General features: G+C 59.9%; 8 protein-coding genes across 8 annotated transcripts in view; 4 read left to right on the top strand and 4 right to left on the bottom strand.

Annotated features, from left to right (window-relative positions):
- Positions 1-182, bottom strand: part of SPPL2B (signal peptide peptidase like 2B) — a gene marked incomplete at both ends in the record, with an annotated part of 13,805 nt that extends 13,623 nt beyond the window's left edge. Inside the window, one exon of the mRNA XM_084248942.1 lies at positions 123-182. Coding sequence (XP_084105068.1) covers positions 123-182 — 60 coding nt within the window. The remainder of the gene's footprint in view (positions 1-122) is intronic.
- Positions 183-318: 136 nt separating this feature from the next.
- Positions 319-5,003, top strand: LSM7 (LSM7 homolog, U6 small nuclear RNA and mRNA degradation associated; the record flags this gene model as incomplete). Its single annotated transcript, XM_084248625.1, has 4 exons — positions 319-324; positions 407-497; positions 3,353-3,424; positions 4,849-5,003. The coding sequence occupies 4 exons, from the start codon at positions 319-321 to the stop codon at positions 4,989-4,991; spliced, it is 312 nt and encodes a 103-aa protein (XP_084104751.1). The 3' UTR covers positions 4,992-5,003.
- Positions 5,004-25,131: 20,128 nt separating this feature from the next.
- Positions 25,132-26,949, top strand: LINGO3 (leucine rich repeat and Ig domain containing 3; the record flags this gene model as incomplete). Its single annotated transcript, XM_084250945.1, has 1 exon — positions 25,132-26,949. The coding sequence occupies exon 1, from the start codon at positions 25,171-25,173 to the stop codon at positions 26,947-26,949; it is 1,779 nt and encodes a 592-aa protein (XP_084107071.1). The 5' UTR covers positions 25,132-25,170.
- Positions 26,950-33,955: 7,006 nt separating this feature from the next.
- On the top strand, positions 33,956-37,261 carry PEAK3 (PEAK family member 3; the record flags this gene model as incomplete). The annotated part of the gene is made up of 3 exons (XM_084248624.1): positions 33,956-34,037; positions 34,537-35,072; positions 36,482-37,261. 3 exons carry the CDS (start codon positions 33,956-33,958, stop codon positions 37,259-37,261), a joined length of 1,398 nt encoding a protein of 465 aa, XP_084104750.1.
- A 1,919-nt stretch (positions 37,262-39,180) lies between these two features.
- Positions 39,181-42,283, bottom strand: OAZ1 (ornithine decarboxylase antizyme 1). The gene is given in 6 exon segments (XM_084249539.1): positions 39,181-39,716; positions 39,856-39,941; positions 40,226-40,398; positions 40,709-40,795; positions 40,797-40,854; positions 42,026-42,283. Coding segments are annotated over 6 exon segments (687 nt in total). The 5' UTR covers positions 42,172-42,283; the 3' UTR covers positions 39,181-39,579.
- Positions 42,284-54,625: 12,342 nt separating this feature from the next.
- Positions 54,626-58,185, top strand: JSRP1 (junctional sarcoplasmic reticulum protein 1). The gene is made up of 7 exons (XM_084250778.1): positions 54,626-54,642; positions 55,579-55,661; positions 56,095-56,132; positions 56,273-56,402; positions 56,760-56,930; positions 57,552-57,643; positions 57,727-58,185. The coding sequence occupies exons 2-7, from the start codon at positions 55,613-55,615 to the stop codon at positions 58,150-58,152; spliced, it is 906 nt and encodes a 301-aa protein (XP_084106904.1). The 5' UTR covers positions 54,626-54,642; positions 55,579-55,612; the 3' UTR covers positions 58,153-58,185.
- Positions 58,186-58,502: 317 nt separating this feature from the next.
- AMH (anti-Mullerian hormone) lies at positions 58,503-61,084 on the bottom strand (the record flags this gene model as incomplete). The annotated part of the gene is made up of 5 exons (XM_084248623.1): positions 58,503-59,370; positions 59,455-59,614; positions 59,697-59,805; positions 59,924-60,066; positions 60,670-61,084. The coding sequence occupies 5 exons, from the start codon at positions 61,082-61,084 to the stop codon at positions 58,503-58,505; spliced, it is 1,695 nt and encodes a 564-aa protein (XP_084104749.1).
- Positions 61,085-61,712: 628 nt separating this feature from the next.
- SF3A2 (splicing factor 3a subunit 2) lies at positions 61,713-66,598 on the bottom strand (the record flags this gene model as incomplete). Its single annotated transcript, XM_084250291.1, has 8 exons — positions 61,713-62,577; positions 62,671-62,739; positions 62,976-63,116; positions 63,201-63,250; positions 64,124-64,233; positions 64,424-64,470; positions 65,553-65,624; positions 66,473-66,598. The coding sequence occupies 8 exons, from the start codon at positions 66,596-66,598 to the stop codon at positions 61,819-61,821; spliced, it is 1,374 nt and encodes a 457-aa protein (XP_084106417.1). The 3' UTR covers positions 61,713-61,818.
- Positions 66,599-67,719: the final 1,121 nt, after the last annotated feature.

The raw sequence follows: 67,719 nt of genomic DNA, 5'->3' as shown, positions 1-67,719 counted from the left end.
GTGACAGCGAACTGACCCCGAAGGGGCCCCTCGGGCCGGGCCGGGCTCAGCGCGGGGAGCCGGGACGCAGGGGCCGAGACCGCCGCGACCAGCGAGGCCAGCGGGGCGAACGCACTCCTCACCTGGGCCACGAGGAGGAAGGCCCCCGCGAGCCGCGCCAGCGCAGCCGCCGCCGCCGCCATGTCGGCCGGTGCCCGCAGTAGCCGTCGGCAGCTGTTTCCCAGCAACGCTCCGGCGCACTCCTCTGCGCAGGCGCGGCTGGGCGGGGGTCATAGGGCGCGGCGGCGGCGCCTGCGCAGAGCGGCGCGGTGAGGCAAGATGGCGGTGAGCGTGCGGCGGGGCAGGCAGCTCGGGAGGCGCGGCGTGGGCTGAGCTCCCGGCCTCACTCGCTCTGGTTCCCCCGCAGGACAAAGAGAAGAAGAAGAAGGAGAGCATCTTGGACCTGTCCAAGTACATAGACAAGACGATCCGGGTGAAGTTTCAGGGAGGCCGCGAAGGTAAGCCCCTGCCTCTCGCGCCTCTTCCGAGCAGTTGGCGATGAGTAGCGGCCGCGGCCGCGGGGGGAACCGGTGCCCCGGCCCCGCGCTCGGACAGCGCGTCCCTTAGACAGCTCGTGCAGACGGCCGGGAGATCGGAGCTGTGTCGCCCGTTTTGCTGCTGGGAAAACTGCACTGCACGTAGCAGGTGGGAAAATGAGGCACGGGAAGGAAACTAACCTTAACCCAAGTCACGGAGACGCAGCCGGGGTCGGGATTCACGATTCGGTCTCTTCTGTGTCTCCAGCTCCCGCACTTGCGGCGGCATCAGCTTTTCATTCATTCCCTGGCTTCCCTTCCAGCTTCCCGCTACAACAGGGTTCCTCAGACTCGGTGCTGTTGAATTGCCAAATTGTTCTGGGGTGTGGGCGTTATGTCCTGGAACTGAGGTGTTGAGCAGCATCCCCGGCCCCACTCGACGCCAGGAGTGCCCCAGTAGTGATGCCACAAATGTCCCCAGGCAGCGCCCATTGTCCCCTGGGGGGCAGAATTGCCCCGATTGAGAACCACAACCCTACAATCGCCACTCAACGGCAAGAGGGACCTGTTAAAAACAAATTGAATCTCCTTGCTGCTGTTTAACTCTCTGCGGTTCTCCAGCCTTCCTGCCTAAAGAAAAAGCTTTTAGTACATCATAGTTAAGCGATTGGTATTCTTTTACCACAAGACTGAAAAATACGTTTTCCTTCTGCCTGGACTGCTCTTACTAGGTTTACTTATTACCAGGTTAATTCCCAGGGTCACTTTCCTGCTCTCACCTCAAGGCATATGCCCTGGGACACCTACATGACCCCTCCCCAGGGCAGCATTCTTTGGTTAAGCTTCTGGTAGCACCTGTCACAGTTTGCAGCTTTGTGCTCATTAGCATGGTGCTGAAATCTGCATCTGCCGCTGGACTCCAGGAGGAGAGCAAGTTCTCCTGTAGGAACCAGGCCAAATGTTCCTTGTTCATGTGGGCAGGGATGTCGAGTGGTAATGGCAGCAGCTCCACAGTCTAGTCCTCCAGGTTCCAATCCCAGTCAACTTGGGTTGGAGCCCCAATTCTTCCACCCACTGACCAAAGTCTTTGGGCAATTTGCTGCCCTCTGTGAGCCTCACTGTCTTCAAATGGGGTAATAGCTCCATCTATCTCATGGGTGGTATTTAAAAGACGTGTGTGGCGTGTTCCAGGTACCTGAGCAACATTTCAGCTCATTTTACTCTTCAGTTGATTTCATAAGAAGCTTCTCAACGATACAAATATATTATCTCAAACTGTCAGAGTCCTTATACTCAAGGCTTTGCATGAGCTTGCAGTAAAGGAGTGTCCCTCGGGGCCTGTCATCTCAGGCTCGGGGTCCTTCTCCAACCCACTAGTTACTGGCCGAATTCAGTGGCTGGAAGACTAGGGTCCCTGTTTTCTGACTCCCCTTGATCAGAGACATTGTGGTCCGGGGTGCCTGTCACCACTGTCTACAGTGTGGTAGTTTGCTCCTCCAAGGCCAGCAGGAAGATCTCCCTCCTGCTTCAAATGTCTTCTTTCAGAAAGCATCCTACCCTTTAATGGCTCACTTGATCAGATCTGCTCTCCCTTTCCATCAGCTGAAAGTCAGCCGGCTTGAGGACCTTCCCCTGCAAACTCCTTGGTCTTTGTCATAACCTAACCACTGGAGTGGCATCATACCACACTCCCGGGTCCCTTCTTGCTCTCAAGGCAGGGGCTGGGGGGCAGAATCACACCTATGTCCTTACAGGATGGGGGGATGTCATCTCTAAGAATCTGCAGTGCTGGGGTTCCACTGGGGGAGCAGGCCTGAAGGCTCAGGGCTTCAGCCTCCTGCCAAATGCCTCAGTGCATTTTTGCATCTGGCATCCTCCATAATCCCATCATAATCTTCCTTTTGCAGGGAAGGGACGAGGGAGAGGGAAACCACGGCGCCAGGGGCTGAAGCCCAGGCAGTCAGGTGGATGCCCACCCAGGATTAGAAGCAGATCTTTTTTCTGTGAAAGAGCAGACAGTGAAGGTTTTCAACATTGGAGGCCAGATGGTGCCTGTCGCGGCGCCGCGGCTCTGCCGTTGCACTGCGTGAAAGCAGCATGTAAACAGACGGCAGATAAACAAGTATCTGTGGCTGTGTGCCAGTAAAATTTTATTTACAAACAGCAGGCCACATTGGACCTGCAGGCTGTCGTTGTCAGGTCCCTGCCCTTCGCCACCCAGGGGCTGTTAGTCATGCCCAGCCCGGTCTCGGAGTGGGCAGTACAGCCGCGGGTGGTAATCCTACGGCGGGACCGGGGAGGCCCAGGAGATGAGAGGAGGAAAAGCCAGGTGGGAGGGTTCGCGTGTCTACACCGCTGTCCCTGTGCGCCCGGTGAGCTAAGGATGAATTTCACAGTTTTTAAATAGTTGGAAGAAATCAGAAGAAAACTGTTTCGTGACCTGTGAGGGGGACGTGAGCCGGGGCTCCGGTGTCCACCTCAGGTCTCGCCGGTGTCGCCCGCTGCTTTTGCCCTAGGGCCGGGCAGGCGTGGCGATACACGCCGGCCCGGCGGAAAACGCGGGTCCTTTGCAGGGAGAGCCACCAGCACTGTGTGAAGGGGCGGTCTGGCCAGGTGTCAGTGCTCCCCTGAGGGCCCTTTCCTCGCTTCCCCCTCGGCCCCTCACCTGTCTCATTACCAGAAAGACTGCCCCCCGCGTCTGAGTCTGCCGGCGGGTGAGCCCCTCACATGAGGCGCACACTGTCCCCGGTGCTGGCTTCCAGGTCAGGGGCACCGTCCCCCCAGGGCCCGTCTGTCTCACACGTCTCCGTTTCTCTCTTCTCGGTGATTTCTCCAAGCCAGTGGAATCCTGAAAGGGTTTGACCCCCTCCTCAACCTCGTGCTGGATGGCACCATCGAGTACATGAGAGGTGAGCGCACCTGGCAGGCGCGGGTGTCCTTGCCAGGCCTTCTTACCCGCCGACCCCCACCCGCCCTCCGGGGGCAGCGGACGCCTCCTGGACCCGGGGTTGTTGAGCGTGATTGCTCTGCGGGCCTGGCCAAGCTGACTGGACTATCTGGGAGACCTGACAGACGTGGAAGCCTTGCCCGCTGCCTTGCGTGGTGCTCCTGCCAAGGCCGAAAGTGTGCTTGGCATGGTTGGAGGCGCCAGTGCGCTTTGGGCTCTGTTCAGCCCCTTGTTTCCTCTGCCCCGCTGTGTTCCCCTGCTGCTGACAAAGGCGTCCAGTTTCCCTTATTCTCCCCCTTGATCCCTGTCCCCCAAGTCCCCGGATCCGCCACAGCAGCCCACAGTGGTCAGGCCAGCCCAGTCTATCAGCCACAGGTTCTCAGCCCAGCCTAACTGAGGCATTAAGAGAATGCCAAGGGCGTGTTAGGGGGCAGGGCCGGGGCCTTGCCCCTCAAGATAATGTCAGTGTCTTAAGACCCGAGTTATGCTGTGAAAAGGGAGTGCGGCCGCACAGGACTGTCCTGGGGCCACCAGGAAAGGCCCCCAGGGGAGAAGCATGGTCCTGGCTGAGTTGGCAACACTGAGGCCTCCCAATCCTCCTCATTCTCTCTCGCCCCCTCTCCACCCCCCTCAAGCCTGCCTGTGCCGGGGTCCTGGCTCTGCCTCCGTGGGCAGACCATTCTCTGTCGTGGGGCCTTGGGAACTGCCAAGCATTTGTATGTGCAGCCAGGCAGCCCTGGGGATGTTGGAGCCTGGAACCTTCTGCGGGGTCCAGGGGAGGAGGTGGGAGGGTTCGACCCAGGAGAGCTGGTCTTGTAGGCGCTCGGTGAGCCAGAGTGGGTCTCTGGCTGCCGCCCTTCCGGTCACGTCCTGCCGGTAACGAAGCCTTGCGTTGCTCTCACCTCAGAAGAGCTTTCCTCTCGCTGCCACTTCCCGGTCCCTCCTGCCCTGCTGTCGGCAGCCCGGACACAGGCCTGAGCGGTCGTCCTACAGGGCTTCTCGGGCTTTGCAGAAGCCAGGGGTCCAGGTGGATCTGTATTCGGGTCACCTGAGCGATAGCGCACTCCCAGGGCCCCGGGGAGTGGGGACGGTGCTCCCAATTAGTGACTGGGCGTAGCCCACCCTCCCCTGGGCCTCCGCGCTCTCATTTGTAGAACGAGGGCAGGTGCCTCCGGTGGTTTCCGGAACTCTTCCTGGTCCCAACTATCTGTGGTTCATCCCGGGGAGAAAGGCTGCGAGTCTGGACTTGGGGTGCAGGGAGGGGCTTGGCCCTCGTGCCCTCAGAGGTGCAGGTGGAGGGGTCATCAAAAGGCCTTTGGATTCAGGTCTCTAGAGCCCCTCAGCCCCTCTGAGGCAGCACCACCTCCCCACCCTCTTCCTCTGCAGACCCCGACGACCAGTACAAGCTCACAGAGGACACCCGGCAGCTGGGCCTGGTGGTGTGCAGGGGCACCTCGGTGGTGCTCATCTGCCCCCAGGACGGCATGGAGGCCATCCCCAACCCCTTCATCCAGCAGCAGGACACCTAGCGGCGTGGCTGGGCGCACACAGGACATGGCACACCCACAGGAACGGAACTTTCTTTTTGTATAAGTCACATTTTTGTTTTCTTAATAAAATTGCAAACTTCAAGTATCCTAGAGCCTGGGGTCTTGCTCCCAGCCATGGTTTTCTGGCCAAACCTGGGTCCAGGAGTTTGGTTCTGCCCACCGGTTTACCGGGCACGGGTGGGGTGCATGCTGGAACTCGGGGATGACCCTGGCATGCACCATGTGGACCCGGCGCCCTGAGGGTCTCTGCTGAGCTGCCTGAAGAGCCACACAGATGCAGCCCTGGGGCCCTGGGGCCTGCGGCCTGGAGGGAGCCTAGGCCCTGTCAAGTCCCGGGGGCCCTGCTTCTGCATCCTCCCCACATGCCTCCTGGGGTCCAGGGTGGTCCCCTAAACCTGGGCGTTCTGGAAATGTCTCCGCTTACGGCTGCATCCTCACAAAGGACTCAGCCTGCGCCAGGACACCCACCCCTCGCGCGACAGGGTCAGACTCGTCATTCTCAACGCCCCTGAGGGCCGCTCCCTGGAGAGGCAGCTTTCTCCTCTCAGGACTGCGTTCCCCTCAGGGCCGTCCCTACTCAGAGCAGGGTCGTGTCTGTCCTATTTGTCACTTGAGAGGGAGGATGAGAGTGAGTTGAGGGGTCCTGGCAGGTCCCGGCGGGTTCGCTTAGAGCTGGAGACACAGGCAGTGCGGGGTCCTGGGCACTCCAGAAGCTGGCACGACAGGACTGGAGCTCAGCTCGGGGCTAGAAGGACTTGAATGCCACCTGTTCCTTCTTGTGGCCAAGTACACGAAGCAGCCGGCTTCTGGCTTATCACAGGCATCCGGGCCCTGCTGTGGCCCCAGGCAGCAGGAGCCTCTGCTGTCAGGAGTTAGCGCCAGAGCCAACCTGCAGGCTCCTCGCCGCCACCCCCTCCCGACTCCCCTGCCATCTGTTCCAGCCCTGCCTCCACCAACTCCTTTATCAGCAGCCTCACTGGAAGCCAAAACTCCAGCCGCTGGACGAGGTAGGAGTGGGCCTCCCTTTAGGGCAGGATTCCCTCATGCCTGTCTGACGGGGGCCTAGGATGTGGCAGGGGATGGTCTGCCCACCTGGCACACATAACTGTCCTAAGGCCAGGAAATAAAGGCTGAGACCCAAGACCGAGGGCTGGGGAGTTGAGACGTCGTTACAGCTCCCAGGTGGTGGGGGCCAGAACAGGGCATCTGGCCCTAAGCCCCCAGCTGCTCTCAACACAGGTTCCTGGCACCCCCTACCTGGCCATCACACTGCCACAGCGGCCCCGGGCTCCAGACCACTCCCTGCTCACTCCCAGCTAACTGCTAGGGTGCAGGCTGCAGCCTCAGAGTCCTGGGCTCACATCGCCTCCCTGGACCCACTGTGTGCCCCAGAGGAACAGTCCAGCCTCTGGGGTCCCGCTCCTTCTCCCTTCAATTCAAGCCAAAGCATTGCCAGCCGGACCCCAGTCGTATGGAGGATCAGTTAAGAGCGCAAAGCTTTGCATCCAAACCTAAAGACGACACCAGAGAGCTGTGGGCACCAAAGGAGGAGACACCCTGCCTTCCTAGGGACCCGGGCAGAACCCATCGGCAAGGTGGATGGAATGGGCCCCTCCCCCTTAGCCACAATTGCCCTGGAGACTCACTTGACCTAGTTTTTAAGAGACTGGAAATAACCTACCTGCCCATCATCAGGGGATCCAGATAGACTGGGGCTCCTTCTGCCAAGCATGAAGCAACAACGAGGTGGCCCTCTGCACAAGGGAGGGAGACCGCCGCAGGCGCAGGCAAGACGGAGTCTATTCTCCCTCTCCCTTGAAGTCTGGGGCTTCCTTTGATGACAACACTGTGACAGTAGTGAGGTGGGAGTTCAGAGCCCAGTTCTCGGAGGGGCCTCTTGGCCTTGAGAACTCTGCCCCGGGGCGGCCGTGACGTCAGAAGCTGTCCCGCTCCCTAGCAGCTGAGAAGCGGCTGGAGGAGCCCTCGGCCAGCACGGCTGTGCTTGCGGGGGTCTCAACTCCCAGCGCTGTTGACCCCGCCGGGTCTGAGGTGCCTGAGTTGCCCAGGTGACCTCAGCAAGAGGACCTTGGCAGCCACGTTCCCACAGGATCGTGAGAAATAGTAAGTTTACCAGCTGGGGGTGTCTCTTACATGGTGGCAGGTCTCTGTGGCGTGGAGACAAGCTGCTGGGGGGACGGAGCTCAGCGCACTACGGTGGACAGTGACCCCCCATCTGGAGAATTTCTGTGTGTCAACACGAGAAAGGTCTGGAAATACCGTGCTGATGTCGGATTGAAGGGGTGATCAAAAGGGGATGTCAGCCCACTGTTTTAATATTTTATAGGAAGAAATTTAATATTTAATATCTTACATTTCACATTATATTGAAGTTTTAATATTTCACAAGGAGAAGCAGAAGTGGAGAGAAATGAGGAGAGGTGGCTGAGGCTGGATCCCCGCCCGCCCCGCCCCTCCGCCGGGGTGTAAATCCCTGGTTCCACCTGGCTCGCCGCCCAAGCCACCCCACCTTCGGGAGGCTGCCCACTGACCCCTGTCCAGACCCCCCTCCAAGTCCCCGCCCGCCATCAGCCAGGGCCTCAAACACCAAGCGGGCTGTGGCCACTAGACCGGGCCAGCCCTGCTGCCCGTGCGCACAGTGTCCACCACCCACGGCTCCCGGCTTAGAGGCCTCAGGCGCCGTCTTCAGACGCCCGGCTCTGGGAGATGCTACCAGGGCCCCAGCTCAAGCCCAGGCAGCACCCATGGCAGATCCCAGAGTCTTCCAAAGGCGTGGGATCCAGATGCTTCCGACGGTCAGCCCTGCTCCTCACCCCCACCCCACCCCCCAGCGGCCTTGTCCCCAAAATAGCCCTTGTGACAGCTAGTACACGCCTTAGCCCTCCGGCAAGTCCTTTGAGTGTCCCCTGCTCAGGCAAGGTACTGGTGCCGTCACACAGCTGGATTCCAACCCGGCACCTTCAGCTCACCTCGCCCCACCCCTTCCTGTGTTTTAAAGCCCCCAGACTAAGTGCCATTTCTAATAAGTGGGGAAACAGGCCCAACGCTACTGGGGCGGGGGGAGGCGCTCCTGACCCTGAGAACTAGGAGGGAACAACCCCTTGCTGTCACAACCCAGGTCTGTTTCTGCCAAGAACAGCCGAGGGGAGACCTCACGTCAACCCCCGAGCACCCTCAGAAGGACCCTAATATGCCAATGTCAAGTCGCCTAGAACCTAGAACCTTCTGCTATGGAGCCCTGAGCCTCCCAGAGCAGCTTTGGGCTTGTTGCCGTCTGTCCCTGAGTTCCCGCGCCCTGCCCTCGTCAGTGTCTCAAGAGTTCGGGCAGGACTCAAAAGAGGACGTGGAGAGGGAAGGAAGGGGCCTTTGGAGACAGGGAATCTTTGAAAATGGGAGGAGGGACGGTGTCTTGGATCCTTGGGGGTGGGTGGGGTCCCCTGGGATGTCTGGCCCACTACTTCCCTCTACCCTCAACAGGCCCCTCCCCGGCACCCACAGTCCCCACTGTCTGCAGAAACAGGCCTGTCTCCCCATCAGACTTGGAGTTTGGTGGGGGGCTTGTCTGAGGCTCAGTAAACATACACTCCCCAATCAGGGCGCCTGGCCCTCTCCCAGGCTTCCTACTTCCCTCAGGACCAGCCTGTGGGCGCGCCATGCTGGACGCTGGGATCCTCCTCAACGTTCCCCCACTTGGGGCCCAAAACCTTGGAGCCTTGATTCCCTCCTCCTCGTCTCACCTTGCGTTCAGCAGCAGCAGCAGATGCTGACACTCGACCTTCAGGATCCGCCTCAGCGCAGCCTTGCGGACTGTGGCGGCCGGAGCCCCCTCCAGCTGGCGCGCGGGGCCGCGGGCTGAGCCCTGACGGGGACAGCACCTGAAAGATCATGAGGACGGGCGGTCCTTGGAAAGCACAAGGGTCCCCAGCAAAACACGCAGCGCGAACCCCGCGTGTGTGCGAGGGCTCGTCCACACATGGAGTGGGGCCTGCGCCGGGCGGCAGGCAGGAAGGCCCGGGGGTTGTCCCCACCCTGACAGGGTAAAGGAGAGGCCGCGGGCCATGGATCGCAGCAGGAGGGGCCCTGACAGCACTCAGCCCCGTGCAGAACCCCGGACCAGGAGCAGAAGGGAATCGCCTCAAGAGGCACCAACCTCGCTGAGGAGTGGAAGACGGGACGCTTCCGCCCGTGGATCAGGAAGGAGGCGCGGGTGCCTGCGACCCCCGTGTCCAGCGTGTCCCGGAGACGCTAGTCAGTGCCGCGGGGCGGAAGCACAAACCCCATGATCAGTATCAGGAAGAGCTAAAACCGCCTCCATCGGCGAAGTCTGAGTCTAGGGCCGCTCTGTTTCCTTCCTGAGATCACCTGCCGCGGTTGGGAGCAGAGCGAACGACCAGGTACCTCACCTGGAGCCTGGCCTCTGCCTCCCTGACCTTCCTGCCTCCCTCCAAGCCCCCCACAGTTTGCAGCTGCAGCTCAGGTCACACAGCACCCCTCAGTGTCTTCCCATCACCTGGGAGCAAACGCTAAACTGGTCCCCGGTGGCTGCAGGTCCCCCTCCCCCGGCCCCCACCTCTGCTAAATTCCTTCTGCTCCAGCCAAATCACAAGGCTTCCCCGTGGCCCCTCGGGCACAGGACTTGTCCCAGCGGCCAGGGCCTTTGCACCCCACTGACCACTCCAGAGCCTTTTCCTCCCACACGTCCACAGGCCTCACGCCTCACTTACCCCAGGCTGGCACTCAGCCAGAGGCACCCTGTCTCCTCGCGGCTCCGTGAAATCAGCGCTGAAGTGGAGCCCCGGGCCGCCATTCTCCCAAAGCAGGCCCTTTCCTGACTGCCTCATCTCCGCGTTTTATCCACACCCACGGCCCCAGTCTCCATCTCACCCATCCTCGGCAGCGCTCTCTGTTTTCTGTCCACATCTCCCCCACGACATCTGTCTGGTTAACACAGTCACCAGCTCAGATGCGGGAACCCCGGGACAGGTGAGTGAATGAATCCAGAAGTGACTAGTTTTTCAACACACGTGTGGCAAAGGGAGAGAGACAGGACCGAGAACACATGTGTGCAGAGACCAGCTGCCATGAATAGGCCTTAATTTGGGTCCTGATTTGAAGAGTGTGAAAAAATCATACAAGATAATCAGGGAAATTGGACACAACTAGACACTTGAGAATGTTAGGGATTACTGTTAATTTTGTAAAGGATAATAATGGAATTGTTTGCCATGATTTCTTTAAGTCTCTTTTAGAAATACAAGTATTTATAGATGGAATTGTAGTGCCAGGCATTTGCCGGGAGAGCTGAGTGTTGAAACGGATGGAACCACACACTGGTGATGGGTTTGCTGTGTGATCCTCTCAGCTTTTGCTTGTGTGTGAAATTCTCTATAATGAAAAGTTAACATACGCAAGAAGTCCTTTTGGGATCTGCTGGAGGATTTTAATTTCTCTGGCTATCAGAGGTGAGGTCTGGGTTTTTTTTTTTTATTATTATTATTTTTAATGGTGGAGAAGTAAACTCCATTCTGGATCCAAAGCTTGCTCGGGGAGTGGGGGGGTAGCTTTCTTCTTTGGGAGACAGTTCTCAAAGCTCCCAGCTTCTGGGCCTCCCCGGTGGCGCAGCGGTTGAGCGCTGGGTTGCGAAGCTGCCCGCAGCGTCTGCGGCGCCGGTTCGATCCCCGGCTGCTCCCCGGCCACCGGAGGAGGGTCCCACATGGCGCGCAGACCTCTCCTGCCGCCCGCTGCTCCCCTCAGCAGTGTACTTCGGTCCTTCTGCCTGCTCTGCTCCCTGCTCTGGCTCTGGTGAGTTCTCTCACCCTCCCGCGCTTCTGACTGTACCCAGTGCATGTATAAACAAAAACAAACAAACAAACAAATAAATAAATAAATAAGCATGCCTCTATTAAAAAAAATAAAAAAAAAAAAAGCTCCCAGCTTCTGTACCTAGAATCCTTCCACATGGCCACAGAAACCCAGCTTTGTTTTTATTTTTGTTTTTTTATATTTAAAGAGCAGGTTTATTAGGGAAAGGGACAGAAGAGTAAAAGACTCTTGCACAGACACAAGAAACACAGGGAGAGCTGCCCTGAAGGAAAAGTTTCCCTGAGAGAGGCCTGCATGGTTGCAGGTGGGCGGCCTTGAGGAGAGCTGCCTCCGCTGAGGGAGGTCAGTGAAGAGAAGTCCTGGCAGTACAGGTCATGGCCAGGCAGGGAGGCTGCTGCCCTGTGGAGGGAGAGAGTTGGTGAAAGGAAGCACATGCATAGTCACAGGGGGCAGTGGGAGAGCTGCCGAAACCCAGTTTTGTTACTCCCTGCCTAGAACCATCTATGGCTCCCAACTTCCCTTCAGCTAAACTCTGAGCACTTCTTAAAATCTCTTCACCTCCCATCGCCCGGCAAGTACCCTATCATCTTTCTCTTTGTGGCTTTGTTAAATGGAGCCTCTGGAAGGGGGAGAGGGGTCAGGTGGTGGTGACTCTCAGTCAACAGAAGACCACAAAGGAATTGAAACAGTTTATTCCTCACAGATCTGGGAGAAGTACATAGCTCGCTGCTGGGGGTCATGCAGGGAGTTCAAGACAGAATGCAAAGGCAGGACCCAGGCACGTGCTCTATTGGGGCCTGAGGATGGAGTTAGGGGTTCCCAGGCTAAGGGGTTGTGGTAGGACTCACAGGAGTTTTCTCTAAGGGACACGCTCAGGGAGGCCTGGGAACAGAGTGGGGCACCCTGTATCGCAGGGACTGCTGGGGAGTCATGCAAGGGACAGACATACATGTCTGTCTGGGGGTGTCACCGAGGGCATGTGCTTGCCTGAGGGGCAAGTGTGAGTTCAGGCCCTTGCAGGTGGCTTGGACACAGAGTGGATCCCCAGGGGGGACACCAGGGGGCAGCACAGCTAAGCCCTGGGCACCTGCAACCCTCTGCCCACCCTGCGCTTCTCCCCCACTCTCCACCCAAAGGACTCATCAGTTGGGGCCTGTTGCTCCCGTGATGTCTGATCTCGCAGCCTGGATTTTGTCCCCAGACTTGAAGGGGCTGCCTCGTTCGAGAACCCAGTATTCCCACCACACTAGGCACAATGTCGGAGGTGTTGACTCAGTAAACAGCGCTGGCGACCCGTCACGGTGCTCGCTGCCGGTGGGGCCGTCTTGTAAATATTACGTGCCCATTTCTTCCTCTCAGGGAGTCCTTGTTTTTATTTCACTGTAAACAGATGAGAGTAAACTGGGGTTCAGAGAGGTTAGGGCACTCGCTTCAGGCCCAACGGTAGGGACACAGGGACCTGGATCAAGACATCAGTCACTACGCTCATGCCTCTCAGCACCGGGGGCCTGCTCCCAATTACAGGGGGACCAGGGGCCACACCTCAGCCCCGGGCCACCAGCCCCCACGCCCTCCTCCACCTGCGGCAACCAGTTCTGGCACCACCCCCGAAGGGGCCGTTCAATTTTAGAAATAGTTACCGCCACGTCCGGGCTCCCTCTGGCTTCCCGGGCTACAAGGGCACAGGACAGAGTGAATCCGTGACCTGCCTCAACCCCCCCAGAGGAGAACATGAGGTTCCTGAACACCCCCAAGAGCAGGCAGTCACCTCCCCGCCCCAGCCCCCACTGTGGCTTCTGCAGCTGGAGCGTCCTCTCCTCCCAGGCGGTCCATCTCCAGGGCAACCTCCCCCTCTCTGGTGGTCGTAACTTTGGCAACCAGGTACTGGGCCCCGCCATCCAGGGAGCTCGCATCGGCGCCTGCTCCCCCTTCCCACACTCCCCTCGCCCTCATGGCAGCGTGCCCTGGGGATACTGGGCTCAGAGGAGCTACCCGGCCTGGTGCCCCTCCTCCAGGGGACGCGCGGAAGGGTGAGACAGGGATGGGGAGACTCTGCCCAGGAGCAGAGAGAAGAGGAGCAGCAGTTTCAGAGCTGGAGACACTGGGGGAAGCGGGGGGCCACCAGAAACACCACCTCCAGGAGCAAAGCTACCACCCTAATGTCAGACTCACTGGCTCATTCAACCAGCATTTATTAGATGCCTATTGTGTGCCTATTGGAGCCACAGCAATAAAGAAGGCAGGGATGCTATAAACAGAATAAATCAGTAAATTACAGGGTATCTTAACTGGGGAAAGTGCCGAGCAGGCAGCGGCAGGCCAGAGAGCGGCAAGGGGGGGGATGAGTCAGGCAGGAAACGAGGGGAAGGGCGGGGCACATGACTGTGGGAAGGGCGCGCCAGGCAGAAGGAACAGGTGTTGCGCAAAGGTCCTGAGGTGGGCATGTGTCCAAGGCCCGGAGCTGCCCCGCCCTGCCGTCGGGATCCTGGAGCAAGGGCCACAGCTGGGCAGGGTGGCCAGCGCATGGTGTGCCCCTTTGTCACTAGGCATGGCGTGTCAGCAGCCCCCGGAGACTGTGCTGACCCCCAGCCTGCAGATGAGGCTAGAAGCTCGTCTCCCGCAGTATCAAGCCAGGAAATGGCAGGACCTGGATTTGAACCTGCACAGCTGTTAAACCCCCTCACCCTGCAGGACTCATCTCAAGTGCCCCTCTGGGGGACGCCTCCTGCTCCCACGCCTGCCTGCAGTGGTGAGCCCACTTATTCTACCCCCCCACCCCCCGCAAGATCTCGTCTCTCCAGCACTTGCCCTGGTACACAGTAGGTGCTTTCAAATGCTTTCCTCCAAGAGCCCAGACAAGCAGCTCTCAGGAGCCTGTCGCACAGGGGAGAGACAGAAGCGCAGAGAAAGGAAGTGGCTGTCTTGAGGTCGGAGGGACTGAGTGGGCTGTGGTCTGGCTGCGGGGAAGGAACCCACCGGAGACAGGAGCTCACATCCTCCTTCTGGACCTCTACCAGGCCAGCAAGGGACCCACCCTCATGCCGTGGGGGGCCTGGCCTGCAGCCTCCCAGGAAGCAGTTTCTGGGCCTCCGGCCAATGCCATAGTCTGGGAACGGAGCCTGATGCAGTCACAGGTGGCTGAGTGGACGCCAAGCCGCCATCAAGGCAGCTGGGAAGATGAAGCTGGGAGGAGGTGGGGCTGATGGGTGACAGGGGTCAGTCCAAGGTTAAGTATCCCCCCTTCACCCCTAAGGCAGCCAGGCCTGCCCTATGCCCCTCACATGGCGCAAATGGCACTTCTCCACCTTAGTTTGTTCATCTGTGAAATGGGAATCATAAAAGTGTCCACCCCGGACAGTGTGGGGACCACAAGTAGCAGTGGGCCCAAGTTTAGAACAAAGCCTATGGTGCGTGCACAGCAACTTCACCAGGGTGGCTGGCATGAGCTGAGGCCCTGCACACACATACACACACACACACACTCTGCAGGCACAACCCGCTTCCCATGCAGGAACAACCTGCTCCCCTAAATGGGCAGTGCTGGCTCCTGGCCAATGCTGGGCAGTCTTGTTCTGGGGGGTCAGAACACCCCACTCTGGGTCTTTTCTCTGCCGTGGTTGGTGTCTACCCAGGAGCCATAATATCCCAGCCTGAAAGTCAGGCATCAAGGACCTTTTGACTTGATGTCCCATGATTCTAGGGCGTCTGTTCTGACAAGCTGCAGAGGAGGCAGGGCCCAGGCATAGGGGCACCCAAAGCTCCCCAAATCGTTCCACATCAAAGTAGACGATCCAGTCTTCCCACGATGGTCCCCTAGGCGCTGGCTCCCGCAGCCTGCAGGGCCCAGTGCGGATGGTGACAGAGTCCGCTTAGACAGACACCAGTGGCCATCACTGCCCGAGAAGGGAGGGGGCGCGGCGCTGCGGAGGCAGCCCCCACCTGCCTGCGGCGCGGTGGGGCGGGGTTTAGAATGATGGTGAGGGCAGTGGGAGGCAAGTCGGTTCTGAAGCCAAGCAGCCGAGCTTCCTCCGAGGGCCGCACGAGAATGGCTGGGGGGTGAGGCTCGCGCTCCGAGGCGGGCACGGGAGTCCAGGCGGGCGGCGGCGGAGGCCTGGACCGGGGGCCGCAAGGAGGTGGGGGGTCCCGCACGGGCACCCATGGGGCGCGGCTGTACGTGGGGAGCCCCTGCTTTTCCAGCGCCAGGGGCACGGCCGCAGGGGTCTCAGGCCCGCGGCCACACAGCGGGGCGCACACGGAGCGGCGCGCGCCCCCCGCGCCGGCACCTGCGCGCCCTTGTGCCCGCTCGCCCCGCGCCCCGCACACCTGCGGCCCCGGCGTCGCGCACCCTCGGCGGGCAGGCCGCGCGCACGACCGAGCGCAGCCCCGCGCGCCCCCGCCCCCTCGCGCCAGGGAGGGCGCCGGCGGGCACGCGCCGGCGGGGGCGCGCACGGCGAGCCCCGGAGTCAGCGGAGGTGGCTGGTGTCGGCTCCGAGCGGCCCCCGCGCCGCAGCCCGCGCCGTGTCCGCGGCGGAGCCGACCAGGTGAGTGGCCGCGTGGGACCCGGTGACCCCCGCCCCCTCCTGCGCCCCGCAACCCCCACGCGCGCTCATCATCGCCCTGGGGTACTGGCCCCGCGCCCCCCTCTCGGGCGCATCGCGCCCCCCTCTCAGGCGCATCGTTCCTCGCCAGGCCCCCTGCGCTCTCCCTGGAAACTTTAGGGGCCACAGCCCACGCTGGGGTCCCCCCACCCCTCCCCTGGGGTGCCGAGCAGCCGGGAGCTGGGAAGGCATCTCTCTGGAGGCAGTGGGAACTCCTGGCGGGATGCGTCCCCCTCCGCGGGGAGGAGAATGGGGCATTGGCTGGGTCTGAGGGATGCTGGGGAATGAGGGCTTCTCCCTGCGCCTTCCTGTCGCCCCCCCAGCCGGGGCTGGTCCAGTCTGGGGAGTGGGGAACTGCCAGGAACGGGAAGGGGCGTGTGGGGTCCACACCGAGACCTCCTCCATCCCTGGGACTGGGGACTGCTCAGCGTGGCTGGGAGGGATTTGGGGGTGTAGGTCTGAGCCCTTGCTCAGTGGGCCTGTGTCCAAGCAGCACCAAGGATGGGGTGCGGACGGCTTTACATTCCTGGAGCCTGGGCCTGGGTGCCTCCTGGGCCTCTGGGGCCTGACTTGGGAGGCCACTGTGCCCATTCAACAAGTTGGGGGAGGGGTGCAACACCCTGTGTTTCCCTCTGAGCAGAGGAAGAGACATGCACCCTGACTTTGGAGACAGCCTAGCTGGATTTTTCAACATGTGTCCCCAGCCTCCCAGTTCTGAGGCATCAGAACTTCTGGGTTTGGGGCCCAGGAACGTGCATTTTAAACAAGCAGCCTCTGGTGAATCCATGTGTACACAGGCAGGAAATGGGGCAGTTGGGGTGAGGAGGGGGCATCTGGTCCAGGAGCAGGCAGAGGCACTGCCTAGGGCTTGATGGATGGGAGAGATTTCTGGGCCAATAGAAATATGACACTTAAAGCAACCCTGGAGGGCTCCCTGGAGGAGATGTGGAGGCTGTATGCGAATGACTGGAGGCAGCGGGAACAGGGTCCATGTGGATGAGGTGGGTGGAAACAATGTGTAAGCAGTGGGAAGGGGAAGGGTTCCTCTTTATGTGGAGTCAGGGCCAAGGTAGACTTTGGGCTCCTTGCCTCGACCCCCTGAGCTGAAGCATCACCCACCCAAGACAGGATCTGAGTTGAAAGATCGTGGCCAGCCCCGTGGGCTTCCCCTGCAGACTCAGCTTCTCCACTGTACCTGGCTGACATGGTGACAGGAGAGGCGAGCCTGCAGCAGCCTGGGATTCAATGGGCTACACCCACCTTCCCCAGCCTGCTTTTCTGTTCTCTGTTCCAGCGGGAGACTTCAGGCCAATGACAGCCCCTCTCTGAGCACCAGTTTTGACATGGACATGAGCCCCGAAGTGAACTCACATGGGATGAGATTAATTGATGCACCTAACACCCTGGCGAGGCGCTGCCCTGAGGTGCTGGGCTGATGCTTGCAGGCACGTTATCCTCATTGCTATGCAGCCACGCTGCCTGCACCCTCAGCCTCAGTGTGCTTGTCTGTAGAATGGGGGTGGCTGCGCTGAGCCACCCCCAGATGAAGCTGGGATCTGAGGGTGCCTGATTGAATCGGAATATAAAGCAGATCTGAGGCGGCAGCTTGATCTCACTTCCTGCAGGGCTGTCGCTCCCTGCGCCCCTGAGTCACTCCTAGCCGCCAGGTGGAGCGCCCCTGGGGAGCTCCCAGCAGAGCTCGTCCTGGGTGGCCGGAACAAGATGCCCACAAGGCGGTCAATCCTGGGGCTCGGAAGAGTGCCCTCCAGCTCTGACAGGACTCTGGGACTCAGTGGAAGATGTTGGTGAGGGGGTCAAACGTTGACCTCAACACAGGAGATGACATGAGCTGGAGCCCCCTGGCCCCGGTCTCTTCTCTGCAGCCGCGCTCCATGGCCCACCTTCAGGGCTGGGCTGGAGTGTGAGCGGCCACAGGATGCAGTGGGCATTCAAAAAGTGGCTCCAGATCCAGAGGCCTCTCTGAGGAGGGCTGCCCACAGCCCCTGTGTGCAGGCAGGCAGGCCGGGAAAGTGGGTCGGGAGGCCCCCAGCCCCCTGAAGGGTTAACAGCAGATGGAGGCTAATTAGGGCTTAATGAATTGTCATGGACAGAAGCCTCAGGAGGACCTGGATCTAGGACGCAGGATGTACCAATCCTGGGGGTGAAGTTGGCAGTGTGTCCCCAAAAACTGGCGTCGGGACCTACTGCTGGACTGGGCCTAACCCCTCCCACATCTCTCTAGAAACATGATCGGGGGCTACTTCAAGCCCCTGCCAAGCCAGGCTCTCCTTACTCCCTTGGCCCCAATTGTGGGGGGCAGAGGGGGGGGGTGGCCCAGGAGCAGAGAGGTCAGCTGCCAAGCTGCCAGCATCTGTCCCCTGCCCCCACCCCACCCATGCCAGCTCTCCCAGTGGACTCAGCTGTCACCTCCAAGGCTCAGCCTTGCCCTCGGGAGTCCTCCACATGCCCTGGCCTGGGGCGGTGGTGATAGAAAGCTCGTTCAGAATAGAGGAGGTGGGTAGGAAGGGGCTGGGGACCCAGATCATCCCCCCTCAGGGGCTCACTACTGTTTGAGAGGAAGGGCTCAGGTAACCCACTGCCCACACTGTCACCCCCTTGGGTTAAGAGCATGGAGGCAAATCAGCCCAGGTCAGCCAGGGCTGGAGGGGAGGGGTCTTCATTTCCCAGGTCTCAGAGCGCCTCGCCTGCACGGCCCCCGGACTTCAGCTGATGTCAGACCCCTGGCTGCTGGGCCCTCTGCCTTCCCAGGTGCAGCCCCTTGTAGGCCTCAGCTGCTCTCCTCTCACAGATGACAGGCCCCTACGTGGCCTCCCAAGCCTCTGCAACAAATGGCCACAAACCTGGTGGCTTAAAACCACACAGATGGGTCGTCTCACAGCCTGGAGGGCAGGACTCAGACAGTCTCCCGGGGCTAGCCGGGGTGGGGCAGGCTGCTCCCTGAGGCCCCTCCCCTGCACCCCTTCCCGGCAACCCTTCTCCATCCTCACAGCAGCACAGGGCTTTCCTCTCTGCCTCACCTCCTCTCTCAGTAAGGACCCCCATGAAGACACTGGGCCTCTGGAATCAGGACCTCCCCGCACCCTGAGGCAGCTCATTAGCACCCTTGATCTCCACAACATTGTCCTCCTGCCACCAAAGGTGACACTGGGAGGCCTCTGTGGTCATCAGAACTGGGCATGCTCCCAGCATCAAGCGGGTAGGGCTCAAGGATGCCACCCCACAGTGCCCAGAATGTTCCCCCACAGGGAACGACCCAACCCCCAACAGGGCAGGGGGCGGGGGGACCCTCAAAGACCCTCTCTATGGGGGGCACCGCCAAGGCCAGGAGGCGGGGGAGCACACGGTGAGTGCCCAGGTGCGCGGCAGCCTACTGGAAAGGGCCTGGAGATGGGGGAGAGACAGGTGGATCCGGGCGCGTTTGGAGGTGGCACTGGTGGCACTTGGTGACAGATCGGCTGGGGGTGTGCGCGAGGAGCAGCAGCGGAGCGGGGACAGCTCGTTCCTGGGTGAGGCTGGGAGGCTGCTGGGCCCCCTGGGGAAGATCGGGGAGATCAGAGATGTGGCTGGGTCCCCAGGGATGGAGACTCAGGGGAGACGTGGTGGCCAAAACCCCAAATCAGGAGTCATCAGCGAGCAGATGGGATTTAGTCCTGGGAGTAGGAAGAGAGGCCTTGGGTGGGTGGCAGCTGTCGGGGGGGAAAGAAAGGGTAGAGGGATGTGGGGAGACCCAGAGGGTCTGTGGGGACTGAGACTACCCTGGGGGTGTCACCTCCCCCCTAGGCCATGACCCTCAGGCAAAGGAAAGGGCAGAGAACCGGTCTGTCCACTCAGCCCCACCACAGGGCTTTGCTGCCTGTGCCCTCCGCCCGGCCTGCCCCCCATTGTGGCCCAGTGCCCTGAAAACTTAACAGCAAAAACAGGGCCAGTGGCCAGGCCTCACCCTAGTTAGGAACTGGGGGGTCCCAGCCTCCTAACCCCACCAAAAGGCCAGGCCTGCAGCGCCTCCAGCCCTCTCGTCTTCCCACAGCGGCAGGGCTTGAGGGCGACTGAGGGGCTCGGCTGCAGTCCACCCCCTGCCGGCCAAAGCCCTCCCCTGGGACCACCCCTCGTGTCCCCCTGCTGCCCAGCCCAGCCAGTGTCCAGGAAAATGAGTCCAGTCCCACCTTTCCCTCCCCAAGAGCTTCCCAGAGTCGGGGAGCCCAGACCTCAGGGAGTATCAGAAGCTCTAGGCCAGCTGCGAGCCCCCCTCCGGCATCCCTCCTGTGCCCATGAAGGAGATGACAGGCCGCCCCTGGGGGAGAGGTTAGAGGGGACAAACTGGGTCACAGCTTGAGTGGCCCCTGCTGGGCACTGAGGACCGACTGTCCTCTCATCCTGGGAGTAATTATAGCTCCCTGACTCCCGGGCGCTGAGGGCTGGAGCTGGCTTTGACAGCAAAGCCCAGCCAGGGTGTGTGAGCATCAGAGGTCACACAGCACCCAGGAGGGAGGCCTCCCGCACCCTGCGGTGACTGCCGCCCAGTAGCGGTGGCCTCGCTGCTCTGGCCTTTCCTCGCCAGAGTCCTTCCTTCCTGATTCTGTCTTTACCCACTTTGATGCCAGCTTTTTTTTTTTTCTTTTATTCTTTCCAGCTCAAAAAACTCAAGTCTCTTCATCTTTCTGACTTAGTCCCGGCCCCTCGCCACCTCACCTGCCTGCACGGCCCACCACACAGGCTTGCCCCTAAGGTCCCCTCCACCCAGGCTGCCCTACCAGCACCAGCTGCTCGACTCCCTTTGCAGAAATGTACTTTCCTCATAATTAGATGACCGAGGTCTCCTCCACGCCATCACCCTTTCTGGACTGCTCCCTCCACCGTGGCCACCCACCGCGGGACAAGGTGTGTTTATTATCCTCGTTCATTCTCTGTCAGCTCCAAGAAAGCTGATCTCTTTGTCTCACCTACTCTGATAAATGTCAACATGTGGTCGGCGTTTGTTGACTGACGGATGGACTGAATTCATGACTCAGCTACCACCTCTCTGGAAATGATCATGAAAATCAGCCCAGCAAAGGCAGAACCTGTTGTGAATTCTAGCTGGATCAGTGGCCAGGACCCTGTTCAGTCGTTGTTGTTTTTTTTTTTTTTAAGATTTGTTTATTTATTTATACAAGCACTGGGTACAGTCAGAAGTGCGGGAGGGTGAGAGGATTCACCAGAGCCAGAGCAGGGAGCAGAACAGGCAGACGGCTGAAATGCACTGCCGAGGGGAGCAGCGGGCGCAGCAGGAGAGGTCTGCGCGCTATGTGGGACCCTTGCTGGGATCGAACTGGCGCTGCAGAGGCTGCGGGCAGGTTCACAACCCAGCGCTCAACCGCTGCGCCACCGGGGAGGCCCAACAGTCGCTGTTTTTTAAAAAGCAGATTAGTGAGTGTAATGGGCGTGTGAGCACCACCCTATGTCACCCCGACATTGCCCTGCCACCTTTGATGTGCCGTGTGAACCTGATCAGGTCCCTGGTTCTGGGAGCCTCAGTGTCCCTTCTGTAAGGTGAGGGTAACAGTAGGGAACCCCCATACGCTTGTTGTGAAAATTAAATGGGACCATCTAGGTGGAGACTTAGCCCAGGGCTGGCACAGAGCAGGGGCCACAGAAATGTTCTCATGATGATGATGGTGACAGTAACGGTGGTGGTGGTGATGGTGGTGGTGATGGGGGTGATGATGATAATGGTGGTGGTGGTGAGGGTGTTGCTGTTCACAGTCCAGGGAGAGATACCAGCATTAAACCAGGTTTTAAATGGCAGTTCAGGGAGATGGGGTGGGGACTTTGGTACTAGGTCACCAGGGAAGTGACCTTTGGAGTGAGACCCAAATGAAGTCAAGGAGAGGCCATCCAGCGGAGGTGTTCCAGGTGCCGGGCCCAGCTCCTGCAAAGCTCTGGGGCAGGACTGTGCCTGGTGGGCTGGAGCAGAGTGAGGGAGGGGGCAGGGCTGTGTGTGCCTGGAGAGGACTTTGCATTTTATTTTGGGGACATGAAATTCTCTGCTGCAGAACAAACCAGGCAGCTCTGCCCCTGCAGGGATCTGTGTTTGGGGGCTGAAAGTTACCAGCCATTTCCTCCTGGGGCATAGCCAGAAAGGTCCCAGTTCTTTGAAGCAGGCAGCTGAGGTCCTGTTGCCCTTCCTGGGTGAGGGGATAGTTGCTCTGTGACCTCCGGGAGGTGGGCATGAGCTGGGACAGGCGCCCAGGAGTGGCCTCGGAGCCAGGTTGGTTTAAGGTAGGAAGCTGGCAGAGGGGGAGAAGGGAGCTGAGCAGGAGACTCGGGAGTCCCAACAAGACAGCAGAGATGCAGTTGGGGGGTGGTGGGAACAAGCCATCCGTTCTGGCCATCTTGTCCCCCCGTCCATACTGTCTGGGCCTCAACTCAGGAGAGAATGACCTAGAAAAGCGGCCTCAGGAAGGAGTTTGCCACAGGGAAGGATTATGTCCCCTGCGATGCCCAGGGGGTTGAAGATAACCTGCCAACTTTCTCTCCTGACACCTCCCTGCGATTTCCCCCAGCCTGGAGGAGGGAGCTAAGCCTGCCGAGCTCCTGGAGACCAGGGGTCCCCGGGTTTCTTCATGCTATGACCACATTTCCACGATGGCAACCCCCTTCCAGCCACCACTCACACTGCGGGTGCTTCCTGAATCCCCAGGCATCTCTTGTCTTGGCATTTGCACATTATGTGCCCACCCAAATCTAGGCTTTAGCGCGGGGATTCATTTCATCTCGTCACAGAGAGGATTACACTGTCTGTAACTGGCCACCTTCATATTTCTTCTTTCATATAAATATGTCTCAGCTCTCTCCCCCTGTGGGGACTTTAGAATCCCCCAGGGATTCACAAGCGCCATGGATTAGGGTTTATTTGGTTGATCCGCTCTTCATACACTTAGGTTAGTTCCCTGCTCCTCTGCATGAGGAGATCTCAGCGTCTCTGTGTTGATACATATTAATCTCCTGCATCCCTCAGCGAGCCTTGGCCATGGTGTATTTATTTATTTGTTGTTTGTTTTTAAAGATTGATTTATTTATGCACACAAGAACTGGGATACAGGCCAGAGATGTGGGAGGTGAGAGGATTCACCAGAGACAGAGTGGGGAACAGAGCAGGCAGATTGACTGAAACACACTGCTGAGGGGAGCAGCGGGGAGACAGGAGAGGTCTGCTGCGCCATGTGGGTAGCTCCCTGGCCGGGGATCGAACTTGTGCTGCAGCGGCTGCAGATAGTTTCATACGTTGAGTCCCAAGCCACCAGGGGGGCCCCACCGTTTATTTAACCAATCCCCTACTGATGGTTACTGAGCTTAGTTTTCTCCCGCTCACCGCCCCCCCCAAATAACTGCATCTCTGCTGTCTCGTTGGAACACATGAGTCTCACGAGCCTCCTTGTGTCCACGGGAGGCAGGGGCCACAGTTCATTCAGCTGACCTCCTATTGTCCGACACTCAGTTCCAGTTCTGTTTCAAATGACATCACATGGTCCGTGCCGCTGTGTTCCTGCGTGTGAGATTTTCTCAAGGAAATCTTGAGGATACGTCGCCCTGCGCTGCCTGAACCTCGTGTAGTTGCATCACGCCAGTCTGTTGTCACATGGCTTCCTCCCCTGTGTGTCTGTGTCCAAATTTCCCTCTTCTTCCAAGCACGGCAGTCGTTGGATCAGGACCTCGTCTAACGTGACCTCATTTTAACCTGATTACTCTGACAAAGTACAAGCTCTTCCCAAGGCGGTTCCCTTCCCGCAGTAAGCGAGCGGTTCCTCGGGGCTGCGTGCGTGCACATTCTTGCCTTAAAGATCCGGGAGGGGAGGCAGGAACTGGCCTCCCAGTGTTTAGCAGATCCGACTCTACAGTCTGGGTCCACGGCGAGCCAGGCCGAGGGAACAGCGGGGAGCGGGCAACAGGCATGAGCAGAGGGAAGTAGAGGGATGCCCGGGGGGCTTCAGCTGCTAAGATGCCAAAAATAGCTGCCTGGCAAACAGGGCAGCCGCAGTCCAGCTGCCATCTGGCTGTTTCCTCCACACCCCTATCCTGCTCAACCCCAGGGATCCAGGCTACAGCTGAGCAGAGCTGAGGGGTGCTGGGGGGTCAGCAGAACCAACAGGACAGGAGGAACAGCTCGGAGCGGCAGGCTCAAAGACCCAGGCGTGATGGCCTCTGTTCCTCCACTTCCCATGCTCTCGGCTCCCCTGTGCCCCTCTCCCCCGCGCCTCCGCCCGAAGACTTGCCCGCCGCTCCTCGGGCCTCGGGGCCTTTGCGCTAGCTGCCGCCCCAGCCTGGAAGGTAGCCCCTCGACACCCACGAGCACTCCCCTCCTCAGCTTTTTGGTGTGTATCGTTTCCTGTGGGCGCCCTAACCAAGCACCACAAACTCTGGAACTTCAAACAACAGAAATCTATTCTCACTTTCTGTAGGCTGGAAGTTCAAAACCAAGGTGTTGGAGGGGATGCGCTCCCTCGTGAAGGCCCACAGAAGGGTCCTTCCTGCTTCTCCCAGCTTCTGTTACAGCCAGAAGTCCTCAGCACCCCTTGGCTTGTAGACAAGTCGCTCCAATCCCTGCCTCTCTTCACCTGGCCCTCTCCTGTGTGTCCTTGTACAGGCCCATGGAGACAACACCCTAGCCCGCTGACCTCGTGTGAACTAATGGCATCTGCAAAGACCCTATTTCCAAAGGAGGTAGGTCCGCTCACAGGTACCAGGGAGCCCACTCTCAGCGCTCAGCTCAAGTGTCAGCTTTCCTAATCTGCGGTCACCCCCTGCTCGCAACCGGTCAGCCCAATCCCCCACCCATGAAGCTTCCCCTCAGAGCCTGTGCACACAAATAAACAGGTAACACAGGGAGGACACGGTGGGGGACCCCAAAAGCCTATTGGTGGGGAACTGCCTGTATCCCCCCAACTGATGTGCGCCCCAGGGGGACAGGATCTACCTTTGCCTTGTTCAGATGTATTCAGAGCCCACTATACAGTGGGCATTCAATAAATAAGATTTTTTTGGTACCCCAAACTTTTACATTATATTTGTTTTGATTTTCCACTTCAATAATTGCTTTCTTTTGCAATTTGTTGGCATAAAGTCCCCATGACATAAAAGCCATCCTCTTTAAGTACACATCCAGTGGGTTCTAGGATATTTATAAGCTTGTGCAACCATTGCCATTAGCTCGAGAACATCCCATCACCCCGAAAGGAAGTTCTGTCACCATCAACCATCAACAATTCCCCAATGCGCTCCCCCAGGTCCTGGCACCACCAACCCACTCTCTGCGGCTGTGCCTGTCTGGACGTACCTCACGGCTGGACTCACCCGTGGCCTCGTGTGTCTGGCTTCTCTCCCTGAGCGTCGTGTGTCCAGGGCCCCTCCCCAGGGTAGCAAGAGGCAGAAATGCTCCCCCTTTCACGCCCAGTGATGTTCCCTGGTGTGGGGTGGGCACAGTTACGCGTACCCAGTCATTCATCTGTGGGCATTTGGGGACTTTCCTCTCTGGGCTGATGTGAACCGCGCTGCTGGCAACGCGCAGTGCCGGCTCTGCGGCAGCGGGTGCTCAGTCCTCCTGTCAGACGCCCAGAGCGGGGGTGTCGCGCGGTGGAGAAGCGGGACCGCTGCCCTAACGCTGCCCCACCCGCAGGTGCCCGCGAGGATGGTGGCCCGGCCCTAGGCCCTCGCTCCAAAACATGACCTGCTGGCTGTGCGTCCTGAGCCTGCAGCTCCTGCTCCTGCCCGCCGCCCCGCCGCTGGCCGCAGGCTGCCCGGCCCGCTGCGAGTGCACCGCGCAGACCCGCGCCGTGGCCTGCCCGCGGCGGCGCCTGACCTCGGTGCCCGAGGGCATCCCGGCCGAGACGCGCCTGCTGGAGCTCAGCCGCAACCGCCTGCGCTGCCTGAACCCCGGCGACCTGGCCGCGCTGCCGCTGCTGGAGGAGCTGGACCTGAGCGAGAACGTGATCGCGCACGTGGAGCCGGGCGCCTTCGCCAACCTGCCGCGCCTGCGCGTCCTGCGCCTGCGGGGCAACCTGCTCAAGCTCATCCCGCCCGGCGTGTTCACGCGCCTCGACAACCTCACGCTGCTGGACCTGAGCGAGAACAAGCTGGTCATCCTGCTGGACTACACCTTCCAGGACCTGCGCAGCCTCCGCAGGCTGGAGGTGGGCGACAATGACCTGGTGTTCATCTCGCGCCGGGCCTTCGCGGGGCTGCTGGCCCTGGAGGAGCTGACCTTGGAGCGCTGCAACCTCACCGCGCTGTCGGGCGAGTCGCTGGGCCACCTGCAGGGCCTGGGCGCGCTGCGGCTGCGGCACCTGGCCATCGCCGCCCTGGAGGACCAGAACTTCCGGCGGCTCCCGGGGCTGCTGCACCTGGAGATCGACAACTGGCCGCTGCTGGAGGAGGTGGCCGCCGGCAGCCTGCAGGGCCTCAACCTGACCTCGCTGTCGGTCACCCACACCAACATCACCGCGGTCCCGGCCGCGGCGCTGCGCCACCAGGCTCACCTCACCTGCCTCAACCTGTCCCACAACCCCATCAGCACGGTGCCCCGTGGGTCCTTCCGCGACCTCGTGCGCCTCCGGGAGCTGCACCTGGCCGGGGCCCTGCTGGCCGTGGTGGAGCCGCAGGCCTTCCTGGGGCTGCGGCAGATCCGCCTGCTCAACCTCTCCAACAACCTGCTGTCCACCCTGGAGGAGAGCACCTTCCACTCGGTCAACACGCTGGAGACGCTGCGCGTGGACGGGAACCCGCTGGCCTGCGACTGTCGCCTGCTGTGGATCGTGCAGCGCCGCAAGACCCTCAACTTCGACGGGCGGCTGCCGGCCTGCGCCACCCCGGCCGAGGTGCGCGGGGACGCCCTGCGCAACCTGCCGGACTCGGTGCTCTTCGAGTACTTCGTGTGCCGCAAGCCCAAGATCCGCGAGCGGCGGCTGCAGCACGTCACGGCGGCCGCGGGCGAGGCCGTGCGCTTCCACTGCCGCGCCGAGGGCGAGCCGGCGCCTGCCGTGGCCTGGGTGACGCCGCGGCACCAAGCGGTCACGGGCGCCAGCGCGGGGCGCGCGCGGGTGCTGCCCGGGGGCACGCTGGAGATCCAGGACGCGCGGCCCCAGGACAGCGGCACCTACACGTGCGTGGCCAGCAACGCGGGCGGCAACGACTCCTACTTCGCCACGCTGACCGTGCAGCCCGAGCCCGCCGCCAACCGCACCCCCGGCGAGGCGCGCAACGAGACGCAGGGCGCGCCGCGCTTCCCGCTGGACCTCACCACCATCCTGGTGTCCACCGCCATGGGCTGCATCACCTTCCTCGGGGTCGTCCTCTTCTGCTTCCTGCTGCTCTTCGTGTGGAGCCGCGGCCGCGGGCAGCACAAGAACAACTTCTCCGTGGAGTACTCTTTCCGCAAGGTCGACGGCCCCGCCGCGGCCGCGGGCCAGGGGGGCGCCCGCAAGTTCAACATGAAGATGATCTGAGGGCTCCGGGCCCCGGACCCCGCGGGGGGCCGGTCACCCCGCGCGCGCGCCCGCTGATGACACCTATGCATTTTCTAGGGGGGCAGCCTCAAGCGGGCTCCCGCAGAATCCCCCTTTTTTTGTAGATACCCACCCCCGGGACTGGTTTTTTTCCATCAGGGGCCTCTTTTGCAGTTTCTCAAACGTTTTTGTAGGGTTCACTCACGTCTGCTCACCCCTGCCGCGGTGGCTGAGCCGGGTGGAGCCCCAGGGACCCGGGGCCTCGCAGCACACAGCTGCCGCCCTGCGCCCCTGGGGGATGGTCCCGGCCCGGGACACCCCACCCAAAAGGAAGGCACACGGAATCCCACACTTTCCACACGTGGGTCCCCCACCCTGCACTCCCAGAACACACGCGTGTCCACCCCCGGGACAGTTGCAAACCCACTTCTAAGCCGGACAGCTCACGCCCAGCTGGCGCACGCCGGAGGGCAGAGGGCAGTTCACACCCGGAACACACAGTTTACACTTGGGACACTCAGCTCACGCCCAGGACACACCCAACCCCTGCGCAGACGGCACCGCTGGGCAGGCGGCAGCAGCTGGGCCTTGTGGGGCAGGTCAGGCTCATCCTGCGGGCCCAGCTCGTGGTTGGCCTGCCTGTCCCAGTCTCCCCCGGCCTGGAGAGGCCATCTCCCTCGCTTCCCCCACCCCCTCGCAGCTGCCGCTGGCTTCCACAGGGCAGGCAGTTCCTGGGGTCCTGCTGTGTGCCCTAGAGGGACAGCAAGGACAGGGCAGTGGTTCAGGGAGGCCTGGACCGTGGCCATTGGAAAGGTGACCTTTTATCTGCGACTCTGGGGAAGACGTAGGGCCAAAGGAGAGGTCCCAGGCGGAGTGTAGCTCAGCTGAGGGAAGAGCTTCCCCAAGGCTGCCGGCAGCGTGAGCGCCCTGTCACCGGGGTGAGCGCGCAGGAGCTGAGCTTGGCAGAAGTGCTCAGACTCAGACAGGGATCTTCTGGGGCCCCGCCCCTGCCCCAGCTCTTGCCCCACCTCCACCTGGCCAGCTGACCGCTTGGTCGTTGGGGGAAGAGGCCTGGGGGAAAGTGCCTCCAGGTGACCTCCCCTAGAAAGGAACCTGGTTGCCAAGAGCCGTAGGAAGGACGGTGATCTCAAGGACCTCGTGGGGAGGCTCAGAGTCGGTCCGGTTCCCGCCCAGTGGACGCCTGAGGACCTCTTGGGCCATCGCAGTCCTCATCTGTAACATGGCTCTGAGGCCACCCCCGCCGCCGTAGATATCGGGGCCCATGGGCATGCCTGACTGCTGACAAAAGTCCTGGACCTCTCTGAGAGGAACCGGAGAGAAAGCTGCGCCAACCGTGGAGGTTTGGAGGGAGGGGTGCAGACGGGACCCGGAAGGGGACCCCGGTGTGCTCCTGGGCTGTGACCCGAACCTGCTCCTGCCTCCGCAGAGCCAGACAGACCAGCAGGGCCGAGTGGCAAGCCACGGACCACGGTCTGCCAGGGTGGGGTACCCAAGCCCAGGTGTGGGGGGACGTGAGCGAGGGCCACAGGGGGTGTCCAGCAGCCCCAAACCCCACCCAAGTCAGGCAGAACTCCTGCCTTAGCATCTTCCTGACCTTGGTTGCCATGACCACCCCAGGGGCCCTCAAAACAACATCCAAGTGCCTTTAGCATCATCGAGGAGGGAGGGGACACTTCTCAGCAGTGTTAGGACTTGCAGAGCATCCGTGTATCGGGATCTCCCAGCCCCTTTGCCTGCCCCTGTCCAATAGGAACCAAGACACACCCCCGTGCCTGAGTGCCCCCCGCCCCCCATGCTGTATTTGGTTGGAATCCAATAAAATGAAAACTATTTAATATCAAAATTCAGATCTTCTATTTCATTCTCATGGAGGCAAGAAGGAGCAAAGGAGAGAGGCTGCTGAGGCCCTGGAGTGAAGGGAGAGGGGGGCTCCCAGAGTGAGCCCCAGAAGTGACCCCGAGCCACGGGGCGTCTGTAGAAGGAGAATGTCTGCAGCGGGGACCTCGCGGTCACAGTTCGGGCACCCCATGATGCCCCCAGGGCTGTGGCGGACACGCCGCTACTCTCGCCTTTCGCGCTCAACCCGGGCACGGCTTGCAGAGCCCGCGGGTCAGCGGGGTCGGCGGGGGCAGCGGACCTCGCGGGAGAGGTGGGCCGCTAAGAAGCTGGCAGCGCCGGGAGGTGGAGAAGCCCCAGGCGCGAGTTGGGGCCAGGGCCAGAGCCTGAGGGAGGTTCAACCCCCTCCCCTCCCACTCTCTCCAGAAGCTGCAGCTTCCTCAGGGTTGTGGGCCTGGGGGGGGGGGGTGTCTCTTCTGAAGGGGTCCCTTCCCCTCCCTGCTCTGAGGACTCTGGGAAAAGGCGAGAGCCTTGAGCGCTGGGAATGGTACTAACGAGGTGCGTTGTCTGCTCTAACCCCAGCTGATGGACGGGAACCAAGACCGGACCTAGTGCCCGGGCGCAGAGTCCCCACCCCCTGGCACGCCCGTGCTCTTTCTGGAAGGGGAACCAAGCCAGGGCAGCCTGCAGAGTCCATGGCCAAGAGCCGCCTCCCGCTTGCCTCCCTGGCCTCATTTCCCCATGTGAACATGGGACGATGATTCCTTTCCTTCCTGCAGAAGACAGAAGCAGGACAGGGAATCACCAGGGGCTCTGGAACGACCCCTCTGTGCCTGATTCCAAAGAAGCCGGAGGGATGGGTGCTGGCAGGGGACCCTTCTTGGGGGTCCCAATTCCCCTTTTCCTCCTACAACAAAGGCAAGTGATTGCCTGGTGTGCCTCATTTTCCCCATCTGCAGGGGCTGCCCAAACTTCTGATTCAAACCAGGTATAAGGCCCAGGATTTTGGGGGCCTCCCTGGTGGCGCAGGGGTTAAAGACAGAGCTATCAAGCTATTGCCAGCCACTGCAGTACGAGTTCAATTCCCTCCCGGCCAGGGAGCTACCCACATGGCACAGCAGATCTCTCCTGGCTCCCCGCTGCTCCCCTCAGCAGTGTGTTTCAGTAGCTCTGCCTGTTCTGCCCCCAACTCTGTCTCTGGTGAATCCTCTCACCCCTGTACCTCTGACCTGTACCCCAGTTCTTGTATGTATAAATAAATAAATCTTTTTTTTAAAAAGGAAGATTCAGGATTTCCCGAATCCTATCTCATTCTTGGGGTGCTGTGGGAGTGGGAGAGACCCCACGTGGGGGTCTTTCTAGGGTAACCAAGGCCCAGCTAAAGTGGGACCCATCCCACTGGCAGCAGGAAATTAAAGGGGAGGCCTCTCAGACAGATGTCAATGGGGTTCCAAAAAACACAGGAGGGGGGACCTCCCCTGGTGGCGCAGCGGTTGAGCGCTGGGTTCCAAAGCTGCCCGCAGCCTCTGCAGTGCCAGTTTGATCCCCGGCCACCCAGCGAGGGTCCCACAAAAAAAAAAAAAAAAACACAGGATGGGGACCCAGCCATCAGCACTCCCTGGGCTGGGGGAAACCAAATACCCTTGCCTTGATGTCCCCCCAGATAGTGCAAGAATGGTATGCTGGGTCTCTCCAGCTCGCCCCACACACTCACGCACCCCAAGCCCTGTCTTCCCCATAGACACGCACTCTGGGTGCGTCTCCCTCCCCCTCCCATATCCCCTCCAGCTAGTGTTCTTTCCAGAAGATTCCTCTTGTATAAATCAACTCCCCTCCCCTAAGATCCTTTGCAGTCCCTCTCTACGGGCCGCCACGCGTGGGGGGGCCATGCCCAGGAATGCAGCCTCATTGCTGTGTGGTCTCCGGAAAGCCGCAGCCCTTCTCTGTGTTTCCATCTGTTCATCTATAAACTGTTGTCCTGTTTTGTGCAGGGACGCGGACACGCTTCTTACGGCTGCTGTGACAAGACTCAGTGGCTTGGCCCAGCACGCATGTGTCCTCTCACAGCCTCGGAGGCAGGAGTCTCTCCGGGCTAACCCTGGGCGGGGCAGCTGCGCCTCGGGGCTCCGGGGCCCCTCTCCTGCCTGGTCCAGTTTCTAGAGGAGCCGCACCGGGGTCAGGCCCTTCCTCCCTCCTCACAGCCACACGCGCCTCTTCCCGGCTCTGCCTCGGACCCTCCTCCCTCTGTGAGGACCCTCTGGAGGGCACTGGATCCCCCATCCTCATTGATCAGCTGTGTGACCTCAGAGCCTTGGCACGCACATCGCATGTTCACTGGTTCTGGAGACAGATGTCTTTGGGGCCGTGACTCTGGCAGCCACAGAAATCCATGAGCATTGACCCCAGGCTCCGTGCCAGGCGCAGCCTGAATGCAGCAGGCTGCCCCCGAGGCTGGGGCAGACACGGGGGTCATTCACATGGTGGTGGCCATCTTGGGGGTGTGCGAGGCAAACTGGCCCCACTCTGGGCCTCAGGGGAGCATTGTCCAACAAGGTACACATTAGGGTGTTTGCCGATGTCATCTGGCAAAGAGCCCTGGGTCGCTCCAAAGAGGGGGTCCCGTGCCCCAACTGCCGACCACCCTGGGATGTCACCCTGTCCCAGCTGCCCCCTCCTCACCTCCTCAGCCCACCACAAGCTTGGCCAAGTCTCTGCCACACAGGACGGGGGCCAGGAAGCAAGGGAGTGAGACACCTCAGGGCCTCAGGCATAAAATCTAAGAGGGGACAGACTCCTTGCAGCTGTCAAGTTGAAGGCCTTCGTGGCCCAGGATCTCACCGGGCCTGGCTCAACCCTGCCTGGCTCTCCTCACCCTAATCCCAGCCCTTGTTCCAACAAAACTGGATTTATAAAACCAGTCCTCGTGGGCCTCCCTGATGGCACAAGTGATTAAGATGCAGCACTATGAAGCTAGCCGCAGCCTCTGCAGCACGAGTTCGATCCCAGGCTAGGGAGCTACCCACATGGCGCAGCAGACCTCTCCTGTCTCCCCGCTGCTCCCCTCAGCAGTGTATTTCAGTCAGTCTGCCTGTTCTGTTCCCCACTCTGTCTCTGGGGAATCCTCTCACCCCCCACACATCTGGCCTGTACCCCAGTTCTTGTATGCATAAATAAATAAATCTTTAAAAAAAAATAAAAACAGTCCTTGAGCCATAAGTGGGCCAATTGGATTTTGTAAATACTACATCAAAACCTGCTCCCTCCTGAGGGCATCTGGGGGTCACCACTATAAATCCTGTGCCTAAGGTGAGCACCTTGCTGGCCTCAACCTAATCCTGGGTGAGCTCAGTGGGGCGACCCCCCACCCCCAGGCAACCCCCGGGTGTCACTGAGGGAACGCAGCCCCCAGCTGGAGAAAAGCTGGACAGTAAAGAGCCATTTCTCTGCACTTCTGGCTCCTTCCGTGACACCTGGAAGAGCCCGGAGTTGAGTGAATCCACCCTCTTGTAATTCCCATTCCCTCCCCGAACCGCTTTCCTTCCTTGCGCCCGAATCAGCAGGTGCTTCACGCATTAAAACGCCGCCGACATAAAGAAGCCAGGGGCTGGAAAAGCCCAGCGAAGCATGAAGATGCTGACTCACGCTGTGGCGTCTTGCAGGCCAGCAGGTCAGCGTTGCTCAAAACGTGGCCCAGGACTCCTAGAGGGGGCGGGTTCACAGTCCTTCTCGCACGGGGGGGGGCGGGGGGGGGTTGTCGGCGTGAGGACGGGGCCAGCCACGCCCTGATCACTTATTGTCCAGCCTGGACCTGCTGTGTGACCCCCGCCCTCTCTGAGCGCCAGAGGACAGGGGCGGGGAGCCCGAGGGCGAGCCCTCCCGTAGGAAGCAAAGCCATCGGGTTTGAGCCACTTCTCCGGGTTCTTCGCACTGTGTGGGGAGAGGCTGGGTGTGGCGCGGGGGCGGCTCTGGGTGGCTCAGGCAAGGCCCAGAGCGGCCTGACGGGCACGAGCATCAGCTGGAGTCCCTGGATCCTCATCGTTCTTGACTGTCCGTGCTGCTCACTAGACAGCAAATGTCCTTCAAATAAATGCATTGAGGTGTGGGGAGGGCTGTGAGAGGATTAGATCTGATAAAGACAAATCCAGCTACCGTGGCTGGAAGGAAACAGCAAGTCTCTGTTCTCTGGAGCACGGAGGGTGGTGCCGTGCCCGACATCACACAGTGAGTCAGGACGGAGCCCCAGGCTGCTGGCAACCCCCTGCCTGGAGCTGAGGCAAGTCACTCCTCACTCAGCACAGGGTCCTGGGCCAGGAGGGACGTGGGGTGCACGTAGCTTCTCAGACACCCCACAGAACGGGAAGTGCTTCTGGAGGAAGTGAAAGCCGCAGACCTGGTGTTTCTCCCTAAACAGTCACGGCTGGGCTTGCCGCCCGCCCCACGGTGGGGACATCTGCTGTCCAGGGCCCCGGCTCCCCACTGCCGCCCCTCAGCCTGTCTTCTGTCTCCCTCGCCCTGCTCTCAGCCCTGGAGCTCTTTGCTTTGGGTCCCATCTCCTGATGCGGCCCAGACACCGCCTGTGAGGGGTGCTGGTCCACGCGGAGGGTGGGCGGGGGCGCCCGGTCAGTGGGGAAGTGATGCAGAAGGCCCGCCCGCGGCCTGCGCTGTGGTCTAACTGCTCCCCGGCATTTCCTGCAGCGACAGGTCACACTCCTCCTGGGAGGCCCGGGGCTGCAAGCTTCTGGGAGTGTGTCTCCGAGCCCCTGTTCCGCTGACCCTCCAGCCCCCCAGGTAGGGAGCCGCAGGGGCGAGGGGGAGGCTGCGCAGGGAGTGGGCAGAAGCGGCTAGGTTTTGAGATTGGGTGGCCTGGATTCGGGGGGAAGGCTGGGGGTTGTGCTCTGGGGACAAGGCCCAAGAGCCCCGGGGTATGACTGCCTACCCCCAGCTGCCCCCCAACAGCCCATCCTCCTGGCTGGACTGTCCACACCGCACAAGTACAGAGTTCACGCCCTGAAAAGTTGTGGGGTGGCCCAGAAAGGGCAAGGAGCCCACCAGGGTCACACAGTGAAGTCAAAGCTGGGCAGGAAGACCCCCCATCCTGGATACCGCACACGCACCCGCTCACACGTGCCCCCTGAACTTCCGCAGCAGCATGAGCAGCCCCGAGCTACCTACTGAGGCCCCCGGTCCCGATGTTCCCCGCTGGGCCGCTCAGCCCACCTACAGCAACCTTGGTGAGCCACTGAGAGGCGCCCCGGGCCTTTGGCCCGGGCTGGGGGAAGCCTGGGCTGGGGGGGGTCTGTGCTGGGGGGGTTGTGCTGGGGGTCCTGGTTAGGGGTTGGCAGGGGGTGGCTTGTGCCTCAGTGACGGAGCGCAAGGTCGGAGTGGCCCAGTACCGCTGGAGGAGCTCTGAGCCGAAGGACGCGAAAGGCACGACGTTAACGTCCCCGCCTTTGATAATCCTGCGCTGCGTGAATAAGCCTGTTGCCTTCGCCCGAATGAGGCAACAGGTTAAAGAGGCCGTGTCGGGAGGCAGGGTCCCTGGAGCTCCTTCGCAGGAAGTTTCTCTGACCCTGACTCTTCACTCCTCTGAGCCTCAGCTTGGCGCCCCCACCTCACAGGGCACCCCGCACTTGGGGCTAGAATGATTTCCACTTCAGAGAGGAGGCCGAGGTCTGGAGCCCTGGGCGCGGGCCCCACAGTGCAGGTCCTCACCCACTTCTCCCCACACAGGTGAGATCCGGGCGCACCTGCTGCCTGCCAAGGCCTGCCGCTCGCGGGCATCTGGGTCCCTCTCCACCGACCCGGAGTCCTCACCCCCACCCCTACCCAAGAAGACCCTAGCCAGGACCAGGTCCCTGCCCCCCCGGGTGGCCGGCACTCCCAGTCCCAATCCAGGTCAGCCTCGCAGGCGCTTCCTGGGGTCCCTCAGTGTCAACGAGAGCTGGGCAGGTGCCCATAAGGCTGGGCTGGCGTGTTCCCCTGCAAACCTGCCCTTCGAGTGGCCCGATGCCCACCTGGATCTCTCTCTCCGTGACCTGTCCCGCCTGGAGGCTGTGGACGCAGCGCTGGAGGCCCGGCAGCTGAAAGGCCTCCACACCATGCACGCCCGCCTCAAGGCCCGGCTTCTGGGGGGCCACCCTGGGCCCTGCCACCCAGGCCACAGCTTCCGCCTCCTGGACAGGTCACCCTGCGTGGAGAGTGGGGACACCCTCTACTACCGTATGGTGCGAGTGGATGAGGAGGCATGGCATGTCTTGGCCGCCAAGGTGAGCCCTCCCACCCCTCCTTGGAAGGGTCCCCCATTGTCCCCCTTGGGCAGAACCCAGAATACCTGCATCTTGGACCTCATAGTTTATTTTGCAACTAACATATGCATTACCGGTCGGCCCTCGGACTCGTGTTTCCAACATGTGGGGCTGCCAGCATCTGAATCACCTGGGAGTCTTGTTCAAACCTCCTCCCCATCCCCCAATGGCCCGGGAACCTGCATTTTGAGTCTCCCCGTGAATTCTGGCACTAGAAAGCCGCTGACTCATTAACCACCGCCAGCTGACTGCTCCCGCTTGAAATAAGAACATTCAACTGTGCTGCGGGCACTCGCTTTGTGCCTCGTGCCACTCTAAGGGCTTTTATTTTTATTATTTGTGGGGGGGGGGACCCTCGCCGGTGGCCGGGGAACGAACCGGCGCTGCAGAGGCTGTGGGCAGCCCCGCAGCCCAGCGCTCAACCGCGGCGCCACCAGGGGAGGCCCTCTAAGGGCTTTTAGACGGATTTGCTCATGTTAACACTCACCTACATGGGGTCGGCCAGGAGCGTGTCACTGCGAGTCATCCGGCTCCTTTGTGCACACACTAAGAATAACACACGACTCTGTCAAACGGACCGCACCACCGAGCGCCAGGTGCCCCCAGGAGCCCCGTCTGGGTGGCAGGGTATGCTGTGGGGCCCGTTTTACAGACCTGCAGGACCTGAGTTGCTGCTGACAGAGAGCCCTTGAGGGCGGCTCGCAGCCCTGGGAGTTTATTTTTAACATACCCACCCCAGGAACTGTCATTGTTAAACGCCCCCCTTTCTCTCCCAAGGTGATCTAATATAACCCCAGAACTCCACCAAGATATTCGCTGTGGGCGCTGCGAGGCGCAGGCACACGTGACCTCTGAGCAGGGTCGGGGCAGGACCCACATGTGGCAGAGTAAACAGCCGGCTGCTGGCTTCACCCTGATGACCCGTCCCGTGATAGACAGGGGACAGATCAGGTTCTAGATTATGAAAATTAACTTCACCTATTTCTTTTCACTTTTTTTTTTTTTAACATGGCTTGCTAGGAAACGCTAAGTGAAGGCTGGCCCTTGTATTTTATTGGACAGCAGCTCCCCGTCAACCACCAGCTCCCAGGGGCAAAAAGCCGCCCCTTGGCAGGCTGGGAGGTCGGAGCCCGGCACACCATTCTCCCCGGGGCAGTCCTGCAAACCCTCGCTCTTACGAACACCCCAGTTAACACTAACCCTACTTCGGGAGACGCCTGGCAGGAGTCCCCACCCCAGCCATGAAGGGAGTGGGCTGGGGTGGGCTGCAGGCTTCGGGGAAATGCAGGGCTTCCCTGACAGGAAAGGCTGTTTTGGTGGGGGAGGGAGGGCTCCCTGGTCTGGCCCTGATGGTCCCTTCTGCCCTGCAGGTGCCCAAACCTGGAACCAAAGAGCCACACCCATGGGGCCTGGAGCTACAGGCTTCACTGCCCCCGCATTTCAACCTTCAGGGGCTGTGTGGCCTGGTGCCCGAGGGCGCACTACCCGACACCCCCTGGAGAGGCCCCGTGATGCTCACGGCAGAAGTTCCTGAGCGCACTGTGGCCCAGTGGCTGGCGGAGGTGCACGCCCAGCGGCCCTCGGAGTTGGCATGGGCCATCGCCCTGATGCTGCTGCAGCTGAGCGCCGCCCTGGAGCGCCTGGAGGATCGGGGCGCGGTCCTGACCGAACTTCGGCCCGAGAACCTACTACTAGCAGTGCCTCGGGGCTGCCCGACTCATGGACCCCCGCGCCTGCTGCTCGCAGACTCTGGCCATGCCCGCCCGCAGCCTCCAGGACTGCCCGGCACCCACGCATTGCAGCTGGGCCGCTTGCTCCATGAGCTGCTTGGGCCCTCCATGCCGGTGGCCACACCCTTGGCCCTGGGCCTGAGGCACCTGGCGGCCCAGCTGTTGCACTTAAGGCCCTCGGCCGCCCAGACGCGCTGCGCACTCCAGACTCTGCTCTGGGGACCCGGACCGGAACTCAACAGTCACACGGCACCACTAGGCTCCTGGCTTCGGGTCAGGCGTACCTTGTTGGTTCTGCACCTGGCTGAGCGGGCCGCGGGTGGGGAGGCCCCTGGCCTGGAAGACTGGCTGTGCTGTGAATACCTCACCGAGGCCACTGAAGCCTCGTTGGGGCACGCCCTGGCCCTGCTGTGGCATTAACCTCTGCGGAGAGGGACAGGACTGTTCTGGGCATCGCCAAGACGCAGGCACCTTCCACAGGTCTGGTGCTGGTGGTCAGCATGGTGGGGTGGATGCCCACCCTCAGGGGGTTAAAATCTCATCGGCCATGCAGGGGTGTGCACCCCTCCCCTCCAAAGCCTGTCTTCTTATATGCTGAGGGCTTAGGCCCAAGGCCTCTCTGAGAATGCAGGTGCCACCCCACTCCTTTCAGATACAAGGGCCAATGCCTCCTGAGGCTTTCTGATGCCAGGGCAGCTCAACCCACTTCCGGGTGTGGACAACCCCTGCCAATCAACATCTGAGTATGCAGGATCTCTCTCCCACCTTCCAGAAGATGCTGGGGTACTCTTCTGATGCCAGGGTCTGCTGGGCACTGTAAGAGTGGACACTACCCTTCTGAGGCCAGCAATCGCAGCCTCTAGCCCAGGAGCACCCCTTGTCCTTAGTGCCAACATCCTTGTCAGGAACCGCCTGAGGCCGTCAGGGAGGTGGGAAACCTGAGACACCCTGTGGCCCCAGCACAGACTGCCCTTTGGTCCCCAAGCCCTGCCACCTCCCCAATCTCCCTTACAGGCGTCCCCACACTGATCCTCTGTCGCAGGCTAAATTCTGTCCAGTCTCTACTCTAAGCCTTTGGATGAGATGCTCCATCTGACAGACCTTTCAATGTCACCTGCTCTAAATAAGTTCCCCGTCCCGGCCCTCTCTGGCTCATGAGGTGGCCTAGGGCAAGGACAGGAGCCCTGAGGGGTCCCACTGCCCTTGAGTGCAGTTTGCGCCCCAACACCCTCCTGGATGGGTCTAATCCCAATATAAGTAGATCCCTCTCCTGCTCAGACATCTACAGCTCCCTAGCACCCTCAAAATAGACACCCTCTCCAAAGCTCTGCAAGCTGCCACCCCTCCTGCTCATTGCTCACCCCTGGCTGCACTTTCAGAGCCGGCCCGGATTGTTTCCTCACCGGAAACACTGTTCCTTCTACTCCTCTGCTACACACCTACTCATCAAACAACCTGGCCCTGCCCACATACTTGGGGACAAAGGGAGTCTCTGTCCCCGCAGACCTTTAAAGGCTGGTTCCATCATCACTCAGATGGCCCCCCACCTGGCCCCGCCCCCAACCACACACACCTGGGTATACTGGAATCCCTGAGCAGTTTCCCAGCAAGGCCCAGATAGCAATCTCTGGGCCACGTTCCCAGATGCCGCCAGCAGGTGGCACCGCCACCCCACCAACTTTAGTAGGAGTATCACCCACCCCCTCCGCCTTCAGCTCCCCTTCTTCCCAGCCTGGCACCTGTGACCCAGCTACTTCCACCCCAGAAGTGATTCTGCCCCCGCATGCCGCTGCCAAGTCCAACGGCCACTGGGCTGCAGTCACACCCCGTGTAAAAGTCCCAATGGGCCCTGGCCCTACCCCAACCATCCCAAAAGGCCAAGTGACTGGTGAGATCAAGGGCACCACCTCGATCTGTGGGCAGGACCCCCCCCCCCCCCAGGGAGGAGTGGCACAGCTTGCTGCTGTGAGACCAGCGCCTCTGGGAAGGAAACTGCCGTCCACAGCCTTTCCAAGCCCCGGCAGCCCAAAGTGCAGTACTGGGGCGGATACCACTCGACCCACCCTGGAGGCAAAGGTAGTGAGGCGTGGAAGCTGCCAGGAATTCTGCCACAGCATGACCAAGAGCTGAAGGGCCCTGGAGTCCACAGAAACCAGCTGTAGCCAGGAGCGCAAGCCCTCAGCCACCCCTCTGAAAAATGGGGCCAAGTCAGCTCTGACATGCTGCGCAACCCCCACCCACCTCGGGAAACAAAGGACACCTTCCCTGGACCCAAGACCCACCCTCTTCCAGCCTCCCAGGCCCCAGGTTAACACCACTGAGCCAACATGGTCTTGGAGATGTCATCACTTTATTCAGAATTTTGATAGTAGTAATTAGTATCTATCTTTCCAAGTTAAGAGACCTAGGATTATTTCCAAAAGACTTCAAATAAGAAACTCCTCAAAGTACAAGGATAATCTGAATCACCTTAAACCAGCAATAAAAAAGTAAAATATAAATTTTTATTTAGAATTAAAGCAAATACTTCAGTATCACAAACACAATATTAAACTTCAAGAAATATACGGCTAATTTGGAGTGAGCGTTTATTTGCACAATTACAACATGCGGACAAACCCAGTAACGAGCAGGCCTGACGGCAGAGCACAGAGCTGTCGCCACCCCACAGAAAAGCTGGACAGGGAAGGGGCTGCAGTGAGGGTGCCAGCAGGGGAGGAGCCGGGCGGGCCTGTCCACTATCCCTCCTCCTCACCCGAAGACTCTCTCTCGAATGTGTAGGCCATGAAGCAAGCGTCGGGTCTCTTGGGGACAAGGGGATGCCCTGGTCTCACAATCTCAAAGCCCAAAAAACTGAAGGTACGGAGCAAGGCAGCTGCAGGAGAAAAGGCCATCAGAGCCGCCCCACCGACCCATGCCAACACCCCTCCCCACACGTGCCCGAAGGCCCAGGGCGCAGCAGGACCCGGGCCTGCGCCGCCTTTCCTCCCTGCGGGGGAGGGGCAGTCACTTACCTCTGTCATCACGATTTTTGTGGAAGCAGATGAAGACGTGGTCAGCGTGGAGCTGCTCCTCCGCGAACTCAAGAAGAACTGCAAAGCTGAAGCCAGCTGTCAGCACCGGCTGACTCGAGCGCCCCACTGCCCCCTCCTGCCCATCCACTGGGTGCCCCCCCACTCCCAGGACAAGATCACCTCTGTGGGACTGTGCTGGGCACTATCGGATGCCGAGCCACAACCCAGGCACCACCAACTCAATACCAAGACAACCCAGCATTCCCCCAAGGTGAATACTTGCGTTAGTCCACTGTTCAATAATGAGTCCCCAGTATGACTCTACACCTGGGCGGCCCTCCTTCCCCAAGGGGTAGCAGCACACCCTCACCTGTCTTTGCTCCCCTCGGGCAGGGCCCCACCAGGGATCTCGATGTAGAGGCAGCCGCTGCTCAGCACCGCTCTCCAGTGAATGTGTTTGGTGTCTGTGAGCCTGGACTGGACATTGAGAATCCTTGTCTTGTTATTAGACGTTAGTTCCTCTGTTACATTCAGCCGATTATCCTGCAGAGGGAGCGCACCAAACCCACACTTGCACCCACATCCACGGGCAGATCATTCTCCCCTGCAGCTGCACCAAAATTTGGAAAATCCCCCAAAACACCCAGTCACCAGCCCCCGCAGTGCCGTTTGGCTGAGTGTGGAAATGCAGGGAGTGGGAGCAGAGACTACAGTTGTGTGGGACAAGGCCAACCCGATCTGCTGTTTGTGTCATGAACCCCGTGGGTACCTGGTAGGTACACAAGTCTCCAGCAAGTGGGGCCACACACCATCCTCTCCCCCAACCTTGCAGCAGAGGACCCAAGATACTTACTGAGTAAAATAAATTAGCTGAAAGATTGTGATCCCTCTGACTATTCCCTCGCCCACCTGGGATCTTCAGGGGTGGGTGAGGGACATCAGGAGCACCACCGAGGCCCCGGACCCAGGTTACTACAGCAGTTGAGGGAGACCCTGGAACTGGAGAAAAATGAGCTGGTCAGCAGCAGGCAGACAGGTTAGGCATTCCAGGAGTCCCTCCTTCCCTGCTGCCTGCTAAGTCTAAAAGTCAATGTCCACCTCCTGGGGCAGCTCAGGCTCCGCCCTGACCAGTCTGAGAAAGGACCAGTGACTGAGACAGGCCACGGGCCCAACATCCCTTTAGCAGGTCCTTTATGATCTCAGGAAGATAAGCACTTGGTCTCCCCCCTCATCCCATTCTGCCTCAAGTTGTGTTCCTGAGCCTAACTGCAGGAAACACCTGACACCCCAGGTCCTGGGAGCCCACAAACTTGTCTTCACTAGCAGCCCCTGCCCAGCGCGGCTCCTCTGTTTCACAGGGTCACCAGGCAGCGCACACCGCAGACTGTCTGGGTTTGTGACCTCCAGCAATAACGAAGTGGGGGGGAGGGGGCAGGGCCCTGCGAGGTTGCGTCATTTTGGAGTCTGAGGCCCTGGCCTCGGGGGAGAGATTTTCACAATCGCTCGCTCCAGCACCAGCAGCCATTTGCTGCGCAACGTAAACAGGTCTCCCAAAGTCGCCTCCATTTTGCATGGCTACTATCGGGGCCCCCCCAAACACTCATCTTGAAGGATACCCCAGGGGCCAGGAAAGCGCTCGCAACATCTTGCCAACCACAACAGCAGCGCACTTCCTGCAGGCCCCTGGCCGACAGCACTTTCACCCGAAACCTTCTCTTCAAGAGACCGCGCACCCCGGGCTGGGACGCCCCGACGCCTCCCCCAGAATCAACGCGGAGCCTTTCCGGGGGCGGTGGCCGCCCGGACCCAAGGACTAACAGGGCGCCCGCCTCTTGGGCCACGGCGGGGCCGGGCCTTCTCCGCACCGCACGGCGCTCGCGAAACCCGCGGCCGGGGCTGGATGGCCGCGCCCGGAAAACGCAGATTCACGGGACTCGCGGGCCCGACCAGGCCTGGGGCTAAGTCAGCCCCCAAATCTGACCAGGTAGGCCTCAGGGGCCCCCAACTCGCCCAGGTACCCCTGCCCTGCCCCCGCCCCCACCGGGGACCCGCCCGGCGCGACTGTGGTCTTGACAAAGGGGCGGCCCTCGCGCTCGGGACGGGGGCGGCGTCGCGGCGGCTCCAGCGGGCCAGCGCTTCTGGAAGCTTCGGGCGGGGGCGGGGTGCTCACCTCTCGCTGCTGCGGCCGCCGCTGCTGTGCAAACTGAGGAGCGGCATGGTGTAGCTGGCGTGGACGGTAGCGCTGGGTTTCTCCCCCTCCTTCTCTCTGGCGAAGCAGTGGCTGTTGAGGATCCGCTGCAGGGAGGATTTCACCATCCGGCCGCTGGGGTCCGAAACCAGGAAAACCTCCGCTGCGCCTCTCCGCGCCGCCGCCGCAGCTCGCCGTTCGCAAAATGGCGCCGCCGCCGCCGCCCGCCTTTATAGGCAACTCGCCCAGGCCACGCCCCTCACGCCGCCGGGAACGCGGCCGCACGAGGGGGCGGGGCATCGGGGCCGCCGGGAAAACCTGGCGTGCCCGCCCCTCCTGGCGCCTGATAGGCGGACAACTTGAGATAGGCGCTGGGGAAGCGTTCAGGATTGGTCCAGATGTTTCGGGTCCGCCCCTTCTGTATGGCGTCGCTCTGCGGGCTCCTAGGGGGCGGAGCCATCCTGTCTCCGGGAGCGCGCCGCGCGCGCCCCGCCCTGCCCCCCACAGCCGGACCTTGGGGCCCGGGTCTTCGTCGGGGCGGGTTTCGGGGACCCTCGGAGCGGCCCAGGCTTCGCTCTGGTCGCGGTCACTCTCGCCGGGGTCCGTTTCCCCAGCGGGACCCCTCCCGCCCCCGGCAGCTGGGAGCGACAAAGGCCCCGAGTATTTGGGGGTGGGGGGTCCAGTGCCGCCGTCCGCCGCGCGGGGGACACAGTAGTGTCCGGCAGCGCCCGCGCGGGTGATGGCGGGGCGGGTGACTGCTGCCGGGCCCGGCCGCTCGTGTTTTACAGAGATGCTGTGTAAATTTAGGAAAATTCTATGCATACCATTTGGATTTACCGAGCAAAAATATTACTCCTTGCAGGTGAAGTCAGATACTTTGTGTGAACTAAAATTTGCCCCAAGCAAAATTCACCTCAGATTCACTAATATTTCACGTCTAGACTAAATTTTGCATTTACTGAGCAAAAATATTATTCTTTTCAGGTTCTACTTTTTCTCATGGCTCTACTCTTTAGGGACAAATAGAAACACCAAAGTTGCGTAGATTTGAAGGAACGCCTGTTTTTTGTCTTTTTTTGTCCTCACAATTCCTGCCTCTGATTTTTTATTTCCTATCTACTGTGACCGTTTGGGTTAAAAACACACACTTTTTCCCCAAAGGGACCCTAATTATTACGAAACTAACAATTTCCTCTCCATAGTATGCAGCTGTGTCTCCAAGTTGCCTTTCATCTGGAATGCGGTATTTCTTATCTATATAGTATTTATAAGAAATAAAAATGCCTGCAGCTTTCATATAACGTCTCTGGGTGTATAAGAGAGAGAGTGATTAAACTCCACAGAAACTAATGATTGCAAATATTAGGCCAACCAAAGAAATTTCCCAGGGACAGAATATTTAATCATGTCATTGTTTAGAATTGCAGCTAATGGTGAAAACTAAAAGTAGATGGATTTTTATTTAACTTTATATGCAACTATTTCAATCTCTCTACAGAGGTGTATGCATTCATCCAGGGGACTCACAGCCACCCACCATGGGTGTGTTTCACTATCCTCTGTATTTGTAGAATTAATATCTTTGTTATTATAGAGCCCTGTTTTCTGGAGGCTGAAAGTGCCTCCAGGTTTTGAAATCTGGTTTTTGTTTCTTGGTAGCTTTCTGGTGTCCTGCACAGATGGGCAGTTCTGAGGCAAGAATCCAAGATCCAGACCTGCCAATGACTGGCCACTCAGCACCCAGTCACCGTGTTTAACCCCTAGGACTGAGGCCCTGTAGAGAAATTGAAATAGTTACATATAAAGTTAAATAAAAATCCATCTACTTTTAGTTTTCACCATTAGCTGCAATTCTAAACAATGACATGATTAAATATTCTGTCCCTGGGAAATTTCTTTGGTTGGCCTAATATTTGCAATCATTAGTTTCTGTGGAGTTTTAATCACTCTCTCTCTTACACACCCAGAGACATTATATGACTCCCCAGTACAGAGGGTGTGAGGCTAGATGCAGAAGTTGTGTAGTGGGGTGTCTCCAGGAGCTCCCCCTCACCCAGTGGGCCAGAATCTGGGGAACAAATTCAAGCAATAGCTAGGCCTCTTTGGTTCACAAAGAACCCTCAAAAGCCTAGGACCCAAGCCTCCAGGTAGGGGACTTTTGTCACTGGCAGGCCTTGTGCCAACCCAGGTATGCTTTTGTTTGGACTCATTGTGGTCGGAGAGAAAATAATTAGCCTTCTGGTAAAAATCAAGCTGATCAGCTTGTTTAAAAAAAAAAAAAAAAAAAAAAAAGCCTCCCTGGTGGCGCAAGGGATTAAGCACCGCACTATGAAGCAATAGCCTATGTAGCAAGAGTTCAGTCCTCAGCCGGCCAGGGAGCAACCCACATGGCCAGGCAGACCTCTCCTGTCTCACCCGCTGCTCCCCTCAGCAGTGTTTTTCAGTCAAACTGCCTGTTCTGTTCCCCACTCTGTCTCTGGTGGATCCTCTCACCCCCTGCATCTCTGGCCTGTACCCCAGCTGCTTGTATGCATAAATAAATAAATTTCTTTAAAAAAAAAAAAAAAAGCAGGGGCTGGAGGACCAAAGGGAGTGCAGGGTTGGACAGGGAACTTCACCACAGGTGCACCTGAGGGCTCCCAGCCCAGGGTGGGAATGGGGGCAGTATCCCATCTGCCTGGTCAGGAGCGGGAGTTCTGACAGCTCCCTCTGGGCCGCCAGGGAGGCAGGATGTCTGGGTGCAGGTGAGGACCATTTTCAGCAGTGTTACTCACTGGGAAGCCGGGGGGAAGCACCTGTTACCACTAAGATTATAAACACTGAGGCCAGAACAAAATCTTCCTGACGTCCTCCAGCACTAACAGGCTTACTTGTGTTGGGTCTCGGGTCTTGAATTTATGGTGCTGGGACACTGAGGTAGACATTAATTCCCACTTTCCACATTTGGGGCTGGTGACTCTGTTGGGGCTCTCCTGGACTGTGGGGTCTTGAACAGCATCTCTGACCCCCATCCACTTAATACCAGGAGCACCCACCATTGCAATGACCACAGATGTCCCAGATAATACCCAGTGACCCCTAATGTCACTTTCTCTGTCTCACCTGAGGGAATAGGCAGATGACACCTGTGCCTGTGACGAACTCAGCAGGCCATGCTGACAAGGCTCCAGATCAGCACAGGTGTCCAAGGCAATCACCCAGTGGTCTTGGGGGCCAAGAGAGAAAGCAGTGTGAGTGGGAAGCATGTAGGAGGTGAAAGATCCTGGGCTGTACAAGGGATAGAGGGCTTCCAGGAGGTGACGAATGCTGAGTTGCTGGGAAAGGATAGCAGAGGGTATAAGACAGGCATATCACAGGTGGGGGGCCCAGCCTGCTTGTCCCAGTATGGCCAAGTTAAGCATCTGGGGCAGGAGAGGCTGGGAATCTCATATGAATTTTTTTAAAGATTTATTTATTTATGCATACAAGCACCAGGTACAGGACAGAGCGGGGGAGGCAGGTGAGAGGATTCACCAGAGACAGAGTGGGGAGCAGAACAGGCAGATCCACTGAAATACACTGCTGAGGGGAGCAGCGGGAGAGGCAGGAGAGGTCTGCTGCGCCATGTGGGTTGCTCCCTGGCCAGGGATTGAACTCGTGCTGCAGTGGCTGCAGACAACTTCATAGGTTGTGTCTCAACCCCTTGCACCACCAGGGAGGTTCTCATATGATTTTTAAAAAGAATTGATGAAGTATAATCAGATGAACAGTGCCTTCAAAGACACCCACAACATAAATGGTGATGTCACTTGATGTGGTAAAGGGATTTTGCAGGTAATATTGAGTTGAGGACCCTGAGATGGAGGAGGGTCTTGGATTCCTGGGGACCCAGAGTTTTCACAAGTGTCCTTACAGAGGGAGGAGGCAGACCCCACTGGAGCCTTGGAGGAACCAGCCTGCCACATCTGGGTTTAGCTCCAGGGGCCCATTTCAAACTTCTGATTGCTACAACGGTGAGAAAACAAATTTGACTTGTTTTAAGTCAGAGGTGGGTGACGGTTCCTTCCAGAACCCCCAGGACACTCCTGCATGGAGTGTGCAAAGTTTAGGCTCTGCCTCTGCGTGGCCCTCTGCGTGAAGACTTGTCCATCTTCCTCCATGGAAATCTCAGCAGTACAGCGAAGCCACGACATACATTGATCTCTATAATCCATGGTGTGTGCAGGCTAAAGTGTGTCACATCTGCAATGCCTTTAAAAGGAAACTTTAGGGGACCGCCCTGGGGGTTAAGTCTCAGCACTATCACCACTGGGGGCTGAGTTGGATCCCTGGCCAGGGAGCTGACCCGCATGGCACAGCAGACCTCTCTTGTCTCATCCACTGCTCCCTCAGCAGTGTATTTCAGTGGATCCACCTGTTCTGCTCCCCATTCTGTCTCTGGGGATTCCTCTCATCCCCTGTACCTTTGGCCTACACCCCAGTTCTTCTATGTACAAAAACTCAAAATAAAATGAAACTTTAAAGGTAGCTGCATAGACAAACCACGAATAGGCGAGCACAGATGTGGCAGAGGAACACAGCAGGTATTTCTGGTGGAATCTTAAGAGGCAGGTGTTGGGCATTCACTGCGACATATTGACACTTCTGTGCACATGAAAGTTTTTGTAATAAAATGCTAAAAAGTAAAAAGAATTGAGTCTCCTTTTATTGCCCTTCAATGTTGTTTTCCAGCTTGGCCTTCCTGCTGTCTTGACTCAGCGGAACAAATAGTCAGCAGGCCTCTGCACTCTCCAGCAAGCAGCAAGAAAAAGGGAAGTGAGCTAGAAGCAGCCATGTCTGATACGTGTCCAACAGCTGGGGCAAGAAGCAGGCTCAGGAAGGCGTGGACGGTGCTGGGCCCCACATTCGCACACACAGCTGCTGGCGCTTGATAAAGAGCAACCCCGGTGCCAAACCGTCTCTTGCCTCCTGACAACTGGTGAACCACACACTCACTCCTGGGGCAGAACCAACGGGTTTCTCTCATGCTGGTGGCTTATTATTTTATCTAATTTACATTTTGTATTTTTTATGCCCCTTCATACACTTTGCAACATTTGAAATGTCTTTCCAATGATTTGTCCTTTTCACTGGTTAAATGTAATTGCTCTGCCAGATTTCCTGCCCCCACATTCCCAGGCCTCTGCTTCCACAATCTTATCTTCATTTCCATGAAATTTTTATTACTAAATATAAGGACAATAGATGCTCTTTGAGAAATTAGATACAGAGTTACATTGTACTGGGTGTTTTCTTGTATGTATTTTTATTTTAAAAAGACTTATTTTATGCATACAAGAGCTGGGGTACAGGCCGGACATGTGGGGGATAAGAGGATTCACCAGAGACAGAGTGGGGAGCAGAACCGGCAGACTGACTGAGATACACTACTGAGGGGAACAGCAGGGAGACAGGAGAGGTCTGCTGTGCCATGTGGGTAGCTCCCTGCCTGGGGATTGAACTCGTGCTGCAGTGGCTGCAGAGAGCTTCATTGTGCTCTGTCTTAACCCCTTGCGCCACCAGGGAGGTCCTGAATCTGGTAGTTTTCATTGTATAAGTTCCTCATCTCCTGGGTTAGGTTATTCCTAGGTATTTGATTCTTTTTTGATGTGACTGTGATAGAATTATTTTTAAGTTTATTTCTCTTCATTCTCATTTGTACAAAAAAATGCAATAGATTTTGGTATGTTGGTTTTGCCACTTTGCTGTAGTCATTCATTGTTTCTCATGCCTTTTTGGTAGCGGTTTTAAGATTTTCCGTGTATGGCACCGTAACTTCTGCAAATAATGAGTTTCACTTCTTTTCTTCCAACCTGGGTTCCTTTTTTTTCCTTTCCCCACCACCCTCTCTCCAGCTCCTTTGTCCCTTTTCCTCCCCACTCAGAGTTCCAAGCTAGTCTCTGTCTTCTCTGAGAACCATGCCAAGATAATTTTTTTAAAAAGATTTCTTTATTTATGCATACAAGCACCGGGGTACAGGCCAGAGGAGTGGGGGTGAGAGGATTCACCAGAGATAAGAGTGGGGAGCAGAACAGGTGGACCCACTGAAACACACTGCTATGGGAGGGTCCTGGGCGAGTCAGGAGAGGTCTGCTGCGCCCTGTGGGTTCCTCCCTGGCCGAGGATTGAACTCATGCTGCAGTGGCTGTGGACAGCTTTATCGGTTGCGTCTTAACCCCTTGCATCACCAGGGAGGCCCCCCCAAGATAATTTTTCTTTTTCTTTCTTCATAGTAACCAAGGCCAGTTTGAGCAAAAGACAATGAGGTGTAAGAAATGTCATCTGTAGCCAACCCTAATATTTGCAGTTCTATTCTTCTATCCTTTTTTTTTTTTAAGATTTATTTTTTATTTATGTATGTACACAAGAGCTGGGGTATAGGCCAGAGGTGTGGGGGGGTGAGAGGATTCACCAGAGACAGACTGGGGAACAGAACAGGCAGACTGACTGAAATACACTGCTGAGGGGAGCAGCGGGGAGACAGGAGAGGTCTGCTGTGCCATGTGGGTAGCTCCCTGGCTGGGGATGGACCTCAGGCTGTGATGGCTGGAGATGGCTTGATAGCACTGAGACTTCAACCCCAGCACCACCAGGGAGACCCTCTTCTATTTTTTTCCTTTAAACTCCTCTGAAATAATGATCCAAGTAGAACATAATTTGGACTGATACCTGAGTTTTGCTGTCAAACAATATCAGGCCCCAGCTGAACCTTATTATTTTAAGTCTTGTATTTTTCTACATCAACTACCATATATGTTAGAAAAGTGAACAGATTTTAAAAGCCACCATTTTAAGTTGCATAACTTTGACCACTGTCCATTTTCAGAACTTTGTCGTCTCTTACACAGAAATTCTATTCCTGCAAAGCTTCCACGCCGCGCCCCCCCCCCCCCGCCGTGTGCATTCCGTGTGAGACCCCCCCTCTGCTAGGGACACGACCTGTTGGATCAGATGCAACTCCCCGTTCCAGCGCCATCTCCTTGAACGTTTACGTTCACCACCCTGTGTCAGTTCACGCAAGCTGCTGTCACGGCACGCCACAAACTGGAGGGACGACACGCAGCAGACATTTATTTCTCATGGTTCTAGGGGCTGAAAATCCAAGATTGAGCCTCCAGCAGATTCCATGTCTGGCGAGGAGCTCCCTTCCCCATTCGTAGAGGTTTTCTTCCTTGTCCTCCCATGATGGAAGGGGACAGGGCCCCTTTTAGGCCATTCCCAAGGGCCATCCCGCTCCCCATTCACCCTGCAAAGGCCCCGCCTAGTGACGTTGCCTGGGTGGGGGAGGTAAGGACAAGAACCTTCAGCCTCCAGCAGGCGTGTTCCCACATAAGGGAATAATCAACCCGCATCCTGAGGCTCTGGAGGGGAAACGCCACGATATGTTTTGGGGTTTCAGTGAACCCATAACAGAGTAAGAGGAGTCTGGAAAATGAGCCTCTGACTAAAGAAAAGGCTTTGTGTCAGTCATGGGGGAGACCAAGAAATGGGCTACTTTCCCTTCCCAGGTGCCCCAACGTTGGAACCCCACTACTCCTGCTCTCCAAAAGCCAGTCCCGAACACTGCTTCTGCCTCCCCACGGGTGAGGAGGGCTGTCTCCTCAGCTCCACGCCCAGAAGCAAAGGGATCTGGTGAAAGGCAAAGGAGGCCGTTCCTGCAGAGAAATGCCCTTTCCCTCAGAATCCCCCCAAGACCGAGAGTCCACACAGTCCTCCCTCGGGATGAACTGGACTCAAAATTGAGCCTCCTGCCGCTGGACACGGAGGCCCCCCCTGAGCCAGGTGGGCAGGGTGGACGGGTGGATGCCGGGGACCCCCTGGTGTGCCGTGACCGGGAGGCGCCTGCTTCCCTGTGGCCTTTCCCCAAACCACAAACCCGATTTGATCGCGAGAAAATCTCAGACCGAGCCGGCTCAGCCCAGACACCGGCCCAGCCTCACAGCTGCCCGGGGCAGGGAGACAAGGGACACACGGGAAGCCTGTCCCGCCCTGGAGAGCGTCGCAGTCGCGGCAGCTGCCGCGGGTCCAGGACAGAGTGGCCGGCAGGACAGAGACGGGGCCCCAGGGTCGGGGGCGGTGAGAGGCGTCCGCAGCCTCCAGGGCACTGTCAGGCCAGGTGGACGCGCCCTGGGCGCTCTGGCAGCTCTTCTGTAAACCTGAAGTTCCCTCCAAAGGAAAAGGTGATTAACACATTTCAGCCAGACCCTGCCCCTTCTCTGCCCACAGGCGCCCAGCAGGCCCCCCACCCCTCCTGCCCGCGCTTCCCGCCTCTCTCCCTCCAGCTCCCGCTGCTCCACACTCTCCTGTTCCTGGACGCGCCCGAAGGCCTGTCCTGCCCCGCCCCGGACCTGTGCCAGGGCTGTGCCTGCTGCCCGGGCACCTTCCCCGGACGTCCGGGACTCACTCCCACCGGGCTTTGTCTTCGCTCAGATCACAGCAGTTCCTCCGCAGCTGCTCCCGTCTCCCCATGGGAGAAGGGGACGCCCCCCGCCAGAGCTTGTGTCTGTGTGTCCATCGCCCCAGCACCTAGAGCTCCAGGCTTCGCGTGCGGCTCCTGACGCAGCTGGGACAAATCACAGATTTCGTGACTTGTCATCTCATGGTCCTGGAAGTCAAGAGTCTGACATGACCTCATGGGGCTACATTAAACCAGGGTGCGGGCAGGCTGCCCCACCAAGGCCCCAGGGGCCCGTCTCCCGCCTATCCCAGCTCCTAGGGGCTCCACATCCCGGGAGCAGGCCCTTCCTGCGTCCTCACAGCCAGCCGTGCTGTGAGCCCCTTCCCAACTCTCTGCCTTGGACACCCTCCTCCCTCTATGAGGACCCTCATGAGGACCCCACCCCCACCCCCACCCAGGAATCCAGGACCTTCCCATCTCAGGGGCTTCAACTCATCCCCTCTGCTAAGTGCCTTCTGCCACGTGTGGTAACGTGTCCCCTGGTCCTGGAACTAGGACATGGGTTGTCTTTGAGGCCTGTACTCCATACCACAGTGCATAATCAATACTCAAGTAATGAGGGCTTTCCTGTGGCGCAGCGGGTTGAACGCAGCGGTTTTAAGCTGTCCACAGCCTCTGCAGTGCAGGTTTGATTCCCGGCCATGGAGATTCACACATGGCGTGGCAGATACCCTCTGTCGCGCCCTCCGCTCCCCTCAGCAGTGTATTTTGGTCATCTGCCCGTTCTGCTCCCCACTCTGTCTCTGGTGAATCTCTCACCCTCCTGTGCCTCTGGCCAGTACCCCAGTTCTTGTATGCATAAATTTATTTTTTTTTAATTTTTTTTTTTAAAGAGGCATGTTTTATTTATTTATTTGTTTGTTTGTTTTGTTTATACAAGCACTGGGTACAGTCAGAAGCGCGGGAGGGTGAGAGAATTCACCAGAGCCAGAGCGGGGAGCAGAGCAGGCAGAAGGACCGAAGTACACTGCTGAGGGGAGCAGCGGGCGGCAGGAGAGGTCTGCGCGCCATGTGGGACCCTCCCCTGGTGGCCGGGGAGCAGCCGGGGATCAAACCGGCGCCGTGGAGGCTGCGGGCAGCTTCACAACCCAGCACTCAACCGCTGCGCCACTGGGGAGGCCCATTGTATGCATAAATTTAAAAAAAATCTTTAAAAAAATAATCAAGTAATGAATGAGTGAGTAAAGGAAGGAATATTTGTGATGAAGCACCCAGTGAGAGAGGTACCAGGAAATGCTGAGTCTCAGATGACGCCTACATGAGGTTAATCCAGGCAGGCTTCCTAGAAGAGGTGGCATATAGGCTGGTGACATCAAACACAGCATCCCCAGTAGGAACATATGGACACGTGTGTGAACAGGCAAGGACAGGCCTGGAGATTCGAGTGAAGGGAGGCATACGTGCTATACTCTGTGGGGGCACAGGGGCTCCCTGAACCTTGAGCTTATGGATCCTGCAAACCCTTTCTCAGAGCTGGAGACTGAGACCAGGGAGGGTGGGAATGCACACTCCACCCTGTTCAGCATCGAAGGACACAGAATCTAAAGGAGAGACAACAACACAGTTGTGGACAGAGAGAGTATTGTTACACAGCCTTCTTTAACCTAAAGATACAGAGGAGCGTGGGGCCTCCCGGTGGCGGAGGGGTTAAGCCTCAGCACTATCAAGCTGTCACTAGCCACTGCACCATGAGTTCGATTCCCAACCAGGGAGTTACCCACAGGGTGCAGCAGACCTCTCCTGTCTCCCCGCAGCTCCCCTCAGCAGTGTGTTTTAGTCAGTCTGCTTGTTCTGTTCCCCACTCTGTCTCTGGTGAATCCTCTCACCCCCACACCTCTAGCCTGTACCCCAGTTCTTGTAGGCATAAATAGATCTTTAACAACAAAAAAAAAAATCTGACTAGCATTACTGCAGAAGTCTGGAATTGAACCCGGGAGGTCTCCCTGGGAGGCCTGTATGTTGGGTTCAGTGTTGGAAAACCTTACATTGCTTTTCTAGTACTTGTCATTGATCACGACCCTAATGAAGCCCAGCCTCGAGATCAGGTCCTGCAGAAACCTTTCCTCACCTAGCCGTTCCCATGATCACTCAGAGACGGGTGTGCCCCGGTATGTGATGCTGAACTTATACCGCCACAGTGAGAACTGATGGGGTCCCTTTGGCGTCTCTGACTCCAGAGCCACTGTCTTGCGCTCCCACACTGGCCCCAGGCCCTGCTTCATGGGGTCCAGCAAAGTGCTAGAACTTAGTAGCCAATTTCTGTTGCGATAGCATTTCATACCTTATCGTGTCTCCACCAGCTTACACAGGCGTTCTCAACCTTGACACTGTTGCCAATTGGGGGCAGATAACTCTTAGTTGAGGGAGGGGGGCTGTCCTGGGCACTGTGGGGTCTGAGCAGCATCCCCGCCCCCACCCGCTGGATGCCAGGGAGACCCCCAATGTCACGATCACACAAGTGCCGGGATATCACCCAGGGTCCCCTGCGAGCAGCAGCAGCCCTCATGGAGAGGCACTGACCTAAAATTATGGAAGTCAGGTCCTGTTACACATTTTAAAATACACAGTTCACCTAGAGTATTTAAAAATCTCTTGGTGCTTTAGAGGTAAGCTTGTTGCTTTTTACCTGGTCAGGGTTAGTGTGTACAGACAGGCCCTGTGGAAAGTGATTATGGGAGGGGTTAATTTATATGCCATCTTGGTAACTACCAATGGATATGGTAGTAATTACCAGCCAAAGTGGTATTTTAAGATTACACCTGAGGGCCTCCCCGGTGGCGCAGCGGGTTGAGCGCAATGCTATGAAGCTGTCCACAGCCTCTGCAGTGCGGGTTCAATCCCGGCCGACTGGCAAGAATCCACCTCACACAGCAGGCCTCTCCTGTCGCGCCTGCTTCTCCCCTCAGCAGTGTCTTTCGGTCAGTCTGCCTGTTCTGCTCCCCACTCTGTCTCTGGTGAATCCTCTCACCCTCCCGCGCCTCTGGCCTGTACCCCAGCTCTTGTATAAAAATAAATCTTTTATATATATATATAAAAGATTATACCTGAACTCACAGGGCTGGAGCTGTTAGTTCAACTATATATATTTTTTGAGATTTATTTATGCATACAAGAGCTGGGGTACAGCCCAGAGATGCGGGGGGGAGGGGTGAGAGGATTCACCAGAGACAGAGCAGGGAGCAGAACAGGCAGACTGACTGAAAGACACTGTTGCGGGGAGCAGCAGCAGAGACCGGAGAGGCCTGCTGTGCCATGTGGGTAGCTCCCTGGCCGGCCGGGGATCGAACTCGTGCTGCAGAGGCTGCGGATTGCTTCATAGTGTGGTGCTTAACCTCTTATGCCACCAGGGAGGCCGAGTTCAACCATATTATATGGAATTCATTGTTACGTAGCTCTCAGGCCATCTGAACTCTTCAATATTAAAAACTATGCTTTTTATAGGTGACGGGTATGATGACATATGGATCAGATCTCACAAAACCGGTATTAAAAAAAGGAGAGCAGGGTCTGAAGCTACAGACACCCGTGTGCAGAGTGGTGCACTCGCAACAGCCATCTGTGAATGGACACATGCAATGGACCCCCACATGGGCCCATCACTCAGCATGAAAGTGGGGGGGCAGCTCTGACCCTCGTGACCACGGGAGGGACCCTGCACAGAAGATGCTCAGGAAGAGAAGCAGACACGCGAGGCCACGTGGTGTGAGTCCCTGACAAGAGACGTCCAGGACAGGCCCAGCCACGGGGAGAGTCCCTCCGAGGACAGGGACTCCGTTGGTCGAGCTGTTGCTGCGTCTGGCACCAAATCAGAGGGAGAAGAAAGGCAAGGCCTGGCAACTACATTTTATGGGTGTTGTCATCCATGGTACCCCCTTTTCCAAGGCTCAGAGACAGGAAGCAAGGGCTTCTGGGCCAAAGAGGCCAGCTGACATGGCTCTGTGCTACGTGGGCGTGGGGTCACCCCTCAGCTAGTGCCCAGTCATGGGGCCCTCCTCCCCCTCTTGCTCTGGCTGCCGAGCTGATTGGCCTCGCCTGCTGCCACCGGCCACCTGCTGCTGTCCGTCCCAGGCCACCCGCCCAGAGTTCCAGCCCGTCCATCCCGTCCAGGCGCGGAGGCTGCAGGGTAAGTAGGGCTGGAGAGGTCTAGGCAGAAATGGGGGTCCTTAGGGGCTGGGGAGGTCGTCTCCGAGGCCGATGGGAGTCCTCAACTCCTGTGACTCCCCCACCCCTGCCACATACACTGAGATCTGCCCATTGGGCCCCTCCCCACGGCTGTGTCCCAGCCCCAGGGGAGGGTCCCCTCTCTACTCAGGAAAGGGGTTCCCTAATGCTAGCAGCTAGTGGTGCCGGGCCCCCCAATAAACAAGCTTTGGGAAGATGACAGGTTTGGGCTTGACCTCCTGCTCTCCGTGACCTCTGATCAAGCGGCCACTGCCGATCTCGGTCTCCCTGCCCCGTGGGAGAAGGCACAGCGCGGAGGCAGGGCCCCCAGAGTGGGATCAGGCGCCTCCCGGGGGCCCGCTCCTGCCTGTCACACAGAGTACGGCTGGCCCCGGCTGCCAGCACGAATGCTTAGAACTTGGGTTCCAGCTATGGCAGGTGATGATGGTCCAGGAGGAGACCCCTTGGGGCCTGGGAGAGGCTGGGCCGCGCGCCTGCGTGTCTTGCTGACCTCAGACACCAGATAAAAATAGTCCCTGGTCTCAGAGACATGAGCTGACCCCAGGCCCGGGCTCCTGGTTTGCGATGTCTGCGTGCCCTCTACGGGCCCTCACAGCCTCTGCGTAAGCTCAGGGGTTCTGGGGCTCTGGGAAGTCTGGCCTATAGGGAGGGGCCCCAAGGCAGGTGGGGCAGGAGCAGGGCCTCGAAGGCACCCGGCAGGCTGCTGCTGGGCTGCCCCATGCGTGCGCAAGGGGCTCCGGGCAGCGGGACAAGCAAGGGCTGGCAGGGAGGTGGGGACGGCGCAGCTGGAGGGCACGGAGCCTTTCCCCAGGCAGGCCAGGCCCCCCGCAGGGCTCAGTGAACGCCAGACACCTCTCCCCACGCTCCCCCACCCCAGCCTGACTCTGGACCTGGCCTTCTAGGAAGACACCATGGCAACCAGGACCTTGGAGGATGGTGTCCCGGGCGGCTGCCAGGCAAGTAAGGACCTCACTACAGTGGCTGACTCCCACCTAGGCCAGCCCCAGAGGACGGGTGTCGAGGTACCTGCAGGGGTGTGGGCAGGACGAAGCCCATTCTCCCCTGGGCAGGCGGCCCACCTTCAGAGGCCGGACTTGGACCGGCACACGGACGTGGGTTATGTTCTGCTGCTTTTTCCAACCTCTGTGCCCATTAGTGCCCGGGGGGTCTGTAAGGAGCCCAGGAACACAGGTGTTGGGTCACATGGAGGGGGGTGCAACTCCAGCTTGCCAGTGAAGCTGCGTGCCTCGGGCAGGGCCGCCTCTTAGCCTGTCTGCTCGCTAATCTGGGACACGGGAGAAGGCACCCCCATTGCCCCACACAGCGCCAGAGGAGGGTGGGCTTGGCCTGGGGGACCCCACCGTCTTCAGTCTCCCTCTTTTCCCATTGACAGCGATGCCCAGACAGGCCACTTCCAGCCGCTGGCCCCCCGTGAGTAGCTGGGGCTGTCGGGCTTTAGCCCAGGATACCCCTGGGGTTGGGGACCCACAGGCCAAGGGGGTGGGTTTCTACCACCCACGGGACTGGTTCCGGGTCCCTCCAAGGAAAGGCCAACTCAGGACTCCCCATAGGATTCCCAGGAGCCGGCGGCTGAGGGCCGCCCCGCAGAAGGCGCGGAGGCCGGGCTCAAGAAGACAGACCGGGAGCCTGAGGCCACGCTGGCCCGGGGGTCTGGGAAGGAGAAGATGAAAGCAGGGGCAAGTGGGTTCGCAGAAGGCAGGGTGAGGTGGGGCGGGTGGGCAGGGACTGGCAGGGGAGGATATGTGGATTGGGCCCTTGGGTCCCAAGGGAGTGGGGAGCCGGGCCCGCAGGTCCCAGCGGAGCCAGCGTGTGGGGAGCTGTGCTAACCCAACCCCAGGGGAGCTGTGCTAATGCACCCTCGCGCCAGCTGAAGTGCTGCCCAGCCCCCGCTAATCACCTCCGAGCCGGTCTCCGCACCTCAGTGAAGCTGCCAGACACCCACACGCGGTGCGCAGCACAGCCGGCCCCGGGGAGCTGAGTGTGGGGCGCGGGTTTGCACTTTGCTGGGGGCTCTCAGCCCCGCACTTGCTCCCACAGCGCCCCGGAGCCCCGCGAGGAAGAGGACGCAGCCGGCGCCACCCCCGCAGCCACCGCCGCCGCCCCCAGGCGCGGGCGAGGAGCTGCCCTGGGGAGACCTGTCTCTCAACAAGTGTCTGGTGCTCGCCTCGCTGCTGGCGCTGCTGGGCTGGGCTGTCCAGCTGTGCCGCGGTGAGCGGGGGGCCTGAGCCCCAGAGGGGACTCCGCCTGGGCGCCCACTCCCCCCGCCAAGCACCTGCACCCCCAAGGATGGGGTCTGGGAGCCTCAAATCCGCAGATGGGTCTTGTGCGGGGGTCCTACTTCTCCCTGCCCCGCCCTGTGCACCCCCTAATCAGGAAAGGCCCTCTGTGCCCCATGGTTGGGCCTGGGCTTCTCTGCAGGATGGGTAGTGCGCGCCTGTTCCGCTCCTCTGTGGCCCTTCTGCACCCCCTCCGGGTGAAGAGGCTCTCCCGCGCCCCTGAGTCATGCAGTCCAACCCGGGTGCGGAGACCTTACCCCACCCCATCCCGTGGAGCGCCACCGTCCTCGCTCATCGGGCATTCCTGCAGCCTAGCGAGGCCAATGACTGATGGTTTTGCAATCTGGATGAGGGAGGTTTGAAGGGAAGGGGCACCCCCAGTGCAGAGACCCGGAGCCCCTAAAGAGGGCCGGAGTCCAGCTCGGAGAGCCCGATGGAGCCCAGCCGGCCCCTGGCCCGTCCCCAGCACGGGGGCGCTAGGAATGAGGACTGGGTGGCCCGCGGGGTCGGCCCCTGCCCCTAGGCTGACCCGCGTCCCTCCCTCCCCCCCTAGACTCCGTGACGTGGGAGGCGAGCGCCCCTGCACCGGCCCCCGAGCCATGGGTCCCCCCCAGCTCGGCCCCCGGGGAAGCAGAGTTGCCCCAGGTAAGCGCTTCCCCCACACGAGCGCGGCGGGGCGCGTGGCCCGGGCCGCGGGGCTCTGCCTGACCCTGCTCTTCCCCTCCAAGCCGGAGCCCCGCGCCCGGGCCCTGCCGGCGGGGCTGCCCGAGACGGCCGAGCACGCTGCGGGCCCCGGGAGCAGGGAGGCGGCAGAGAAGGCCCGAGGGCAGCCCGGAGGAGACGCGGAGGAGGGAGCTGAGCCGCGCGCGCGCCGAGGGCCCAAGGAGCGGCGGGCGCAGCCGGGGGCCGCGGAGCAGCGGCCGCGCGAGGAGAAGCGCCGGCGGGAGCAGACGCCGCGCCAGGAGAAGCCCCGGGAGCCCCCGGAGGCCCGGGAGGCGCCGCCCCGGCGCCGGGAGGCACCGGGAGGGGGCCCGGGGCCGGGGGCGCGGGGCTCCGGGGACCGCAGGCCCAGGAAGAGGCCGGCGTGGGCCTCGGAGGAGGAGGACCGGCCCCCGGGCCGTCAGAAGCGCCGCCCCGGCAGGGGGAGGAGCTGAGCCGAGCTCCCGCCGCGTCCCCGACGTCGGAGGTTCCAGCACAATAAAGCGGTGAGCGGCTCCCGCGACGCCTGCTCCTTCGCGCCCGGCCCCGGAGCCGCTCTAGGCCCCCGACCGGGATGGGGAGCGGCGGGCGGGCGGGCGGGGCGGGCGGGGCGGGCTGTGGGCGCCTGGGGCCTGACCCGGCCCTGCGCCCCAGCACCGTCGGGTGGAGCCCGCGCCCTCGCCGCCTCCACCGGCTCGCGACACGGGACACCGCAGCGGAGCTTGCTGGGCTTTATTGATCGATCGGCTCGGAATAAATAGGGGCGGGGCCCCCTGGCCTCCGGGTCGGGGTCCGCGGCGGGGCGTCAGCGGCAGCCGCACTCGGTGGCCACCATGTTGGGCACGTGGTGCGCGCTGATGCGCTCCCCCGCCAGGCTGACGAGCAGCTTCCCCGCGTAGGCCGTGGGCACGCAGCAGGGCGGGCGCGCCAGCGCGGCGCCGCGCGCCTGCATCTTGAGCAGCAGCACCACGTGGTTGCCGTAGCGCGGGTTGCGGTCGGACTGCGGCCACCCGCACGTGCCCTGGCAGTTGTTGGCCTGGTACGTCTCGGGGATGAGCACCGAGCGCTCGGCGCGCAGGTCCACCCGCAGCTCCCGCAGCGCGCAGGGCCCGTCCCCGGCCGCGGCTGCCGCGCCACGCCTTGCCCGCAGGGGCCCGCCGCCCTCCCGCCCGCGCCACTCGGCCCGCAGGCCCTGCAGCGCCTTCAGGAGCAGCAGCGCGCGCAGCGGGCCGCCCGGGCCGCCCGGGGCCCCCGGGCTCCCCGGGCACAGCGCGAGCAGCCGCGCCAGCAGCGGTGCGGCGGCCGCCGGCAGCCCCGAGAGCGCGCGCAGCTCGGCGGCCAAGGCCTGCAGCTCGGCGGCCACGCGGCGCGCCAGACCCGCGGCCCACGGCGCCGACGCGGGCTCGGGGGGCGGCGCGGGGCCTCCGGCGGCGGCCGCGGCGGGCGGCAGCAGCAGCAGCAGCGGCTCCTCGCCGTGGAGCAGGCGTTCCAGCGCCGCGGGGTCCGACAGGTTGACCAGGCCCTGCGGGAAGCCGGCCAGCGCTCCGGGGTCCAGGGCCAGGCGCGGCGGCGAGGCCCGGGCCGGGGCCCCGCGCAGCACGCGCACTAGGCGCGCGAGTGTCTCCAGGAAGGGGTCGGCAGTCGGCGGTGGCTCCTCAGGCTCCGGGGACGGCCTGCAACGCCGGTGGCGGGGTCGTGAGCCGGCGCTGGGCCTCGTCCTCCCCCACCCTCCCCGCCCACGCGGGGCCGGCGCGCACCTGGGCGGCGGGAAGGGCACGGTGTCCAGCCGACCGTGCACCGGGAGCGGCGTGTGCCTGGACCAGGGCAGCAGGAGCAGGACCGGCGTCATCCGCCTGAAGGTGCGGGGGTCGGCGCCGAACAGCAGCGCCTGCAGCTGGGCGATGCTCAGGGGGACACCTACTGGGGGGCGCCAGGGACGGACTCAGGCTGGGGAACAAGGGCGGCCAGCCCCACCCGGCCCCTCTTGACGTCCCCCTACCGTCTCCGCGGAGCCGCAGGGTCAGGGTGAGCCCAGGGCCACGCCAGGCCTCCGCGGGGCCATCCACGACCAGCACCAGGTAGCGGGTGTCCCGGGAAGGGCAGAGGCTCTGTGGAGACGGGCAACCTGGGCGCTGGAGCCTCATCCCGAAGCCCGTCTCTCAGATTCCCTCCCCTATGCTGAGGGCTCCAAGTGGTGCCCCCGCTGCCCCCTCAACTCCCTAGTACCTGGGTGCCAGGCAGTCCAGCCACGGTGATGGTGACCGCGGGACCAGGCCCAGGGTACAGCACCAGCAGCGCCAGCTCTGGGGGGCTGGGTCCTCCAGGTGGGGGCTCCTGGAACCTCAGGGAGGGTGTTGGCTTCCATGTCACTGCAGCAGGGACAGGACGTGGTAAGGGGGACACGTGAACCAGACGCCTGAGTCTCTCCCCTAAGCACATCAGGTAGTCCTGTAGGGAGCCCCCCTCACCCCCCAGCATGCCTTGGAGAGTCTGGTGAGAGGGCCTGGAGGGCTGCCGGGCACAGGGGCAGCCCTGGAGGAGAAACGTATGCAGTGAGACAGTGCCGGCAATCCCTGAGCCCTTGCGGTCGGTATGGGGGTCTTCTGGGTAGCCCCTTCCCTGGCAGTGGGTTCCCAAGGCCCTTGGGGCCAGGCCACCTCCCACCCCTGCTGCCTTGTGTGTGGAAAGGGGCACTCCTCGGGGAACCCTGAGGTTTTACAAGCTCCATATCTTCCTGTGCGAAGGGGGCATGCAAGAGGAGCATTGGGGGCACCCGGCCTAGAGATGGCAAAGATCACGGTGCCCACCTCCGTGGTCACAGACTGGCAGCCCAGCCTAGGGAGCAGGCTGGAGTGGGGCCAGCCCCATTTGACCTGGCAGGAGGGTGATCGTGGTGTCCTGAAGGAGCTGTTGAGAATGACAGCAAGACTCACCCGGCCACCGCCATCCCTGCCAGCGGGCCCCAGACCTACCTTCTTCCAGGTGCAGGACCACCAGCGGTTGCCCCCCAGGTCCCCCCAGCCAAGTTCCCAGACGTTGTAGAGACGGCAGGGCTGCCTGCCTGTCCCCGGGGGAACAGAGCCCAAAGGTGGCCAGGTCATGCGGGTCCCAGTGGGCTTGCTGCACGGCCTCCAGGAAGGCCTGCTCATAGCTGCTTGGCACCCCCACCACCTGCAGGAGGGGGGTGCTGCTGCCATTGCTGCCCGGGTCCAGTGTCACTAGGCACAGGGGATCCCGCGAGTGGTCTGGCAGCCAGTTGCCTCCAGGAGGCCAGTCCCAGTCTTGGCGGAAGATGAGACCCCCGGTGTCCACGGCTGGCTCCTGGGACCGGGTCTGGGCCCCCGACACCGCTTCTTCTGGGACTGCAGCCCCCAACAGAGCCCCCATCGCCAACAGCACCAGGGCCAACAGGGAAAAATGCAAGCCCTGCATGGTGGGTGCTGTGAGGGGCCGTGAGCCCCAACTTATATGGGCTGAGCTGGAATGTGTGCGTGAGAGGGCAGCCCTATCTCCTCTGGGATGTGACCTTGGGGGACTGAGGTCCAGAGCCCCACTGTGAACCCTGCAGGCGCCTTCTCAAAGCCCCTCTGTTCCCCAGGGCAGCCTATCTCGGCAGCAGCAGCGATACAGAGCCCGGCCTACTGACCCACTCGTCCTTGAGTCCTTCCCTCCTGCAGTCAGGGCTGGGAATGGAGCGGCTATCAACACGCCTGGGGGCAAGGCAGGTGGGCCTGGGGGGGCAAGGCCCCAGCCCCATTGTTCCTACCGCTGGGTAGGTGGGCAGACCCAGCTGGAGGGCAGCCACCTGCTCCTCAGCCTGCTGGGTGGGCCGGGGCACAGGAGCACCAGCACCTAGGCCGCAGAAGCCAAGCAGCAGGGAGCCTTGACCCGCTCGCCTCCCTGCCCCTGCTGGCAGGGCTTGTTCTCCAGTCAGCAACTTCCTGCCCAGGCCCTGAAGCACTACCAGCCCCCCCCCACCCCCCCCACCCCACTCCAACACAGCAAACCATCCAGGCAGCGGGTAACAGTTTAATGGGCTCTGAGGCACCAACACTTTTTCGTGGAAAAACACAGGGGAAAAAAAAGCCCAGCCTTGCTTGGGGGCAGCGGAAAGGAGCGTTTCAGTTGGTGGGGGGAGGGGGAGGAATATTCCCAGGGCCTTCGGAGGGCAGTGGGGGCCTCAGCATTGGGGGCATGGGGGCTGGGGGATGTACACCAGGGTTTGAGGGGTGAACTCCAGGAGGCTGAGGGTGGACCCCAGGAGCTGGAGGATGGACTCCAGGAGCTGCTGGGTGGACCCCAGGGGGTGGGGGATGGACCCCAGGAGGCTGGGGGTGAATCCCTGGGGCTGGTGGATGAACCCCAGGAGCTGGTGGATGGACCCCTGGAGCCTGGGGGTGAACTGCAGGAGCGGGTGGGTGCACCCCTGGAGCCTGGGGGTGAACCCCAGCAGCTGGGGGAGGGTGAACCCCTGGGGCTGGCGGATGGACCCCTGGGGCTGGAGGATGGACACCGGGAGCAGGGGGGTGGACCCCAGAAGTGGGTGGGTGGACCACTGGTGCTGGGGGGTGAACCCCAGGAGCAGGAGGGTGGACTCCAGAGGTTGGAGGGTGGACTACTGGAGCAGGGGGGTGGACCCCAGGAGCAGGAGGGGGTAGCTGGGGAGGGCCTGGGGGCCCCGAAGGAGCGGGCCCACTGGGGGGCATGGGTGGCAGCGGCAGGCCTCCCGGCGGGGGTGGAGGCAGAGACTCAGGCAGTGGGGGACGAGGGGGCAGGCCATTCATCAGCGGGGGTGGGGGCCGCTTCACCCCAGGAGGCCCGGCAGGCAGGCTCGGAGGGGCCGGGGGCTTCTCCATCTTAAAGTGGAACTGCAGGAAGAACTGGAGAAAGAACAGAATGAGCAGGAACCCTCCAGGCCTTGGGCAGGGGCAGTGTGGCCACTGGAAGGCCCTGGACACAGAGCCACTACTCACCTGCTTGGTTTCCCGGTTCCAGTGAGTCCAAAATTTGCCTTCAGCCTTGTCAATCTCCCTGCTGGGCACCTGTGAGCAGGGCAAAGGGGATCTTTAGGGCTGCCCCCCTGCCCCAGAGAGGATCCACAGGAGGAGGCGGCCCTACTAAAAGGGGACAAGTCGCATTTTGGGGAAGTGCACTTTGTGCCGCTTTGTCCTTGCTGAAGTAATGCCTTCAAACCTCTCCCTTCGTGCCCTCTACACGCCTCAGACGCAGAGGCCTGACAGGAGGGGCGCACGAGTGGCTGGAGTTCCCGCAGGGCTACCTTGAAGGCAATGGTCTCATAGGGCTCAGCAGCCATCAACAGGTACTGCCAGCGCCGGTCCGGGGGTTCGATCCTCTGCTCATAGGCGGACATGAAGCGGTGGCGGGGCATGATGCCCTCGGCAATCTCAGGGTAGTCGATCTGCAGGGACACAGACAGTGGCAACAGCACCTTATGGGGGTCCAAAACCACCCCCCCCCACGCCCGGACCAGGCCCCATCTCACCTGGAAGAGGAGACTCTGCTGGCCCATGTCCGTGTCCCTCTGCTTCGTCACTGCAACACCCAAGGGTCTTAAGTCCAGGCCACTCTACACCTGAAGCTCAGGGGCCCCAGGTGATCTGACACTGGGGAGGCACTGGTGGGGTGAGTGGAACTATCGCAGCAGGAAGGTGTTCCTGCTGGGCTGGAGTGGGGGTCAGCCGGCGGTGCAGGTGCGGGGGGTGGGAATATGGGTTCTCTGTGGCCTTTACCCCCAGAAGCCTGGGACAGCACCAAGGCATGTGGGGCAAGCAAGATCTGTCCCCCACTTCCAGGAATGAGTACCCTTTGTATTGAAGTTCAGTGGCTTGGTCAGTGACCACCTGGCCCCCAGCTGTTCTCCACAATCTAGATAGGCCATGCACCCCTGAGGTCCTCCAAACCAGAACCACCCCTGAGACAGACCACATGGCCTAATGTGGCCATCTTTGGTGGGCGCCCCCTGCTAGCCCGAGCTCATCAAGTACCCACCTCAGGACCTGGGACGCCAGTCACACAGGACGTGCCCACCATATTAGGAGCACTTGCCAGGGGATTTCCTTCCTTCCTAATTCCCAGCAACCGTGTCCTGTATTCCAGCTGGGTCAGCCAGCTTCTGAATCAGGTGGCCCTCCTCGAGGTGCCGCCAACATAGCCTCTCTTCTGCCCTGCCTCTCTCTTTCAGGGTGAAGGGGAGCCAGTCTCCAGGTCCAGGGTCAAAGGAAAAGGATGCACCCTCTCCCCACTTCATCTTCACATGGAGCAGAAAGAATTAAGAGCTTTTGTGACACCCGAAACATAGCCTGAAGGAAAGTCTACGTCAAGAAGATGGGGCCCAAGGCAAGATGGGATGGGTGGCTCCAGGGCTGGGGGGACCCACAAGTAGGAGCTGCTTCCAGACAGGCTTACCTTTGTAGCCAGGGCGGCCGATCTTCACAAACTTCTTTACCTCCACCTTGACCTTCTCTGGTGCCGGCTGGGCAGGGGCCTCCTTAGCCTCCTTGGCCGCTCGCCGGGCCCTGCAGGTGGGATGAAAAAGGAACTGTGGCCTCTCCACAGGCGCCAAGGCCACAAGTCCAGGTGCTGGGAGCCAGCCCTCACCCCCACACCAGCCTTGGAGCTGTCTGAGAGGTGAGAGGGGGATGGGGCCCAGGCTTGAATGACAGTGAGGAGGGAGCACTGGGCACTGGAAGGGGATGAGGTACTCACAGGTTAGTCTGATGCTTTTTCCCTTGGGTGTGTGCAAGGTAACTGCCCTGGAGAAGGAAGAAGCCACAGTCAAGAAGACATGAGCAGGGGGCTGGATGCCCCTGGCCTGATCTCCCTGTCACACCTATGGGGACGAGGACCACAGAGCTGGCCTCTGTCCACAGGGACAAGTGACTGGGACCTGATGCTGGACACCCCCATAGCAGAACCGCACAGAGCGGAAGGAAATGGACGTGGAGCCTGCGACGATGACGTCTCAGGTGCCGGGTGTCAGCACGCAGGCGTGGAGCAACCCCACTCCAGAGGGAGAGGAGCCAGCAGAGCTGCCAAGCTGAGGACACCTGGCAATGGCTGCTGGCGCTGACCTGACTCCAGGGAACCTCTCCCGCAGGACAGGATGAAACATGTGTCGGGTTCCCAACGAAGGGACTGCTCTGACTGCCCAGAGGACACTGGACATGGGGACATCTGTGGCTGTCACGCTGGGTGTGCTCTTCACAGGTGGGTGTGTCAGGGACTCTACCCACACCTCACAGTGCCCAGGAGAGCTCCCCAGAGAGACAACCAGCCCCAGTGTCAGCAGTGCTGAGACGAGCCTGGGCATACAGAGAGGCCAGGCTAGCACCACCTGTCGTGTGGCTGTGACAAATGGAGTGTCGGACAGTGTAGAAACGGTGAGCGAGAACGACTCGTTGCTGCATGAATTAGCCCAACCCAAGCATGCGTCCAGGCCATCTCAGTTGTTAAGAGAAACCAACTGGACCCACAGACTGATGGGATCTCAGAAGCACAAGGTGGTTTCTGGGTGGATGCCGCGTTCACAGACGCACACGCACATCGCAAGGCTGCCCTGGTCTCCGGGGACTGCGAGTGCAGGATGCAGACTGGGGGGGACTCAGCCTTCCTCTGGTACGGCCAGTGGTTCTCCCAGAGATGCTCTCTGAAGCCCGTGCTCAAGGGACTGAGCGGCGCTTTGCGCGGTGTGCCAAGGCCAAAGCACCCACCCTCTCGTCTTCTGACTGAGATCTTGAGAGCCCTGCGAGCTGGACGGGACCCCGGGGCTGGCTGGACTGGCAGGGCCACTGGGATGGAATGCTGGACGGGCAGGGATGCAGAGCTGAGAACATACCTCGTTGTTGTGCAGGGTCAGGCAGAGCTTGCATTCGTAGGAGCCCAGGTGGTTTTTCATGAAGTAAGGGTCCTGGGGAGGGAACGCACCCCGTCAGACAGTGAAGGCGGCACCTTGCACCCCGCCTGTCTACTGTGCAGGGTGAAAGCCTTCATTTTGAGAAGCATGGCGCTGAGCAGAGGTGGCCTTTACTTCAGGACCAATATTTCGATGACCATGGACGAGAACTCAGGGCTGGGGCTGGCAGGAGATTCTAAGGCAGCACCACGTGGACCACTAGGTGCAGTGGGAATGCAGCGTTCTCTCAGAAGGGCTGGAGTTCCTGACACTCTACCAGACCCCGCCCCCTACTCTGAGGAGTGAGGGCCTTTGGGAACCCTGGCCCCCAAGGCAGAGCTCCAACAGTACTGCTGGTAACCAAGGCCAAGGCTCCATGCTGTACCCGACCAGCATCCTGAGTGTTGCAGTGCGAGCTGGATGTGGGCAAAGCACATGAGTCAAACCAAAAACCATACAGACCCACAGCTGTGCGCACCCTGTGAGCAGCACGGGGGCTCCGGGGCTGAACAAGTGATGCTCCATAAACAGAGGTACCAGGCTGGGCACCTCTGACCTCAGGTGGGGTGCAAATGTCTCGGGGCCCAAATTCTGCCTCCATGTCCCCATGGCTGTGTCATATGTGGCAACATCCCTCTCCCCGTTTCCTCATCTGGGACACCGGGGTACAACAGAACTGACCTCACAGTGGCACTCTAGGAGTGCCTGGCACAGAGCAAACAGTCAACACATCTCAGTATCTAAGGGGAACCAGAAACTGGTCCTGTCTTACCCAGGGTGATTCTGCCCCCGGGAACACAAGGGTGACTGGGAACATCTGTGGCTGTCAAGCAGGGTGTCTAAAAGGGGCCCCCTTGGCCTACCTTATTGATGTCGATGGTCTCTAGGGCCAGCTGACGGAGCCGCTCCCTGCGGTCCCGGTTGCTCTCGGAGGAGGAGGCCACCCCCCCACTCCCGGTCTTGCCCCCAGGGCGATGCTGGAAGTCCATGGTGACGGTCTTGGGGCTTTACTGGATGTGGTGAGAAATCTGTGGAGGTAAAGGGGAGTTCGTGATGATGTGGTGGCTGTCGATGAGGCTTGCCTGGATCTGGTGATGGGGGAAGGGTAGGTGGGAAGAAATGCCCTCTCTCATATCAGCCTCTCACCCCCAATTGTACGAGCCTAACAAACAAGGACAAGTGTCTGATGACCCTGGGGTGGACTGGAGAAGAAATCACTCCAGCTGGAGGTGCACAAAGGCTCAGAGACTCATTATATAATAGCAATGAAAAAGAGCTATAAAAAGCTGCACCTCCTCCAGGAAGTCTTCCCAGACTGCCCCATCCCACAGATTTGAGTCTCTTCTCCCAGCCTCAATTCTACTTCTCTGGCTGAGCTGTAAACTTGTGGGAAGCCAGGAAGACATCTATGTTAGAGTCCCGACTACTTAATATACAAACGAAACTCAGGACATGCTTGTGAGGATCCCATTTCTGGTAATCAACAAACTTCTAGCTACAGAACCAGAGGGTCACTCCCCTCAGAGGTAAGAACTATTTCACGTGAGTTCATCTAGAGCTACCAGCTTTTTGGTGTTGTCAGGCAAAATATGAAAGACCACCGGGGTCAACTACTGCCATCACTTTGTAAGACAAACTAGAAAAAGAATGTCTTACTGAGACTAGAAGAGGCAGGACAGCAGGGAAACCATCCTTTGCCAGAAAGGCAAGCACATTCTGCTCCTGTGTCCTGCCGCCTGGCCAGATCCAATGGGTCCCGGGGAAACTGTACCAATCGCCTGAGGGGGCCCAACTGCAGTTGCTCAGAACAGTGATTCTCACTGCGAGCGTCCTCAGCAGATCCTGAGGAGAGGCCCTGCCTTCAGTGGCCACAGATGCATGTGGCTTACACTGCCAGTGAAGTGTCCAACTTTCCCTGCAGCAGCCCCTGCACTGCTGGTGAATGATGTGAAACTCGAACGGAGTACAGCCGTCCTCCAGCTTCTACCACAGCATGGAGCCAGGATCCCAGGAGTCAGCATCCCCGAGTCAGTCACAGGCCTCCCTGTGGGAGAGGACAGTTCCTTCCCAGACCACCAAAGGAGCCACTGACCAAAACACTGAAAACTAA

The sequence above is a fragment of the Talpa europaea genome (genome assembly GCF_964194135.1).
Source record: "Talpa europaea genome assembly, chromosome: 12".
Classification (NCBI taxonomy): Eukaryota; Metazoa; Chordata; class Mammalia; order Eulipotyphla; family Talpidae; genus Talpa; species Talpa europaea.
Note: the sequence above shows the minus strand (reverse complement) of the source record. Positions and strands in the feature narration are given on the sequence as shown.

Bases quoted from the DNA above. Each gene is read 5' to 3' on its own strand.
- JSRP1 (XM_084250778.1), top strand. From the start codon at position 55,613: ATGGCAACCAGGACCTTGGAGGATGGTGTCCCGGGCGGCTGCCAGGCA. The intron at 56,133-56,272 runs GTGAGTAGCTGG...GACTCCCCATAG, and splicing joins CTTCCAGCCGCTGGCCCCCC to GATTCCCAGGAGCCGGCGGC. The intron at 57,644-57,726 runs GTAAGCGCTTCC...TTCCCCTCCAAG, and splicing joins GGGAAGCAGAGTTGCCCCAG to CCGGAGCCCCGCGCCCGGGC.